General features: G+C 39.2%; 1 long non-coding RNA gene across 1 annotated transcript; it reads right to left on the bottom strand.

Moving 5' to 3' along the window:
- Nucleotides 1-27494: 27494 nt before the first annotated feature.
- LOC125752847 (uncharacterized) lies at nucleotides 27495-66740 on the bottom strand. The gene is made up of 5 exons (XR_007403293.1): nucleotides 66493-66740; nucleotides 65206-65307; nucleotides 53812-53979; nucleotides 30356-30420; nucleotides 27495-28014 (listed from the first exon to the last, which is right to left on the bottom strand). It is a non-coding gene; the product is annotated as an uncharacterized LOC125752847 (long non-coding RNA).
- Between the last annotated feature and the right edge of the window lie 5349 nt (nucleotides 66741-72089).

Below are 72089 nucleotides of genomic sequence, written 5' to 3'. Positions count from 1 at the left end.
TAATATTGTGTCACTCTTTGCACAGTGACTAGCAACAAATAATCTATTAATAAATGTCACCATATCACTATGCTTTCATTTTTGCCTTAACTGTAATTAACCATACATGTAACTGTACATTAACCATACATACATCCAAATATTTGGATGTTAAAATGAGACTTCTCCTCTTTTTAGAGTCTTAACTTACATCGTAAGCCTGGGGAAATAGATAGTAATTACCCTCTCATTCAAAAGCCAGTTACTCAAATATCCCTGCAGGACTTGTACTAGGAAGACGCAAAACTAATTCTTCCATCATTACTGCCTATCACTTCCAGGCTAAGGGCAAACCAAGAATTCACCAAGAGGTGGATAGGGAGTTAGTGTACTAGGGTATCCCCCAACCACAGAAGAGAAGATGAGAGCTCCTCAAAAAGTCCAAAGATAAGAGGTTATCTAAATGCTCTGATAGCACAGAGAAGGGAGAGAGCCCTCCTGATTTCCACTGGATAAGAGAGTGTGTTTCCTGTGGTACAGATGGTGACTCTGAGCTATCCTGGAAGCCATCAGCTGAGGGGTGGGGACCGGGGGGGGGGGTCACAAGTGGCCTATGGAGGAGGCATTGTGCATAACAGGAAACTGCAGTTGGAGTGGTCGGTCTGGTTGGAAGATCTGCAACCCTAGAGGAGCCAAATGCAGAATCTGTGGGGAAGATGGAAAAGACTGAGACACAGCATAATAATGAAGGAGCTTTCAGAGTCCCTTTCTCTATGGTCAATGTCAGAACCTGATTCAGACAGCTTAGAAAGAAGGAAAGTTTTAGATTGGATAAAAGATCAAAGTTTCAGTGCTTGGTATTCAAGTTTTGGGCTTTTGAATATGTAGAAAAGTTCTGCAATTTGCCTGAGATTTCATCCAGTGTCCTAGAAGGAAGATCAGAGAGAGCCAGTTTACCAGGGGCCACAAGAAAAACACACACCAGCTTTATGTTTATACCCACTTAGTCCCATTCAATTTATATAATAATATTATTGTTTATTTGTGGGTTTTCATTTCTGTTCTATTATCTATCTCTACATCCTTGTGCCAGGAGTAGACTATGATATCCACTGTAACTGTAAGCAATTTTTAAAATATTTGGTATGTAAAAAAAAATAGTTTCTACTTGGCGAGGGTCCACTATGCATTACACATTATCTTTAACCCTCACAGCAAGCATGCAATATTACTGTTTTTCTTATTTTAAGGCTGAAGTTTAAGGAATTTGCTGTAGGTCACAAAACTATTTTGTGGCACTCAGATTCCAAACCTTCACTTGACATTGGAGACAAGCCCCTCATTCATCTTTTTACCAGAAACTTAATAGATATTCTTGCCTATTCATTTATCCCTACGAACCTAGAGTAATTTTGCCAATGTATTTTTGTTAAGCCAATTGTGTACCTGATCTAGTACACCCTTCCCCCAGGTTCTCTCTGGCAGAGGAGACACATCTTCTACGGGACACTTAAATTTTTTTTACATAATAGTCACTCCATATAGGCAGATCTGTGAACTAATGTTGAAAAATACTTTGTGTATTTTCATACCTGGGAGTCTTTATGGTTTCTTTCTATCTGGGTTATTTCCTTGTAACACTGGCCCTCCAAAGTGTACTATGTTTTTTTCCAACTTTCTGCACTGTTCATATTATTTTTCCCACATTAAACATTTGGAATTAACTGCTCCCTTTCTCTCCCACTTTTACTTCTTCAAATCACCTCTTTCTTTAAAACCCAATTCAAGTTTCAAATGCTTCGCAATTATTCTCGTTAATGTTAACCATCTCTCAGTCTGAATTTATTATATACAGCTTTATAATATTAGGAACCTTCCTGTGATTTTATATCTGTCATTAGCAGCATGGCCCTATCTCAAGGCTTACTGAGAGTTCTCAGTTGTCAGGGAGGGTGACAAACATGTTCTATGTGGTTGGATGGAAGAATTGGGACAGATAGGCCAACCTGTGTAACAGGCATGACCAGCCACCTAGCTATTCATATGAACAGCTCTAAAAGATGCTGCCAACCTGAGTCTAATTAGAGTCAGCACCTACCTTCAGGGGTCCTTGATTCAAGGATGTACATTCTCAGGCATTCAGAAAATAAATATTAAATGCTTATTCTACTGGTGGGAGAAAGAAAAGTAAAGGATCAGAAGTTCATGATTACAGTCATGGACTTGTACCTCAAGGAAGTCTTTCTAAGTTAATGGAGAGAAATAGGGGCAGGTCTAGAGCAGAGGTTCTCAACCGAGAGTGATTTTGTCCCCCAGGGACATTTGGTGATGTCTGGAGGAGATGCTTTTGATTGTTATAATAGGAGGAAAGAAGGTGGGTTCTAATGGCATCTGGTGAATAGAGGCCAGGATGCTGCTAAAGCATCCTGGAATGCACAGGACAGCCACCCACAAAAAAAAAGAATTATGCAATTTTAAATGTTGATAGTGTCAAGGGGAAAAGGGGCTAAGGGCATCAGGTCTCTCACTGCACTCAGTCAGGGGATTCAGGGCTGGGATCCATTAACAATATAAACAAGAACAAACAAACAAAACAAAAACCTAGGAACTAGGGCAGAAAGCCAATTGGAGAAATAGTCCACAAGCAATGATTGAATGGAAGGTTGTGTAATGCCAATTTAATCTCAAGCAACTATCACTCAAGGTAGTCTGGCTGTAGCAAATAATTCTCAAAGCACTCTCAGGGAAAAGAATGTCTAAGATGCCTGTCATGGATTTGGAATGAAGCTATAGGTGATAGTAAATATTGGTAGAGTGAAGTGGGGTCAATAGAACTGAAAATAGCATTTCAGGATTTCCTACATAATTTAAGGACGGGGACCAGTTCTTATGTACACTTATATTCCCCATAATGCTAACATAATGTACTATAGTTATTTAATTATTGCTTATTAACTGATTGATTATTTATTTAATTGATCATTCCATTCATATCCATCTATTCTCAGCACCACTAGGACAATTGGATATATTCCAGTGTATTGAGGAATTAAATCTCCCACTGAGGACTCTGACAATCATATCACCACAAGACTTGGATTCAGCTCTGCATTTAAATAGAAATAAAACAAGCACACTTCAACCCTCTGGGTAGAAAGTAGTATAATCTCCTTACTTACGGCTAAGCCCACGTGAGAAATGAAAGTGATAGGCAGTGACTTCAGTGATGAATTACAGAACAGCTTCATTTAGTTCACCCCACCTAGATAAAGTATCTTGCCATACTCTGAAGAAATTAATGAACATTAATTTGAATTAGTGGATAATTTCAGATCAGCTATTTTACATATCCAGCTGTTGCTTCTTTCTCCCTAGATTATCTCTTCCCCTCAACCTGTCCCAAGTCTGGCTCAATAACACATTTTGATCCTAGTTCTGGAGGCTAAATATTGAAATATTCTAGAAGCTAAATATTGAAGTAGAAATCAGTGGACATGGATTGTGTTCTTACCCCCCACCAGATGGCAAAACTTGTCCCTTTCCCTCAGTGCCTTGATTTCTGCTTGTTTTCAGGACTGTCATATAGTTTGTAGAGGAAGTTTTATCTCCTCCCAGAGAAGTTGCATGATAATAGAGGACCCTAAAATTCAGAAGTGCTTTACAATCCAAAGAAATAACTCTTTAGTGGTAGGATTTTAGGTTCCACAAAGGCAATATGGACAGGGAAAGCCTCCAAATGCTGCTAAAACTCACATCATATCTACAATGGTGCCATTGCTTGACCACTAACCTGATCATGAAACTGCCTCCTTTTCTGTCTCTACTTCTTCTTTCTTGATGATACTTGTTTCCATTTACCAATCCCTACTGATGAAGGGATGTATTTTGATGTATTGAGAAACTACACCTCCCACTGAAGGAAGTCAAATGCGGTTGGCCATATCAGATCCTGTCTTTTTTTCATAGAGGTTTTATCCATGGTGGTTGGGATTTCCTCCCCCAGAGCCTACTGGGTGGTGAAGTCTTAGATGATGATGGGGACAAAGTTTTCTTTCTCCTAATGTTGCTGTTCCTTATTGCAAGGTGACTTCTCTTATGACATGTTTGGAAAGACATTTAGGCAACCTAGTATTGTGATATATAACACCTAAACCAGGTTTTGAGAGTTGAAAACATGACTTCAGACAACCCTCCACATCTCAGTAAACCTCGTTTTCCTATACAATGTAGACAAATTGCCAAAGAAGCTGTCACTTCATTCTGTTCTGTGAAGTAAAAACAAAGGCAGAGAGCATTTTCTCACTCTAGAGTAAGTAGGAAAAAAGCAAGAGTTATTTTTACTTTCTTTTGGAACACTCAATTGAACCTAAAACCATCAACTATCTAGGTATATTGATCTGGGAAACAAAAGGAACTTACAGGTGTTCAGAAAAGAAAGTGCCTACTTACAAAGTGAAGTCAGAGGTTTCACCGAGGGGTCACCTTACCTGGTCATTGAATGCTGGAGGAAATAGAACTTTCCTACACATACCAGAAATAACAGGACACAAGAGCTGTTTCTGTAATAAACAACCAACAAACATTAATAGCTTAGAATGGCAAAGCTTTATTTCTTATTCATATCATGTGCTCATTATGAGTTAATAAGCTCTTAACCTGTGGGATCTGATGCTGTCTCCAGGGAGATATCAAAATTGCTGAATTGTAGAACACTTGGCTGGTGTTCTACGGAGAATTTCTTACTGGAACTCCTGCTCCCCACAACACACACAAACACGTTGGAATTGGTGAAAAGAAATTTTGCCAGGCATCAGAGTATGCCAGATAAGACAATTCCCCAGACAGGACATCTGATGCTTAAAATATATATCAGCTAACACTGTGGTAGGTATGGGTTTGGAACAGATGGTCCTCCAAAACGAACAAATGGTTAGAAGGTGACATAGCTCCAAACCAGCCAGTAATCTCCCCATGCATAGCAAGCCACTGGATATTTTTCTAAGGCTAACCTGGCCTAAAAAATGATAAAGGAGGGCAGATGTCAGGCACATTGCAACAGTCCAGTATATGTGTCCACAGTCCTAATGGTTTTGGCTTCACAGTGCCATAATTTATCTGAATTGGACTCAAGCCACTAAGAGAATTTTATAGATGGTAGATCAAGCTATGATCAATGCTTACTCTAATAGAAAGAGGCTAGCTTCAATTTATAAAATTTTATGTTTAATAACATAAACATCATCTATGTTTAATAATTTTTAAATTCCAGGTAGAGTTGAAGTTTGAGTTACAGTGGAGAGCTTTTTCCCCAAGAGGTAAGGACCTATCATCAGGAATCACTAAAGACGAGATGAAATGTGCAAGAGCATGACAGACAACTTCAGTTCTTTTATTAAAAAAATCCATCTATATGTCTAAAATAATGAGAAGCATCCATGCCCCTAAAATATGGAATAGAGTTTATGTGAACTAGAAGACCAAAACTGCCACATTGCCATGCTCTCTTGAGTAAAAAAAAATAGTGAGAAAATGATGTATTGGTAAGAATTTAATTTGGCCTAAAAGAAAAGCAAGGGTAATTCTAACATCTAAGCTTTGTATAGCTAAGCCATAACCATTAAGAGGTTTAGTATTTAACAAGTAATAATTTTTAAATCATCTTTGAGTAAGAGTGCTCCAAACAGAAGGAATAGCATATGCAAAGGTCCTGTGAAGGAATACATGTTTATATGGTTGAGGAGCAGAAAGAAGAGCTAACTAACTACAGCATGGGGGCCAGAAGGAGACTGGGAAGAAAATTTTATGTAATATCCAAGGAAAGATCATGTGGGGATTTGTAGGACATTAAGGACTTTGGATTTTATTTTAAGCAGAGAAGCGACATAATTTTGTTTCTGTGCCACTTGTGGCAGATGGACTGGGTAGGAGGGGTAAGAGAAATAAGAAGACTGGTTAAGAAGCTATTGCATTTGTTCAGGTGAGGGAAAATGTGGTTTGGACCAAAGTCATAGCAGAGCAATGGTATTAAGGGGTCATATTTATGATGCATTTTGAAAGTGATCCTGATGAGTATTACTGCTGTATTAGATTTGGGGTGTGAAGAAGAAAAAAGAATCAAGTTTGTGGAAGAGCTCTAGAAAACCCTAACCTTTTGAGAGTTGATTGGGCAAACAATGCCAAAAGGAGGTAATAATGCAGAATGCCCCCTCTACTGAAGGCAGAGCTGAAGACCACGGCCAGTAAGCAGATTGTGGAGCAATTAGGAAAATAGTTCTCTTTCTCAGTATGGAATCAGAATGTGATTTTCCCATTATGTTATTCTTGGAGAGGGGAAGACTGACTATGGGGATAAATTGGATTATATCCTCCATAGTTATGCAGCAATTGTATATTTAAGCCCCAGCAAGACATATGACATGATCTCCTGGGATAACCTGGTGGATTAAATGGAAAAGTATGGGGTAGATAATAAAGGGATTTATTGAGAGAATTTGGCCCAGATGTCAAATGGCTCAACTTCAGCTTGGAATGATGTTTCTCATTACCATAGAAATCTCCCCATAGCTAAAATAAAGAAATAGAGGGTTTGCTGATTAAATTTGTGTACTACATAAAGCTGTAAGGAGACATGAATACACAAAAAAGCAGAATCAGGATCCCAAATCATTTGCATCTGTATCTAACACGATTCATTTAATGAAGGTTCACAGAAGGTCTTACACATGGGTCCAAAAAGAACAAGTAAACAAAGGCAGTGTGAACAGTCAGTGGTGGGCAGACACATTTATAAAAAGACATTGAGATTTTAGCATTCAGAAAGGTCAATATTAGCCATCAGTGTGATGTGGCTTGCCAAAGAAATTAATGCAATTCCAAGAGCATTCATGATATATTATCCAGAGAGAGATATTAGTCAGACCACATTTGGTCTCTTAGAAGCCACAACTTAGTGGATATTGAAAAATAGAACTAAAATTGTTTAACCATGAGAGAGACTAAAAAACCACATTTAAGATGTGGAAGACCTGGGTTATATTTCATTTATTCAACATAGATTCGCCCTGTAATTAGTTGATATCAGACACTGTCATAGGCACTGAAGCCATAGTGAGAAACAAACCCTAAGTCCTAAGAGGATGAGATTCCAGAAAGGAGTAATAGTTGACAACTGTCATCTAGAAGAGTTATAAAACACATTTTGAATCCCCCAAAGGAGAAGTTTTAATGATTAGGAGCATAGGGAAATACACTTTTCTTCAAAATTAAAACAAAACAAAACAATTAGCTTTTTGAGAAGGATGAATTGTCTTGACATTAGCAAGTTCTCTATTACTAGAATCATTAAGACAAATAGCAAATTATGCATTCAATTCTTCTTTAAAGGCATTTTATGTACGCATTCCAGAAAATGTGAAAAGAGAGAGAGGAAAAAGAAAAAAAGAGAGAAAAATTGCCCTTAATCTGATAACTTGTTATAATCTCTTTTTCTAGGTATTAGGTATCTCTCTACGTCCTTATATGCACACACACATACTGCTAATCCTTTCACATATTAAAGGGTTAAGATCTTAACTGTAATAGAGTCTTATACGCCTTTTTACTGGTGAGACAATATTTTACTATATGTATGTGCCATGACTTTTTGAACCACTCCTGATCCCTGAAGCTTAGGATATTTCCTTTTTTTCTTTTTGGTCATAAATGATTCTGTGGTGAGTATCTTTGTGCTGTGTGTGTGCTGCCATCTGACTATTTAGTTAGGATGGAGTTCTGACATTATACTTACTATGCAGGAAGCTATGGGAATTTTTAAAATTTTTGGTGCATATTATAAAATTAATTTCAGGAAGATTAAATTCATTTACATGCCCATTAGCATGAGAATACCAATCTCACCTCATTTTTAGCCAATATTATTTTTTTAATCTTTCCTAATTTCATGCAAAAATTAGTGTTGCATTTTAATTTGCTTTTCCTAGACGACTAATGAGGTTGAACATGCATTTCAGATGCTTGTCTTTCCTATAAGTTGAGATTTCTTACATTCTACTAGATTTTCCAATAATGTTGCAGAATTTCCCTCATTTCTTTGAACATGCTTTCAAAACATAAAGAATATTACTCTTTAATATTTAGTAAATTCTTATGGTAACCAATCTTTCCTCATTGTCTTTATTCTTTGGTTTTATGGACTATTTTCATATAGCTGAGAAAAATATTGATAAACTTGATTGCACAAAATTAAATTTTTGACATATTAAAACAAAATGCATTACCTAAAAAATATTTCCAAATATTTCCAACAAAATATTAACATGCTTAATGTTTGACACCTAAAAAAAAATCTATTGAAAAATCTAAAAATGTAATAAATAAGTACAAAAGGACAAAAACAGACACTAAACCCAAGAAACAGCTTAATTTCACTAGCAATAAAATGAATTGAAATAAAACATGAATGTTTAAACTTGATCTATCATCCTAGCAAATATTAAATGATAATACTGCTATCTGTGTGGTGATGCAGATGCACAAAAACTGCTGAAAAGCAATTTGGTAATATACTATGTATAAGGAACTTTAAAATATTCATATTATTTGTTGCAGTAAGTCCACTCTTGGAAAATTATATTGAATCCATTAGAGATGTGGTTAAAGATGTGGTCACAGGTATATTTATTACATCATTATCTATAAAACAATTTGTAAACAATCTAAATGTCCAATATCAGAAGATTTAAGGAAGTTATGTTCTCTTTATAAGGTAAAATATACTGTTAATAAGTAGTGCTATCATCGTGAAATCAAAACTCTGATTGCTAAAAAAAATAAAAATAAAAAAATAAAAATTCAATAAAAGGTTTAGAATACAAAATGAGGCTATCTTCTGGAAGGCAGAAGAAAAGACAAAAATGAGAATGATAAGATCAGAGAGTCTATTTGGGAAGGCCAATTTCCAACTAATAGGAGTTTCCAAAAGGGAGAATAAGTAAATTAGTGGAAAAGAAAATGATCAGGAGAAAAAAATATGGTGATATTCCCAAAACTAAAAGACATTCGTTTCTAGATTGCACAATCCAACAAGTGTCCAGCGCAAAAACATACCACCGACATAATCATGAAATTTCAGAACACTCCGGAGATCAAGAGAAGATTATATTGCTTCCAGACAAGGGATTCAGGTCTCAGATAAAGGCCTGAAACAGGAACATCAGCAGACTTTCTCAACAGCAACAGTGGAAACTAGGAAACAAAATGCCTTTAAAAATCTGAAGGAAAATGATTTTCAACTTAGAGTTCCATATCAAGCCAAATATCAATTAAGTGGAAAAACAAACCAACGTCATATTTTGGCAAGCAAAATCTCAAAAAAATATATCTTCATTTACCCTTGCTCAAATCTTAAGAAACTGAAGAAGGATGTTTTCTACCAAAGCGAGAAGTTACAACGAGAAAGAGATAAAAATAAGGCTCACCAAGCAAGCATCTCAAACAAGAGGGAAGCTAAAGAAATCTAAGATGGCGTCTGGAGACAGCTGTGCAGGGGGTCAAAAAAGAAATCCATCTTAACAAAACCAGGGGGACAGAGGAGCTCTTAATGGATACTTCCCTCAGTTTACCATAATCCCCCACCAGTCCTCAGAAATCCACCAGCCTAGAGAGACTACCTGGTAGGTGAGAATGCATGAAAAATTATTAAAAGGTGTTTTATAGAACTATTGAATGTTTGAAAAGATTGAGAGATTCAAAAAAAATTAAGCAGAATTTTAAATGAGACAATATTAGCTCCACTGTAAAGAAAAAGTTGAGCAATAATTATAGGTAAATTTTAATAAGTACTCCTGATATGTCACTTAATATTCTGAGCCCTTGAGCAGCCCGGGTGACTCAGTGGTTTGGCACCGCCTTCAGCCCAGGACCTGATCCTGGAGACCCCGGATTGAGTCCCGCATCGGGCTCCTTGTATGGAGCCTGCTTCTCCCTCTGCCTGTGTCTCTGCCTCTCTCTCTTTCTCTCTCTCTCTCTCATGAATAAATAAATAAAATCTTTAAAAAAATATTCTGAGCCCTTTTACACATACTAACTCCTTTAATTCTTACACCCACCATAGCATGTTGGTACCATTGATGTCTCCATTATAAACTGAGGAGAAAATAGAGCAGTGATTTGTGTATGGTGCCGGAGTAGGATTCAAACTCAGCCTGTCAGGCTCTACCCCACTTCTATGAAAAAGGAAATGAAATCACAGCATTCCATTTGGCTCAGCAGTAAACAATATATGCATAGTTGAAATAATTAAACCACTGAATACAGTTTGACCCCAGAACTGTCATAAAACCATAGTGAAAGGATAAGATGGAAGAGTGGGAATAAAAAGGAATTACAAATAACCAAAGGACAATGAATAACTTCACCTGCAATAATAGAAAGTCAGTAAATAATTTCCATACACATACACACATATTCAATATGTGTGTGTGTGTGTGTATGTTTAGATATTTATTGACTGCTGCTATTGAAGGTGGGGTATGAGTGTGTGTGTTTGAAATGTAGAGATGGGGAAGAGGGGCAAGATGGCGGAAGAGTAGGGTCCCCAAGTTACCTGTCCCCACCAACTTACCTAGATAACTTTCAAATCATCCTGAAAATCTACAAATTCGGCCTGAGATTTAAAGAGAGAACAGCTGAAATGCTACAGTGAGAAGAGATCGTGCTTCTATCAAGGTAGGAAGAGGAAAAAAAATAAAGAAATAAAAAGCATCCCAGGGGAAGGGACCCCATGAGGAGCCTGGCGAGTGCCCCCAGGATAGGAAAGCCCCAACCGGGAGAAGCAGGAGCTTCACCAACCTTCCCAGACAGATAGGCGCTCGCAGGGAGTTGGAGCAGGATCCCAGGAGGGGCGGGGATGTCCTCAGGCTCAGGGGCACTAACAGAGCACCTGCGCCCCGGGGGGAGCGCCACGCCCCGGGGGGGAGCGCCACACCCCGCGGCCGAGCTCCCTAAAGGGCTGCAGCACCGCCCCACTGCCTGGGAGCAGCCCAGGTGGCGGCTCGGGCAGCAGCTCCACGGAGGGGTCTGCGAGCCCCGGAGCCAAAGGTGCTAGGGGACACATCCCAGGATCCGGTGCTCCCCCATGGACAGGCAGAGGCCGGGAGGGCACAGGACAGCCAGGACACTCCTGCCTCCGGGTGTCCCCGAGCTGTGCAGATTAGCGGCCCCGCCCCTGGAGCATCCAAGCACCTGGGGACTGGCAGCTGCGGTATTTCCTGCAGGAGCTGACTCCAGGGCTGGAGAGCTGGCCGCCGCCGCTGTTGTTGTTCCTCCTGGGGCCTCACAGAATAAACACCCACACTGAGCCTCACAGGGGACTCACAGGATAAACAGGATAAACAACTCCCACTAAGCCCTGCACCAGGCAGGGGGCTGAGCAGCTCCCCCAGGTGCTCACACCTGAAAATCAGCACAGCAGGCCCCTCCCCCAGAAGGCCAGCTGGAAGGACAGGGGAAAAGCAAGTTATTGACCAAGCAGCACTGGAAAGTTCCAGGGGAAGTCGAGGGATTTACAATATATAGAATCAGAGGATACTCCTCCCTGTTTTTTATTTTCTGTTTGCTTCCCCCTCCCCTTTTTCTCTTCTTTTTTTTTTTTCTTTTCTTTTTCTCTTCTCTATTTTTCTCCTTTTCCCAATACAACTTGTTTTTGGCCACTCTGCACTGAGCAAAATGACTGGAAGGAAAACCTCACCTCAAAAGAAAGAATCAGAAACAGTCCTCTCACCCACAGAGTTACAAAATTTGGATTACAATTCAATGTCAGAAAGCCAATTCAGAAGCACAATTATAAAGCTACTGGTGGCTCTAGAGAAAAGCATAAAGGACTCAAAACTTCATGACTGCAGAATTTGGATCTAATCAGGCAGAAATTAAAAATCAATTAAATGAGATGCAATCCAAACTAGAGGTCCTAACGATGAGGGTTAATGAAGTAGAAGAACAAGTGAGTGACATAGAAGACAAGTTGATGGCAAAAAGGAAACTGAAGAAAAAAGAGAAAAACAAAATATCATGAGGATAGGTTAAGGGAAATAAATGACAGCCTCAGAAGGAAAAATCTACATTTAATTGGGGTTCCCGAGGGCGCCAAAAGGGACAGAGGGCCACAATATGTATTTGAACAAATTATAGCTGAAAACTTTCCTAATCTGGGAAGGGAAACAGGCATTCAGATCCAGGAAATAGAGAGACCCCCCTAAAATCAATAAAAACCACTCAACACCTCGACATTTAATAGTGAAGCTTGCAAATTTCAAAGATAAAGAGAAGATCCTTAAAGCAGCAAGAGACAAGAAATCTCTAACTTTTATGGGGAGAAATATTAGATTAACAGAAGACCTCTCCACAGAGACCTGGCAGGCCAGAAAGGGCTGGCAGAACATATTCAGGGTCCTAAATGAGAAGAACATGCAGCCAAGAATACTTTATCCAGCAAGGCTCTCATTCAAAATGGAAGGAGAGATAAAGAGCTTCCAAGATAGGCAGAAACTGAAAGAATATGTGACCACCAAACCAGTTCTCCAAGAAATATTAAGGGAGACTCCGTAAAAGAACGAGGAAGTCCAGGGGAACAATCCACAAAAACAGGGACTGAATAGGTATCATGATGACACTAAATCCATATCTTTCAATAGTAACTCTGAACGTGAATGAGCTTACTGACCCCATCAAAAGGTGCAGGGTTTCAGACTGGATAAAAAAGCAAGACCCATCTATTTGCTGTCTACAAGAGACTCATTTTAGACAGAAGGACACCTACAGCCTGCAAATAAAAGGTTGGAGAATCATTTACCATTCAAATGGCCCTCAAAAGAAAGCAGGGGTAGCCATCCTTATATCAGATAAACTAGAGTTTATCTCAAAGGCTGTAGTAAGAGATGAAGAGGGACACTATATCATACTTAAAGGATCTATCCAACAAGATGACCTAACAATCATGAATATTTATGACCGAATGTGGGAGCGGCCAAGTATATCAATCAATTAATAGCCAGAGTTAAGACATACTTAGATAATAATACACTTATACTTGGTGACTTGAATGTAGCACTTTCTACAATTGACAGGTCTTCTAAGCACACATCTCCAAAGAAACAAGAGCTTTAAATGATACACTGGACCAGATGGATGTCACAGATATTCACAGAATTTTACATCCAAATGCAACTGAATACACATTCTTCTCAAGTGCACATGGAACTTTCTCCAGAATAGACCACATACTGGGTCACAATTCATGTCTTAACCAATACCAAAAGATTGGGATCATTCCCTGCATGTTTTCAGACCATAATGCTTTGAAATTAGAACTAAATCACAAGAAGAAGTTTGGAAGGATTTCAAACACGTGGAGGTTAAGGGCCATCCTGCTAAAAGATGAAAGGGTCAACCAGGAAATTAGAGAAGAATTAAAAAGATTCATGGAAACTAATGAGAATGAAGATACAACTGTTCAAAATCTTTGGGATACAGCAAAAGCAGTCCTGAGGGGGAAATACATCACAATACAAGCAGCCATCCAAAAACTGGAAAGAACTCAAATGCAAAAGCTAATTTTGCACCTAAAGGAACTGGAGAAAAAACCACAAATAGATCCTACACCCAGCAGAAAAAGAGAGTTAATAAAGATTCAAGCAGAACTCAATGAAATCAAGACCAGAAGAACTGTGGAACAGACCAACAAAACCAGGAGTTGGTTCTTTGAAAGAATTAATAAGATAGATAAACCATTAGCCAGCCTTATTAAAAAGAAGAAAGAATAGACTCAAATTAATAAAATCATGAATGAGAAAGGAGAGATCACTACCAACACCAAGGAAATACAAATGATTTTAAAAACATATTATGAGCAACTATATGCCAATAAATTAGGCAATCTAGAAGAAATGGACACATTTCTGGAAAACCACAAACTACCAAAACTGGAACTGAAAGAAATAGAAAACCTGAACAGGCCAATAATCAGGGAGGAAATTGAAGCAGTTATCAAAAACCCCCAAGACACAAAAGTTTAGGGCAGATGGCTTCCCTGGGGAATTCTATCAAACGTTTAAAGAAGAAACCATACGTATTCTACTAAAGCTGTTTGGCAAGATAGAAAGAGATGGAATACTTCCAAATTCGTTCTATGAGGCCAGCATCATGTTAATTCCAAAACCAGACAAAGACCCCACCAAAAAGGAGAATTATAGACCAATATCCCTGATGAACATGAACGCAAAAATTCTCAACAAGATACTAGCCAATAGGAGCCAACAATACATTAAGAAGATTATTCACCATGACCAAGTGGGATTTATCCCTGGGATGCAAGGCTGGTTCAACACTCGTAAAGCAATAATGTGATTGATCCTATCAGCAAGAGAAAAAACAAGAACCATATGATCCTCTCAATAGATGCAGAGAAAGCATTTGACAAAATACAGCATCCATTCCTGATCAAAACTCTTCAGAGTGTAGGGATAGAGGGAACATTCCTCAGCATCTTAAAAGCCATCTATGAAAAGCCCACAGCAAATATCATACTCAATGGGGAAACACTGGGAGCCTTTCCCCTAAGATCAGGAATAAGACAGGGATGTCCACTCTCACCACTGCTATTCAACATAGTACTGGAAGTCTTAGCCTCAGCAATCAGGCAATAAAAAGAAATAAAAGGCATTCGAATTGGCTAAGAAGAAGTCAAACTCTCCCCTTCGCTGATGACATGATACTCTACATAGAAAACCCAAAAGCCTCCACCCCAAGATTGCTAGAACTCATACAGCAATTCGGCAGTGTGGCAGGATACAAAATCAATGCCCAGAAGTCAGTGGCATTTCTCTACCCTGACAATGAGACTGAAGAAAGAGAAATTAAGGAGTCAATCCCATTTACAATTGCACCCAAAAGCATAAGGTACCTAGGAATAAACCTAACCAAAGAGGTAAAGGATCTATACCCTAAAAACTACACAACACTTCTGAAAGAAATTGAGGAAGACACAAAGAGATGGAAAAATATTCCATGCTCATGGATTGGAAGAGTTAATATTGTGAAAATGTCAATGCTACCCAGGGCAATTTGCACATTTAATGTAATCCCTGTCAAAATACTGTGGACTTCCTTCAGAGAGTTGGAACAAATCATCTTAAGATTTGTGTGGAATCAGAAAAGGCTATTCCCCGAATAGCCAGGGGAATATTAAAAAGGAAAACCATAGCTGGGGGCATCACAATGCCAGATTTCAGGTTGTACTACAAAGCTGTGGTCATCAAGACAGTGTGGTACTGGCACAAAAACAGACACATAGATCAATGGAACAGAATAGAGAATCCAGAAGTTGACCCTCAACTTTATGGTCAACTAATATTCGACAAAGGAGGAAAGACTATCCACTGGAAAAAAGACAGTCTTTTCAATAAATGGTGCTGAGAAAATTGGACATTCACATGCAGAAGAATGAAACTGGACCATTCTCTTGCACCATACACAAATATAAACTCAAAATGGATGAAAGATCTAGATGTGAGACATGAATCCATCAAAATCCTAGAGGAGAATACAGGCAACACCCTTTTTGAACTTGGCCACAGTAACTTCTTGCAATATACATCCATGAAGGCAAGAGAAACAAAAGCAAAAATGAACTATTGGGACTTCATCAAGATAAGAAGCTTTTGCACAGCAAAAGATACAGTCAACAAAACTAAAAGACAACCTACAGAATGGGAGAAGATATTTGCAAATGACCTATCAGATAAAGGGCTAGTATCCAAGATCTATAAAGAACTTATTAAACTCAACATCAAAGAAACAAACAATCCAATCATGAAATGGGCAAAAGGCATGAACAGAAATCTCACAAAGGAAGACATAGACATGGCCAACAAGCACATGAGGAAATGCTCCGCATCACTTGCCATCAGGGAAATACAAATCACAACCACAATGAGATACCACCTCACACCAGTGAGAATGGGGAAAATTAACAAGGCAGGAAACCACAAATGTTGGAGAGGATGTGGAGAAAGGGGAACCCTCTTGCACTGTTGGTGGGAATGTGAACTGCGCAGCCACTCTGGAAAACTGTGTGGAGGTTCCTCAAAGAGTTAAAAAGTTAAAAATAGATCTGCCCTACCACCCAGCAATTGCACTGCTGGGGATTTACCCGAAAGATACAGATGCAGTGAAACGCTGGGACACCTGCACCCGGCGTTTGCATAAGTCAATGCAAAAGGACATTTACTGAGTTTATGTGTGTGTGTACACATTTTATATATATAAATACACACATATGATAATAATTCAAGTCTAAACACATTAAATGAAATACATAATTTAAAAACATTTAAAATTAACATGTATAGGACTAATGAAATTCTAACAATCATTGTACTTTCTGTGCAAATAGCATGCACTGTCAGTAAGATAAACATAAGCTGAAAAACAATAGTGAGATATTTTGACATACCACCAATCAATCTAGTAAATCAAATAACAAAATTTAGGGTTAAAGAATTTTAATACTGTGACAAATAAATTGAAAATACATGCATAGGAAAATGTATAACCTAAAACAAATAATCCTTATATGCCCTCAATCATTGATTATGTGCATAGGCACAATTTTTCCAGCAATTTGGTAATATGTGCCAAAATTTTTTGAAATGTGTATCTTCTTTAATCTTGAACTTTTATAAGTAGGAATTTATACTGTGAACCAAGTTGTATGTACAGGGATAGAAACTGATGTATATACATGTCCAAGAATAGGGGTCAGTTAAAATAAGTCAATACCTTTGGCATATTTTTATTGAAGCAAATGTTTCTCTAGATGAATTGCAAAGCACAGTTTGTGAAACTCTGCTTGAACTGGAGTAGAAGCCTCCCAGAGCCTTGTGCATCCCCAAGAGAAGTTCTTGTTTTTAGGGAGGAATAGTGGGAAGCCCTGGGGCCTTTAGAGACTCATGGCTAGCAGAGAGCACACTAGAACCTACCAGGGGCTGGTAGGGGTTATGGACATCTCAAGGAGATCCATCTTGGGAGGTGGCCAGGTGTGAGTATCAGGTAAGACCCCTTAGAAGCCAGGTGTTTTGTTGTAAATCAAAACCATACACCTCATTCCCTGACATTATACAGATCTACACTGAAACCAAGTACCACAATCCCAGCTTTAACTGAGTTTATCTGAAAGTAAGTGGATCAAGGAACGTAAGAAAAGCTAAGAAACGTGTTAGTAAAATCTAAATAGTAGTTACCTTTGGGGGAGAGGAAAACTGACTCAGGAAGGATACAGGGGTCTGCAAATGTGTTGATAATATTTTACATCTTAAGTCAGACAGATGGTAGGTACTTATCTGTTTGTTATATCATTCTTTATACCTCACTATGTGTGTGAAATATTCCATAATATATATATATTTTTTTTTTAATTTATTTTTTATTGGTGTTCAATTTACTAACATACAGAATAAACCCCAGTGCCCGTCACCCATTCACTCCCACCCCCCGCCCTTCTCCCCTTCTACCACCCCTAGTTCGTTTCCCAGAGTTAGCAGTCTTTACGTTCTGTCTCCCTTTCTGATATTTCCCACACATTTCTTCTCCCTTCCCTTATATTCCCGTTCACTATTATTTATATTCCCCAAATGAATGAGAACATACACTGTTTGTCCTTCTCCGATTGACTTACTTCACTCAGCATAATACCCTCCAGTTCCATCCACGTTGAAGCAAATGGTGGGTATTTGTCATTTCTAATAGCTGAGTAATATTCCATTGTATACGTAAACCACATCTTCTTTATCCATTCATCTTTCGTTGGACACCGAGGCTCCTTCCACAGTTTGGCTATCGTGGCCATTGCTGCTATAAACATCGAGGTGCAGGAGTCCCGGCGTTTCATTGCATTTGTATCTTTGGGGTAAATCCCCAACAGTGCAATTGCTGGGTCGTAGGGCAGGTATATTTTTAACTGTTTGAGGAACCTCCACACAGTTTTCCAGAGTGGCTGCACCAGTTCACATTCCCACCAACAGTGTAAGAGGGTTCCCTTTCTCCGCATCCTCTCCAACATTTGTTGTTTCCTGTCTTGTTAATTTGCCCCATTCTCGCTGGTGTGAGGTGGTATCTCATTGTGGTTTTGATTTGTATTTCCCTGATGGCAAGTGATGCAGAGCATTTTCTCATATGCATGTTGGCCATGTCTATGTCTTCCTCTGTGAGATTTCTGTTCATGCCTTTTGCCCATTTCATGATTGGATTGTTTGTTTCTTTGGTGTTGAGTTTAATAAGTTCTTTATAGATCTTGGAAACTAGCCCTTTATCTGATATGTCATTTGCAAATATCTTCTCCCATTCTGTAGGTTGTCTTTGAGTTTTGTTGACTGTATCCTTTCCTGTGCAAAAGCTTCTTATCTTGATGAAGTCCCAATAGTTCATTTTTGCTTTTGTTTCTTTTGCTTTCGTGGACGTATCTTGCAAGAAGTTACTATGGCCGAGTTCAAAAAGGGTGCTGCCTGTGTTCTTCTCTAGGATTTTGATGGAATCTTGTCTCACATTTAGATCTTTCATCCATTTTGAGTGTATCTTTGTGTATGGTGCAAGAGAGTGGTCTAGTTTCATTCTTCTGCATGTGGATGTCCAATTTTCCCAGCACCATTTATTGAAGAGACTGTCTTTCTTCCAATGGATAGTCTTTCCTCTTTTATCGAATATTACTTGACCATAAAGTTGAGGGTCCACTTCTGGGTTCTCTGTTCTGTTCCATTGATCTATGTGTCTGTTTTTGTGCCAGTACCACACTGTCTTGATGACCACAGCTCTGTAGTACAACCTGAAATCTGGCATTGTGATGCCCCCAGATATGGTTTTCTTTTTTAAAATTCCCCTGGCTATTCGGGGTCTTTTCTCATTCCACAGAAATCTTAAAATAATTTGTTCTAACTCTCTGAAGAAAGTCCATGGTATTTTGATAGGGATTGCATTGAACGTGTATATTGCCCTGGGTAACATTGACATTTTCACAATATTAATTCTGCCAGTCCATGAGCATGGAATATTTTTCCATCTCTTTGTGTCTTCCTCAATTTCTTTCAGAAGTGTTCTATAGTTTTGAGGGTATAGATACTTTACATCTTTGGTTAGATTTATTCCTAGGTATCTTATGCTTTTGGGTGCAATTGTAAATGGGATTGACTCCTTAATTTCTCTTTCTTCAGTCTCATTGTTAGTGTATAGAAATGCCACTGACTTCTGGGCATTGATTTTGTATCCTGCCACGCTACCGAATTGCTGTATGAGTTTTAGCAATCTTGGGGTGGAGACTTTTGGGTTTTCTATGTAGAGTATCATGTCATCGGCGTAGAGGGAGAGTTTGACTTCTTTGCCAATTTGAATGCCTTAATGTCTTTTTGTTGTCTGATTGCTGAGGCTAGGACTTCCAGTACTATCCATAATATATTTTTTAAAAGACATCTGTTACTTTGCTGGGCTAGATAGAGATAAGCTGTGTAAGAACTATGACATCTTGAGCTCAAGAGCTTCCAGCATGGGTTGGCTGGAAGCAGGGAATAGACTGTTTTCAAATAGCAGGTTTGAAGTTATCTATGCCCCAGCTGCAAAGATAGCACCTCACACTATCACCCAACAGCTCTGCCCTGGGGTTGGTAGTATACAAGATCTCAAAATTATTTGCTTCCATAGCTTATATGTGTCCTTCTGTGAATTCCTGGCCATTGCACAGACTGTGTGTGTGTGTGTGTGTGTGTGTGTGTGTGTATGTGTGTGCGTATTAGAGGGCAGGTGGGGGTTCAGAAGAATACAGACTCCTAAATAAATAAGTGGGTAATTGCCACTCTTCATTCCTGGTATGGGAGACAGATCCTTTTAGCATTTGCTTTAACACCTTGGCTCCTGTCCTTGTGAACACACAAGGGACATGTGGACATGGACAGAAAAAGGAGAAAGACACAGTGAGGATTTGGGCACTCTGCCAGAGAGGACAGAAGTGGGCAAGAGTCCTGATCCATACCAAGTAAGACTGCCTTTGTTTTAAGGGGCACTGCTACAGTTTCTCAGGTGCACCGTTCCTAAGGACACTCTCAAGGGTAAGGATGCTGGGGGCAGAGTGGCAGATTGATCTAGGCAATAGCAGGAGCACAAGAGGCAGGAGCATGCAATACCTAGGCACAGCCACGAGGGTTCCCTGTGGTCAATGTGGAAGTCAGAAGGCAAATATGGAACGTGTTCATATGAATGTGGCCCTCTCCAGTACTGGGGCCAGATGGTGGAGGGTGACAGAAATAAGATCATGTCCCAGAAAGGACACCTAATGGCACTGTTGGAGGTTCCCAGGCAATCATGTGCACTGGAATAACCTTTTTCTATTTTTCCTACCTCATGTCTAACCAACATATTGAGTTTAATTTATTGTCACAATGGAAGGAAGGAAAATACTACCTAGACATGTAAATGCAGAGACATTTTTAAAAACTATTATGAGATGAAGATTAATGTTTTCATACCTTTCTGTATGGACTCTATGAATGAGTAAATTAAGAGGAATTAAAATGGCATGATTAATGAAATGAAAATTAGGGAAGAGCTAATTTATGCATCAATTTTTACTAAACAATGAAGTCTAAACATGTTATTTATGCTCAGTAATGAATATAATGCAGCTTTCAATTTCTCCATGATTGAAGAATGATTGTTTCCACAGACTTATTTAATATTGGTCTGATATCATTTAGTATATTATAATAAGCTGAATCAAAATTTCATTTATAGAAATTAATGGGGTCATGACTCCACACAATATTTTGTAGCCAAGATGCATATTTATTGAGAAAAATAAGGTTCTCACAGTGCAAATCATCAACAGGACTGAATCTTTCCTGTTGTGTCTTCAAGAAATCACATTTTCAATCATTGATGTTAGGACCCTTCTAGGAAAACATTGTTTTATGAAATTGTACAAAAATGAGATTTTTTCCCACAAGCTTGTTGTTGAAAAAATAAAACCAAATTGTTTTCAGTATCAAGATTTGGTCATAAACAAGTCACACACCAGGAAACTAAGACAAATTGGATGAAAGTGGAAGAAGATGCCCATATTCACGGACATCTCATGGAGTTGGACAGTCCTAGGGGTATGTAAGCCATCTGTAAAATTCCATCAGGCAAAAGAAGACATACGCTTAGCTGGGAAAAGGGCCAAAATAGAATGGATTATATGCCAATCAGAAGGGATGAGGCAAAGATGTGGGTGGCAGAAGCTGTGAGGTTTCATGGATGAGTCAGGTAGCTCAGGATCTAAATTCACAGACATTGTGCTGTGGTGGATGTTTCTTTTACGTGTGGCCTACCATCTTGCTGGAATAGGAGCTGGTCTGAGACCTGGTCCTGGGGGCTTGTCCCAAGAAGCTGCCAGCCTAAGGAGCTGGTCTTAGATTCCCAGAGTTGGGTTGTTGTACACAGCTCCAACAGATGGATAGCAGATTGGGGTGCTCACAGCTCTTCCAACCTCCTTCTGGTGAACCTTTCTCTGCCACAGAGGCTAAGAAGCTAAAACTATGTCCCAGACTTCTCTGAGCTAGGATGGTCAGATGTACTCATGTGAGAGTGAATTTAGAGCTGAACTCTTCAGGGAGGGAGGTGGCAATATGTGAGGCTTTCATACTGCTGGTGTGGTTCTAACCGGCATATAAAGCTAGTGGCATCTTTTGGATCGCCAGTTAGAAACAGAATGCTGTGTGATCCTAGAGCCAGCATCAGGGTACAGTGGCTTCATGAGCCACCAATTTTCTAATTATAGCACAAGTAGAAGTTCTTTTAGTCAATATTGTTCTAAAAGTCATTCCTAGAAACCTAGCCTAGAACCAGCTTTTGAAACCCTTCTGAAAACTTGGAAGCACCTTATTTCTTCTATTAAATTATTTTCTATTTATGCACAATAGGACCCTCGCTGATAACAGAGCCCTCCCATTTGACCAATTGTTCTGGCTAATCTTTCTGGTGCCTGGAAGCCCAAACCAATACTTCCTAAAGCAGAAACATATGTTGAAATATTAGTAGGTTGCTTTTCCCTGTTCCATATTCCACCATCCTGGCTTCGGGCTTCAGAGGTAGCCTTTTTCTCAAATAACACTCAGAGGAAGCAAACATATACACAATGCAGAGTCATTTTCTTGACTTTTGGAGTCTTAAACAGACTTGCAAATCTTTGGCTAAGAGCATGGTCTGGAAAGCCAATCACCATTGATTTCTAAGGACTGGGTACATGAAAGAGAAATAGTATTTATTTTGAACTCGAAAGAAAAAAAAAGGCTTGGCTCAAAATGAACATGCCTGGAGAACCAAAGTTATAGAGTTTATACTATAAAATACAGAGTTTGAAAAAAATGTATGATATGATAAGATTTTTCTTCTCTAAATGAAGTGAGAGTTCGACCAGTCAGCAGGAAGGGGAAGCTAGAGGGGATTTGATGAGACCCTGGATGTTGTCAGGGTCCTTAAGAATGGACTCAAGTCCTTGTCTCAAGTTTCAGGTACTAGACACGTGATGGGAACCTAAGATATATAATATAAGAGCAGAATATGTGTCCCTGGGATTCACTTGTCAGAGTATAGCCCAGAGATGCAAGCCTCACCCTATATTGTTCCTAAATGGCAAGGAGTTGGTGTCTTAGGGAGAGGTTGTGATAGATGTACCTGCCTATGGATAGCCTTACACAATCAGCACTTCCCAGCAGAGGAGATTTACCATGAAGCAAAGGAAGCATAGGTTCAAGACCTTCCATTCACAAAGCCTGGGACAGGCTCAACATTGTGTTCACTGAGTCAGTTAAGACCACTATCTCTTTCTTCTCCACCTGCCCATCCATCATTATTCCCTTTATGGGATGACCATACACTGTGATCTGTGTAAAACAAAGCTGCATTCAGAGTACATTCCAGATGCTTATGTCAGGATATACTTCTGTGGCTTGCAGTCACCTTCTTACATAGTCATTCTGGTGTAGTTTCCAAGAACACTCCTATTGCCTAAAACTATACCATCTCATCTGGCATCAAGATAGGAAGATGCAGAGTCTAAAGACATAATACGAATGAATATGCCCTCTGGTGCCCAGAACTACTGGAAAAAATGCAGTTAATGGAGAGGAAACCACATCTGAAATGTATGGCACCTGAAACTAATCTGTGGGAAATTCTGCCAAACAATGAATGTGTAAAATTGCAAACTGAGGACTTAGTGTCATTGCCATTTCATCAACATGGAGGGTCCCTCCTATTGGAAACAAACTCAATTTGTTTGTTTGGCTTTAAATGGAAATCATATAAAATACAGTTTATCCGAATTTCTTTGTTGGTAAGGCACAGCTTGTAATGATACTACCAACAGAGTGTTTGTCTATGGGTGAGGCCACATGTTTTATCAACCACACTAAAGGAAAGGCTGAATTCTTTCTACTCAAAGAAACAATATTATAAAATTGTTGTCATGTAAGAGGCAATTGAAGAAGATGCCAAAAAATAAGACAAAATTATTACTGAGATGAGAGTAATTAATTAAAAGTATTTTTCTAGATGTTTTTAGATGCCACAATATGTCAGCTTTCTAAATGTGCAACTTGTGATTATCTATTCTAAGTAGAAAGTCACTTTTGTATCTAATTTTTGTATGTATGTCTTTTTATTACAAGAGACCCCCCTCAAATTACATAAAGGGCAGGCCCCATAAAACTAGAATACATCTTCCATTTCCAGCCTAGAGTTTCTGAGTTCCTGATGGGTCTGTAGAAATTCTGAGAGAGCTGGCTTCCAAAAGGATCTGTGCTCAAGCTAAGGAAGGTGAAGCATGCAAGATACCTATGGCCTGAGGGCAAGGTAGGAACATGTATAGAAATGAGCTGATCAGCAAGGAGAGAGGATGGCTTGTAGAGCAGTTTCTCTCCCCTATGACTAGAGATAGCTCAGCCTCTCCATCCCCAACCTTTTCCCAAGGAGAAGGCAAAAAATAAAATTAAATTAAAAATAAAATAAATAAAAAATAAAATAAAGTAAAATAAATAAAAGGAGGGATCAAATCTCAAATTGCCTTAAAACTAGAAGTATCTGAGCTACCTTGAATTGGCAAGAGTAAGTTTTCAATCTTATAACTTAAGTTCAGTTATAGGGCAACAATGAAAAGTATGTATTTAAATTTTGGAATCAGTGACTTGAAAAAGTCATCCAACTCTATGAGAATTTTTGCTTCCCTCCACAATCACTAAGGCAAGTTGCAGGCATAGAAACTGCACAGTAGGTTTCCTTTTAGTGAGATACACTGAGAACTGGTGGGTGAGGGTGCATTTGAATAAAGGAAGGGAGTTGGAGAGGGCCAGATATGGGGCCAGCCACCCTAGATACCCCGGATTGACCCAGGAGCCTGTAGGATAAGAGCCAGAGCATAAAATGTAAATCTTCATTCATTCAAAAAATATTTACTAGAAGCCTCCTATGAGGGTAGTGCTGAAAAAGTAGCAGTGCCACAACAAAATCCCTGCTCTTGTGAAGTCCCTCACAGAGAGACAGTATCCAAGTAAAACCCCATGTGTTAGGTGGTATACAGAAAAATAAGGCAGAGAGGGAAGAGAACACAAGATGACATGGAGAGTGTGCTACTTCACACAGAGGGATTAGGAAAGTCCTTCCAGAGAAGGCAAAAAAATGTGGAACTATCTAAAGGAATGAAAAAAATCACCCATGAGGGATGTGGTAGAAAAACTTCCCAAACAAGTTGAACACTAAGTGCAAATGCCCAGGATAGTCACCTAGTTGGTTGTCTGAGGAATGAGAAGGATAGATGTGGCCAGAGGTTGGACTTTATTCTCAGTGAGATGAGAAGTCACTGGTGGGTTTGGGGCAGAGGAGTGATTTTCATCAGACTTTGTTTTAAAATTAATCCTTCTAGCAGTTATGTGGAAACTGAATGAGAAGAAGGCAGGGGTGGAAGCTGAGAGGACTGTCAGGAAATTACTGCAATAATCTAAAAAATAATGGTGGCTTGAGCCACCACTTACAGGTAGTAAGAAATTATCTTATTCTGGGTATGTTGTGAAGGAGGAGCCAGCTGGATTTACCAATGGAGTTAAGGACAACTCCAAGATTTTTGTCCTGAGCAATTTTTAAAATGGAGTTCCCATTTACTGAGGTAGAGAAAACTCAGGGAGTAGGAGTCTTGGGGCAAGGGAATCAGGAGTTTAGTTGGAGGAAGATGGTCAAAAGGCAAAAGCTTCCAGTTGTAAGATAAATAAGTGCTAGGGTTGTAACGTACAATATGGTGACTGTCGTCAACACTGCTGAATGTGAGTAGAAAAGTTAAGAGAGAGGGGATCCCCGGGTGGCTCAGCGGTTTAGTTCCTGCCTTTGGTCCAGGGTGTGATCCTGGAATCCTGGGATTGAGTCCCATGTCAGGCTCCCTGCATGGAGCCTGCTTCTCCTTCTCTCTGTGTCTCTGCACACCACCCCCCCTCTCTATGTCCCTCATGAATAAATAAATAAATTTTTTTAAAAAGTTAAGAGAGTAAATCATAGGAGTTCTCATCACAGGGAAAGAAAACATGTTTTTTTTTTTTCCTCGTTTCCTTCTCTTTCTCTCTCTCTCTCCCTCTCTCTCTCTTTGTATCTACAGTTAACCCTTGAACAACATGGGTTTGAACTGCACATATCCACTTATATGTGGTTTTTTTCAATAAATATGATACAGTACTATAAGTTTATTTTCCTTAAGATTTTTTCAATAGCATTTTCTTCTCTCTAGCTTACTTTCTTGTAAGAATACAGTATATTACACATATAATAAACAAAATATGTGTTAATTAATTGTTTATGTTATTGGTGAGGCTTCCAGTCAATAGTAAGCTATTAGCACTTAAATTTTGGGGGGAGTCAAAAGTCATATATGGATTTTCAACTGCACAAGAGGCCAGTGCCCCTAATAAAACTGGAAAAAAAGGGTTCCATTTTGGACATATTTTGAGATATCTATTAGATATCAAAGTGAAGAGGTCAATAAAGTAGTTGGGCATAAGAAGTATTAGTGTAAAGGAGAGAGGTAAAAATTTGAGAATCTTTGATGTATAAATGGCATTTAAACCATGGATCTGAATAAGATCACTTATGGAGGAGTGAGGGTAAATAGGAAACAGAGAGAGAGCACTAAAGCTTAGGACACTTGGATATTTAGAGACTGGGGAAATGACAAGGGAGACTTCACTGCCTCCCCACTGGTTGTCTCACAGCTTACCCTCTGTCTAGTGGGGCCACTTCACACATGAATGTCTGGGCTGAGTAGTGTCAGAAAAACCAATGCCTGGAAGTGACTAGAAAATGGGAAGCCATAAAGAATTAACTTTAATAAAAAACAAGGAGTTTTCTGGCTGCCTATTGAACTAAACATAGCACTCACCTGACTCTAGATTTACACCAAGTGGATTCCAAAACAGCAGGTATCTTTGAAGGTAAGATCCTGATCCAGATCTCGATTCTTTCACACACTAATTTGAACCAAATGGATATTTACTGGAGATTAGCGTCAGCACTGAGGGGCCTATTAATCAAAGGACCATTCCCAAACAATTCAGCAAGGCAGGGCGCGTTGTGTATCAAGTCTACACTAATAAAATATAAAAACTTGATGAATCATAATTAAGTGTAAATTATAATAATTAGCTAAGAAGTAGTTAAAATTTGAATTACATGAGTAATGGTGATAGAAGAAATCTTTGAAATTTGAGAATCATACCAAAAATTCTGAGCCAGTAATTTCTTTCTTTTATCCTTTCAACCCTTTCAAGAAACAGCAGTTCCCATGCTATATATAATATATCCTCAAACAGATACTCAGATGAAAGATACTTAATTCATTGTATTAAGATGGGCAAATTTCTGCTAGTAAAACTTGAGAAATATAACACCTACACAACACACAAAAGAAAAAACATCCTCTATGTTAATACATTTTTAAATCTCAATAAAAGAGTGATCTCGTATCACTAAAGTAGCTTCTACTGAACCAAAGTGGTTTCTTCAATTGCCACGTAGGTCCCTGACACCCTAGACTCATGGGTGAGCCCATCTATTAGAGGTGAGCCCATCTCTTACAAGATGGTGTATGAATGGGGCTGTGCTTCCCAGAATTATTTGAACCAACCAATACCCCTCCCATTTGTGCTTACTCATTTTCTAGCAATTGCTGACTATGGAAAGTTGAGTATCATGATGGGAGGGTAAAGGGTGGGAAGGACAAGAGTGCTTGAGCTACCTCAAAATCCACATTCATGGGTTACAGACTCTGGTTCTGAGACCAGAGACAGATAGTGAGGGTGGTACAAAGCATTTGCTTATCTATCTTCAGGGTGTGTGTGTTTGATGAAATGAAGTCTTTGTTTCTGCTTTGTTTTCAAAACTAATTTATTGTAATTTGCCTTGCAATTTGTAAAAATTCCTTCAAGATTCTGGCACTAATCTGCCTGCTGATTTGGATTTTCTGCTATTGTATATTTCTCTAAGTTTCCTTCTTGGGTCTTTTAAAACAAAGTTTGAGAGTCATAAACTGCTGTTCACTGCCATTTTGAACTGGAAGCTGAGGCCACTGGATTCTTCCACTGAGCTTATTCACCACTACTCATCAAAGCCAGTCATTTCTTGGGGCTCAGTGCTGACATCAGAGGCTGGTTGGGTCTGACAGAGTATGATTTCCCTCCAGCTTACCAGTTTCTCTTGATGATCTTGTCCAGAGCCCAACATTATATATTCCTTCTTATATCCGACTCCGTCATGTTTCCTGAGCTCAACTTATTGAATCATTGTTTTTATTCCTTTCCTAGCTATGTGTTACTAATTCTCCAAAGGGTATGGCTAATAACACAGTTAGAGCTGGAAATGTGTCCTCAAGCAAGAATGTCACAAGGGATCCTTTTGTGTCAATTGCAAAATAAATATATCTTCGGCCTGTGAAAGGAAAAAAAAAAAAATGTCAAGAGTTTTCCTTTATTTCCTAGAGAGACCAGAACCCCTGGGGGAAATGAGTCCGGTTCAAGCAGACATTTTTCATTAGGTAAAAATAATTAGCCAAAGTGCATCTTGTTTCTAAAAGCAAGGTTTGGCAGAGACGCCAAGTTTCTTAATAACACTCTGGATATAATCCAGAAGAAAGGAGGAAGCCTCTTTATCTTGGGGGCCTTTATTTCCCCAGCCTTTAGGGTGTGATCAGGCTGGTAAATATGTAAATGTAAGTATATGTCACTTCTCAGATTAGTTTTGAGCAAGAACAAAGTGCAGAGCAGTGCAAGTAAGGAAATTAGCAAAGAATTTGCAGCTTCCTGAAGTCTAAGGCATTTGGATTTCTGGTTAAAGGCTGCCTGGCCTGCCACCAATGCAAGGGGGAAGCTGCCTTGCTCCCTCTGCCTCCTTGCAGCCTTTCTTTGCTCTGCAGCAGGCAAGACAACTCAGCAGATAATTAGTAGCAGCCAGCAGGCCTCACGGGTGGTCCTCCAGACCCTGTGAGCATTTGGCAGCACCAATCAAGGCAGCGCTCCCGCTAAGGACAGGAGGCATCTGCCCTTGATCGCCCCAGTCTATTGTGGCCCTGCTGGCCCGTCCTGCCACTCCTGCCCCAGGAAGCTGCTGCTCATAGACAGCACACACTTGTGATTATGCACTGCCCCCTTCCTGGCCCTCACCACTCTTTAGTTTTATCTTTTCCTGATTTCTAGAGAAAACTCTCTTTGCTGTACACAATCTGTTCTCAGATGCCTTTGTACTGAAGCAGCATGGAAAAGCTTTGCAAACTGAAAAGCTGCTCCGCTGTAGGGATCAATGAACATTTCCTTACAACGTGCAGTGCTTTCTATTGTCCTGAGTTCTGTCTCAGTCTCCTTCTCTTCCCAGATCTTTCTGTTTCTAAGGTGCCAGGTCCAACAGGGCAAGTAATTACTCTTGCTTCTTGTTTAAAAGATGGGATCCCAGTATGTAGAGAGGAAATGCCATGTGGTATTGGGTAAAGCACACAAATTTTAGAAGCATCAAATTTGGACTTCAGACCTTGCCCTGCCACCCACCGACTGTGAGCTTGGTAAAATTACTGAACCTCAGTTCTCTATTTGTAAACCAGGACACAAATCCTTACAATGCAGAGCCACTGTGTTAGAGATAACACATGCAAAGTGTCTAGTAACACCTGGCACTTAGTAGGTGCTTAATAAATAATTGCTATTATTATTATCACTAGCTGACTTGTATTAGGTTCCTTTTTTTGGTGAAAATTAATTGAGGTGTGAAAGTGCTTTTAGGGGCAGCCTGGGTGGCTCAGCGGTTTAGCGCCGCCTTCAGCCCAGGGCCTGATCCTGGAGACCTGGGATCAAGTCTCACGTTGGGCTCCCTGCATGGAGCCTGCTTCTCCCTCTGCCTGTGTCTCTGCCTCTCTCTCTCTCTCTCTGTCTCTCATGAATAAATAAATAAAATCTTTTTTTAAAAGTGCTTTTAATAAATTGCTAGATAAATTCTAAAATATTTTCCTACTTTTCACATATAGAAAAGTAGCTTTTACACAGCTTTTACTCTCTCATGGCATTCTGTGTATAACTTTTCTAAATATAGTGGCAGATTTATCTAAATAATACATGTTACAGGAGGGTTGCACATTTTGGGAGTCATTTTCATTGTTCTATTACTAGTTATAGAATTCAAGTTTATTTACATGGTATTTTTGGTTGCAAGTGAAGGAAACTAAACATATATTATATAGAAAAGTACATGTATAATAGGTATATAACTATGGATATTCAAATACATAGAGTATATATATAAAGAAAGATACAGAAGTAGCTCACAAAACCTTTAGAAAAGCTATGAAAACTAAGAACTGGAGCCTAGGGATCTAAAACTAGGTATTCAGCACTTGCTGGTATTGTCATTGTCCAGTTTTTATCTCTTCTCCATGTGTTGGGCACCACCGTCAGCAAACTACCATCAGCAGGTAAAGCTTATTTCTCTCCTTGTTTGCTTAGGTCATGTGACCACACTAGAACAAATCATTTCACAGGGCAATGGGGGCTCATGAGTGGCCAGGCCTGGGGCAAGAGTGGCTGGACAGGATAAGCACAGCCACACTAGATAGGGGTGATCAAGGACAAATGTCTCTCTGGTCACTTTGTTAGCCAGCAGAGCAGAAGCTCTTAGTACAAAAGGAGGAAGGAAAATTTACTGGGCTGATAAATATAACTACCATAGTTTATTACATTCCACCTTGTGGTTGCTGAGGGATTACATTATCCTCTATTCCAGTACTTACAATCAGTGTAGCATTCCTAGTGTAACTGTTCCATGTGAAATCATGTATGTATTCACCACCACCTCCTGAAAGGAAGATCACCCCAAATCATATCCAATCTAGCTTCAAGACCAGGACCCCTGGGTAATGGATATAATCTTGTTATGGCTTCTTTTAACCTGTCAATTTATAGCTAATTGATAAATTTAAGCATCCCCAACATACTGAATAATCAGTAGTAGAAGAAAAGCAGGAAAACCACAACAGGAGCACCCATCTATAAAGGGGGAAGCTGAAAATGCATAAGATACCCCATCCTCATCCATAGCATGTCCTCTGCTTCTGTGACTGGTTGGCCAGTGTGGCTTCCTGGGTCTCCTCCTTGTGAGATTTCATATATCTGTTTCAGCTGCAGGACCATGGCTAAGAAGCGTGTAGGGATAAGTTCTCTTCAAGTTGCTGCTTTGGCAGTCCCCTTCCTGGTGATTTTGGAGCCTGGGAATTGTTTTAGGAGTTCAGTATCATAGGCTTTTTTCTAAACTAGATTTTCTTTGTTAGCTTAACTGCCCTAAAACCCTATTTAGCTGCCAGTCTTTTCAATTCCTGGAGAAATTTCTAGCCAGTAACCAAAGCAATATATTTAAAAATCATCTTTAACTCTAGGCTAACTTCATTCTCTTACAGTTTCCATCTCTTTGCAACAGGCCTAGCGGCTCTGCCCACTTGACCAAACTTCAGCCTCCACACTGCCATGGCACAGCCTAAAGGCAATAGGTCAGGCAGGGAGGCAGAGCCCTCTCTTCACCATCCCAATGTGTCACTGAGGAGTAGTTAATGGTGGGAAAATGATCACTTCTAATAGGTGTTACATGCACAGCAGGACATGTTTAGGGAGTTGGGGTTAAGTTCCCTTTTTTCTGTAGAGCAGAGAGATTCTAGTCTTATATCAGGTATCAGGAAGAAAAGGCACAAAGGAGCCCTATGTGGTGGGAAAAGGGCCAGGGAGCAGACTCTCCCCATTTGTGAGGACAATCCTTCACTCGGTTTCCATCATCACCCTGCTTCTACTCACACTGAGAATTCAACTCACCCTCATAGGTCCTGGATTACTGGTCACAGGAGAAAGATCAGCTGCATTTGGCTCTCTTTCTGCTTCTATTACATAGGTCAACTTGGACAAGAGCCTTTTCTTGAAGGATCTTCTTGATCCTTCAAGAGTAATAATTTAGTCAGTCGCTGTAGGACCAAAACTGAAAGAACTACAGCCTTTTGCCTCTTTCCAATCCCTTCGCTACCCTTCTCCCTTCCCCAGGGCATCCTAGAGGACACTACAACCAACAACTAAAGGGGCAGCAGGATTTCAGAGCTCAGGTCCACACCTGGCATCCGCCATGATTGGAGGGCCCTTGGGATTTACCCAGTTGTAAACCATATTTTGAGTATCACCCTTGCTGAGAACTACAAGAGGTAGCCAATATCCTTGAATAATCTGACATTTTCTGCTAAGTCCCCTGAAGTTCCATGTAAGGTATATGATCTCAATCCTAATAAACAGTTACTGTTTAACCATTTTTTTGTGTGTAATGCATTAAATGGGTCTGAGCCAGGACAGAATGAACTACAGTGCATGCTTCCTTCCAAGCATGAGTAAACCAAGTTTTATATTTAAGATAATATTTTAAGTTCTGTTATTTGAACACCTCACTTCAGGTTTGAAATTTTGTATTAATTAGTATTTTAAAATTTAAGTTACATAAGACAACTCTGTCCAACTTAGGCATAAAACAGTATTTATTGGAAATAAAATGACCAAGTTTTTAATAACATACAGAAAATCTGTATGCAGAAGAATGTTCACTTTCAAAATACTCACTGTGAAAAAATTCATATTTATTCCAACCATCTCAGACTTTATTTTTGGACTAACTTCGAATTGCCTTTAGAACCTACAGCTCATTCTTTTGAATATCTGAATTAAATCAAATTTTTGCCCTTTGAAAGTAGATTTGATTTTCTTAGAAAATCATTTGAGATCACATCTAGTGAATGAGGTAACTTATCAAGGTAAGTAATACTGGTTTGGGTAATGATTTTTTTTTTTTTTTTTAGTTTTTTTTTTTTTTTTTTTGTGACAGAGATTGAAAAGTAAGGGTAAATTATTCTCTCCTTAATATTACCTAAGGTTCCTCCTCTCTTTACCTAGTGAATTTCTAGGCAGTAATTAGCTAATAATTGGCTGACAATCACCAACCACTAGCCCAAAAGAGAGAATGTGTGCCAAGGGAAAAGTAAATTTCAGAGTCAAAGTAAAATTCAGGCTCAAGGAGGTGCAGCAAACTGACCCAAGAGAGTTAGAGAAGGGAACCATCAAGGGAAATGACTGAGAACCATAATTCTGCCCAACAGACCAATTTAATCAGAAGATAGGGGAGCTGTAGAGAAAACCATCAACTCCTGGCAGTGTGTTCTTTCGAGAGAGCATGGTTATGGCAGAAAGGGCTTGGAGTAAAGTACACCTGAGTTCAAATCTGGACTTCTCCATATGACCTTAATCAAGTTACATAATTTTCCTGGAACCCAGTTGCGTAAGCCACAAGGTAGGGATTTTCACACCTACCAGTGGGTTGTTGTGAGACCTACATGCGAATCCTTATTTTAAAAACCTGGTGCAATCCTTAATAAATCATAAAGAAATAATAATACTATTGTCTCACCCTTAGTGCCAGAAATGAATGAGTGTTAATTTATTCTTAAATCTATCCCTGAGAAAAGACGAATGGAGGAAATGCTAATGCTACATACCAACATAATAGCATAAGGAATCTCCAGATACGAAACCATTCCCAGAGTTAGAACGTAAAGACTGCTAACTCTGGGAAACGAACTAGGGGTGGTAGAAGGGGAGGAGGGCGGGGGGTGGGAGTGAATGGGTGACGGGCACTGGGGGTTATTCTGTATGTTAGTAAATTGAACACCAATAAAAAATAAATTAAAAAAAAAAAGAAACCATTCAAAAATAGATTTGGGAAGTTTAATATTCTATGCGATCCAAGGTCAATAAAAATGTATCAAAAAGTATGACAAGTGTGAGGAGATAAGAAATTGCTTCCTGGGTAAACATCTCAGCCTCCTTCCTCTGCTTTTACTGTCCCTGGCTCCCCACAACTGCATCTGATTTCCCTGCTGGCTGCTGCCTTCTTTCTGTCTGCCAGCTTCTGGGGTAGACAGGTCTACTCACAGGAGCCCAGCAGGGGCCTCTAGGCTCCCTCAGAGTGTTAAATCAGTGCTGATGTTAAGAGATGAAGCACAGTGTTCTGACCCCTGAGAGCTTTTGGTTTGTCAATGAATGCTCAGAGAAGTGTCTTTTCTTTTTTAATTCTATTTCCTATAGCAACTAATTTGCAAATGTATACCCTTTCTGAGTCTTCAAATATTTTGCTTCACTTGAATTTTTCCTTAGGGCCTTTGTTTGTAAATTTTATTACATTATTATTTTTTAGTCAACTAATACTTTAGAGAGGAGCTATCCAGGCCTGAGATCTATCCACAGAATTTTAAGAGGTTATCACTTTGGGAGTACCTAGCTACTGGGTGCTGCTAGCTCCCCTCTTCCAACTTGGACTTAGAGGCATATCTGACTGCTCCCGCCCCAAGTTCTTGGGCTTGGCCAGACATCTCCTGAAGGACTTGCTGAACTGAAATAAGCTTTTTCATCTGCTCTCTGAAGACAGAAAGGAGTCACCTCTAATCTGCAGCTCTCATGTTTATATTTGTGGTACCCCAGTCTTCACAGTTCCCAGGCTTTTTCTAGGGTGACCACATATCCCAGAACACAGTGTGGCCTGGCCAGTTCTCACTCACATCTGTGCCTTTTCTCAAAGTTGAGTCTGAATGGAAAGAGACACACTGCTCTGTGGTTGATACAGGGAGCAGCAGACCCAACCACTCAAAAGGAAGTTCCCATCACATGGTAGGTGTTGGGTTCCGTGGGTATCTGCCCATAGGGGCTAATGTTGGGGATGAGGTAGGGCAAGGTAGGTGCAGTCCAATATTGTGTTTCTCAATTTAATACCCACTGATAAGGCAGTCATTGGAAATTCCCCATTCATTGGAAATTCCCCAGACTGTTTTTCTTATCTTTATATTCAGTTGTCTTTGCTAGATATTTCCCTTGTTATATATCTCCTAGGGTATTAAAATAACATGGTGAGACAAGATGAAGAAAGCAGCATTGATCTACTACTATGCAATAAAGCAAGACTCGCATTTAAATTTTGTTTTCTTTGGTCTGGAGTGTCTCTATCATCATCTGCTAAATGTTTACATAAAGTTTATATAAATGTTTTTATAAAGTTCAGCCAATTGGTTATCCATTTTATCTTTTAGACCTCTCTGTTCAAAAACCTTTGAACTCATCAAATTTGTTGTTTAAAAAAAAAAAAAGCAAAAAAAAAAAAAATTTGTTGTTTAACTAAAGGTGCATGGTATATTATACATATATTATCAATGTATAAATTATATATGTTATTCTATATTATATCATAATATGATATTATATGACATTATAATTATATATGTATACATGTGATGCATGTCCATTAGGCCCACCATTGCCTATTAGAATTATTGTTCCTTTGAAACCAGATGTGCACTTGTAGATGATATCAAGAATTTTTTTCCCATGGGCATTCTGCTGCCTTCCCTCGTTAACCTGCAAACCTCTGCCTGGGCATAAGACTTTACATCATGATAATTACAAACAGTCTCTGGCTCACCATAGAGCTTCTATTGCTAACATGACCCAGGCTTTAGATGTTCGAATATTTCTTAGAAATACATTTTGTTTATATACTAAGACATGGTTGAAGACAACAGCCATTCATTATACAGAGGATGTTTTGCTATGGATAATTACAGAGCATAGGCAGATTGAAATGTTGATCAGCCAGGAGAATTTTATGATTGACTTATTATGATGCATTTTGGATAGATGGTTTTTGAAAACTTGCACCCATGACCTCATGACAAAATGGTTTCAGGCCTGTTATTATAAATTTGCTCAGTTCTGCTATCATCCTTGCTTGCCTGAAACCCACATAGTCCTTGTGTATGAGATAGTTTTCTCCTGGAATAGCTCTCTTAGATTTTATTATGTACCAGGTTATTCATCCGCTAAGCAAAAATGAGTCAAGCATCCCAGGATCTGTTAAGCACCTTCACGTTGGTCCATTCAAATCCACAGGCTTTCAGACATTAACCCATCCCCATACAGTCTTCGTGAAATAGCTCATCAAATGCCTGGCAACGGGATGAAGCCATCTGGTGAAGGGTGAATTGTAATTATAACCCATCCAAATCTGCCTTCTCATCAACAACAACACTATCATCTCCCTTACCCGTATAATCAGTCATGAAACCCTAGAGAAGAAAGATGAAAAATAAGCAGATCTGACCACTAGGGGAGTTTTGGTGTCTTGTTTTTTATTTTGTTTTTTCTTAGCTGGTGGAACCCAATCATACTCTCACACTCACCCCCGAGGTAAAAACACATTTACCTTATGGAAATTCCATCAGTCATTGAAGACCATTATCTCTTAGCATTCGCTTTCCCAGCTGCTGGGCACATGGAATATTCTGGGTTATCATTACACCTCTTCCTCAGCAGGAAGCCCCTGAAAGCTGACAATGAGGTGGTTCAACAGGAATTCAATAGAACAAGGTCTCTCGAGTGTATTTGGTGGGCCTCTAGGCATCCTCAGACCCCCAGAAAAGTGCTAGAGCTACAAAGTCATGCTGAGGAGTGAGTGACATATCAAGGCCAATTTTGGTAGAGTTCTAATCAGATGGCTTATGTTGCATTTCCTATAAAAACACTGCTCCAGTCATGTGGCAGTGGGCAGATGAACCAGTGATCTTGGTTGTGTGGTGAGACCTCCTGGTGCCTGAGTCTCACTCCTGAGGCTGTTTCCCCATTTGGTTTTACTGTGCAGCCAATATTGACTGCTCCGAGTGTTGTTAATAGGCCAGCCAGGGAAACATCATATGAGAGTTCATCAGATATGCAGAATCTCAGCCCTACTCCAGACCACTGACTCAGAACTTGCATTTTTAAAAAAGATTTATACATTTATTTGAGAGAGAGAGAGAGAGAGAGAGAGAGAACAGGGGGAGGGGCATAGAGAGAGCAAGAATCTCAAGTAGGTTCCCCACCAAGCGCAGAGTCAGACATGGGGCTCAATCTCACAATCCCAAGATCATGACCTGAGCCAAAACCAAGAGTTGGCTGCTCAACTGTCTGAGCTACCCAGGCACCCCAGAACTTGCATTTTCATAAGATCTCCAGAGACTTTGCATGCACATTGCTGTTTGAGAATCACATAGGTATAGCACTGCTTCCCAAAACAGGCTACTCTTCAGAATCACTGGGAAAGCCCAAACTAACAACATCAGCATCTCCAGAGGTGGAGCCTAGAAATCTTGATTTATAATAAGCTTTCTAGGTGCTTTGTATTCTGTCAACCTGGCACAAGCCTGTGAATAGAAGCATAGTCCAGTGGCTTCCAAATTCCTTTGATGGATGATAAGCATCACCTAGAGGAATAAACTCATTACAAAAAAAATTCAAACCCACTTCCCAGAGATTCTGTTTCATTTGGAGCTTGGGGTAGTACGTGAGAATCTGTATCCATTCCCCACGCATAGACAAACACAAGTAATTCTTGCAAGATTTGGAAAACATTAAGAGTGATTTCTAGCAATGGCTCTTAAATGTTAATGTGCAGCAGAATTATCTGGAGAGCCTGCTGAAAATATTGTTTCCTAGAACCCGTAAGAATAAATAATGACTACCCAAATGAGAATAGGCAAAGTCTATTTATTCAGAACTTGCTGTTACAAGGGAGTTGGCCACCATCACTGGATTTTGCAGGAACACAAAGGCAGGTATAGGGAGTGTAAAAGGTTCTGTGGAAAAGGGAAGGATTCTGGTGTGCTGTGATCAGAGGTTGTTGGCATGGGAAAGCGGGAGGAACTAACTGGAAGTGGGGCATCATATGTGATTGGTTAGGAGAACACATTTAGATTTCTCTGGTTTGTGCTAAATTAGGAGCAGGGACAAAAATTAGGGAAGCTGGCAGTTAATTGATCAGATCATGGCTGTTTGGGGCTGATTGTTGTGGAGGCTGTGGTTTGGCTTCATGGACTGGTTGCTGCAGAGGCTGTGGTCAGAATTCTATTTTTATATATGTACTCTGGCCATGGTCAGTTTGTTGGTTTGAGTCTCTAAGCACCCACACCAGAATTACTAAATAGAACAATGGCAAGGCTTGGACATTGATATATATTTAGATTTTATTTATTTATTCATGAGAAACAGAGAGAGAAAGAGAGGCAGAGACACAGGCAGAGGGAGAAGCAGGCTCCATGCAGGGAGCCCAATGCGGGACTCGATCCTGGGTCTTCAGGATCATGCCCTGGGCTGAAGGCAGTGCTAAACCACTGAGCCAGCCACCCAGGCTGCCCTGGACACTGATATTTTAATGAGCTCTACAGATTCCCAAATTTGTGAACCATCCATCTGGAGACATCCTCCACCCATCTGGAGACATTCAAAGATGTTAAGTAGCTTTTACCCTAACTCTGACCCACACACACTATTTGAAGCAAGAACTTCATAGTTGAAAGGGGCTCATTGGCAGCTTCTCACCATTTATACACCTAACTATAGCTCCATTATGGGTGGTTGGCATGATGTCTGAATTCTTAGGCTGTTAGGTGTTTTATCTGGGGATGGGACAGGGGAGAAAAATTAGAAAGAAGACATCAGGATGCCTTTCAATAGTTCCCATCTAAAGAACAGATATAGAGTTCTCCACCACATAATTATATCAGAATCTCCTAGACAGCTTCCATAATCAGACAAAGCCTCCAGAGGGGCATGTATCCCAGAATTGTCCATGTGGAAGGAAGCATACTTTGAAAAAGCCCCTTGATGATTCTGATACTCCTGTACACCTCTTTGTTGAGAATCACTGGTGCAAAGAATGTAATAATTTGGGGACTGCAAACTTCAGTGCCTACATGGGCCATGAGAGTAACATAAATTAGTGGGATGGCTGGATGTTGTAAGTTGTCTTCTTTTGACAAAGACCCAACTTGTTTGCTTCTTAAACATATGGATTTTTTTCACTTGTATAAATAAACATGGTCTGTCATTTATCTTGGGGGAAGAAAGTTTTCAGCCTGCCTTTCATTTTTTACTTTCAAGATACAGTATTTTCACTATTACTAAGAAACAGCTTGAGTGTGATGATGCTAAATGGCAAATGAAACTCACTGTCAAGAAAGGAGCTCTAAATGATAGACAGACTGGGGGTGGACAGCTGCTACTCAGTTCTAGGCAATTAGAGTCTGTGGGTAATGCAGACTATTGTTGTCTTACCTGATTTTATCCTATTCTGATTTTCCAAAATGCCCAGAACTGAGAGTGTTTATATGAAATCACCTGTTTATAGGAAATCACCTGATCTTTAAATGTTGGCTCAATGTTTTTTTTAACTGTGAAGATCAAAGAAATAAGCCCCGATGGGCTAGACAGAGTTTGCAACCTTGGCATTATAGCATTACTTGTAAACACAATGTTAGCACAGGATCCAGTTCTTGCCAGGAGCATCAGTATGTTCCCCAAACAAATACACGCTAAGAACAGGACCACATCAACCCCACTCAACCCCCATTTCCATTCATAGTTGATTATTTTCATAGTAGATTTCAACTTTGCTCAGTATGTCACCAGAAAACAAAGATGTCAACCAGATCCACTCATAGCCTCCTTTTCAATGATGAGCATAATCTCTCTTTCCTTTCCCTTTTGTCCTTTTTAATTCACAAATCCCAGTGGTTAGGTAATCTTTGTAGCAGAAAGTATGGGATTGGAAAGTGACTAGTCTCTTTTAAGCACTAACTGAGGTAGCTAAACTGTTTGTATTTTAATTTTAATTTAAAATGGATACAGAATCAGCAGTTTCTAATTCTTTATTAAATTAAAGAAAAAAAAGATTTTACATTTCCAAAAGTTTTCAGTTCTATTTGGAATCACTGGACTCATATTTGGGTCAGGATTGGGGTTTTGTTGATTTGGGGAATCAGAAAGGAGGAGTGGAAAGTTCTTAAATATTTTAACAAAATCTTTCTACAAGGGATGTTTTTAGAAATTACTGAAGATTTCTAGTATTTTCAGAGTCAGAGTCAAGCAAAAGTGGGCTGTAAGACTTGGAAGGCTTACTGAGATTAATATTTTTTGGTGGAGCACTTGATTAAAATTGATATTTTGGTTAAAATGGTTGATTCACTTAAGCAATACTTTGACAGGTAATATCTTTTCTAAAAATCACTGAGGCAAATCTGAATAATGGTATTAATTAATTAAGATTCCCAAGTAGTGAAATATAAATTGGAATTTCTCTCCATCAGCCTTCATGAAAAGTCTTGGAAAAGCATTCTTAAACAGCATCTCTTCATTTTTTTTTTTCTTTTCTATTTCTGTAACACAGGTATTTATGCTGCATGGAACCCAAGGCTGGACCACGAACTGAGACCAACAAAGCCAGAAGTCAGGTGAGCTACCATCCTGAAACTAAGTGGTACGTAACAAAAGGCTGATTACCTGCAAAGGTGGTAAATTGTATTAGCTAAATTCTCAACTGGTTTAATATGCTTCACCCAGGAGTTGCCTGGTTTGAAAAATGACATGTAGGAAATTTTTTATTCTAAAAATAAATATGGAGTATAAAATCTTTGTAAGTAGTAAATTAGTTTCTCATCTTCATTTTTTAAAAAATGAATAAATATCTGTACATTGGAAATAATTTGGTTTGTTTCCTCAAAGTTTAATTGGACATGGTTTTACATGACCCCTGGAGCCAATAATAGGCAAACTTTTAATACTCATGCCTGTTCATTACTAAGTACTAAAAAATGATGAGCCAATGAAGAAGAGGAGATGGCAATTTTTAGAATTAAGTGCTTATGACCATTGATTTAATTAAAGGCTTAAACTTTAATAGGTCTAAAAATGAAAAGACTATGTGTAAGAACGTTTAGAAACTGTGAGGGGGAAATGCTTATGAAACCGTAGGGCAGAGATCAAATAGATTAGAATAAAAATGGTAGGGAAGAGATCAAATAGATTAGCTAGTCTAAGCTAGCTCAGTCTAAGAATGAAGCCCCTAAAGAACAATTGAAACTGAGAAGAATCACCAAACATGGTAGGTCTAATCAAAAAGAGAACCAGATATGATTAGTCAACAAGCTATAATCAACACAGAAGAGCAAACAAAAAAGATTGCTGGAAGAGCAAGTGCTGATGTGAAATTTGAGAATGTTCTGTTAACGTGAAGTTCACACTTCAAAATCTGAAACAGATATGTTTTTCTTATTCAAAAGAAATCAGTTTTCTATTTGCCTAGCTTTTCTAATAATCAAGTCACAAAGAGACTTTTGAAGAAATTTGCTGAAACCTTTTAATTAGCTGTCCACTCTGTAGGGCTTTTTCAGGTATTCTCATTAGCTTCCTTAGGAGTTATAACTGAGAGGGATCCCTGGGTGGCTCGGCAGGTTTAGCACCTGCCTTTGGCCCAGGGTGTGATCCTGGAGTCCTGGGATCGAGTCCCACATTGGGCTCCCTGCATGGAGCCTCCTTCTCTCTTTGCCTGTGTTTCTGCGTCTCTCGTGAATAAATAAATAAAATCTTTAAAAAAAAAAAAAAAGGAGTTGTAACTGAGAAAAACAGGATGTTCCTTGAGTATATAGTGAAATTATATATTTATATCATAATATATATTATAATTTATATATAATAATAAATATATAATTTCACTGTATACTATAAATAATATATATTAAGAGTAATTTGTTGAAGTATTATCAGTAGCTAATAAGTTCAGTCATAATGGATTATGTTTCATCTAGGAGAGCTAATGCAAGCATATCTGTTTGAAGGGGTATCAAATTATTAGCCCACCTGGGGCACCCTATGCATTGTCTAACTGTGATCTGGGCTAATATGAGATAATAGAATATATATATATTTATTTATATATTGGTTTCTGCCCTTAGTTCCTGGCACAAAGTTCTGAAACCCCTTGTAACTTCCTAAGTGATAAGAGCACTAGAAGCATCTTTTTTGCTAATGAAGTGACTGTGGGTGGGCTCCCAGATGGCTCCTGGATGGAACTGGTCACCAGAAAACCAAGCCATGATTAGAAGCTTAGAGTTTTCAGCTCCAAGCTTATGCCCCATCTTCCTGACTAGAAAGAGGGGCTGGAAATAGTTAATAATAGATCAGGCCTACATGAGGAAGCTTTCATAATATCCCAATAGTATGGGGTTTTGAGAGCCTCCAGGTGGGAACACATCCTCATACAGGAGGGTGACACACCCCCAGCTCCCCAAGGATAGAGCTTGTGCACTTGAGACTCTCCCAGACCTCATCCTATGTATCTCTCCATTTAGCTGTTCATCTGGATCCTCTTTCAGATCCTTTAGTGAATTGGTAAATGTACATGTTTTCCTGAGTTCTGTGAGCAAATGTATTAGACCCAAGGAGAGGGGGTCATTGGAACCTCTGATTTGTAGTCAAATTGGACAGAAGTTGTGGGTAACACTGTGGGGAGGTGGTGGGCACCTATTATTTGTAACTGGCATCTGAAGTGGGTGCACTCCTGTGGGCCTGAGCCTTTAACCTGTAGGATCTGATGCTGTCTCTGGATAGATGGTGTCGGTATTGAGTTAAACTGTACGTTGCCCAGCTGGTGTTGGGGAAAACTTTCCCACATCTGGTGTCAGAAGTGCTGGGCATGTGCTAGTGTGTGAATTCTACTTGGTTTAAAAAGCTTAGACCCCGCCCTCCAAAAAGAAAAAAAAAAAAGGTTAGACCCTATTCTCTGTGTGCCTTCTCCTCACTCCCGTGTGATTTGGTTCCTCCCACCTCTAGCAGACACTTAGACTCATTAACCTAATGGCCTACTTCCTGCTTCCTGAAGCATACTGTGGCAGGTAGATGGGAGGAACAGGAGGTGAAGAAAAAAAAATCTTTGAACACAAGTTTCTTTTGTGTCTCTGAGGAGCTCTATGACCCAAGAGACTGGAACATTTGTGAGACTAGGGTAAAGGGTTATTACTGATTTATTATTTACACTGATGTTTTCTTTATTTAATTAAGCTGTTTCCCCTTTTATTAAGTTGTATCAGTTGCCTGTAAGGATGGGATGGAAGCAGAGACTTACTGCAAAAGTCCATCAGAGATAGTTTCCCATGTCTCTGGGCTTGGGCAGGAGTTAAGTACAAACCCCTAAAATGTTAAGGCCCCGGGATATCTCTGACCAAAGGTCACAGACTTTTTGTCTGCCATCTTCAAACTCAGTCATAGGTTGCCTCATGCATTTTTGTTGTACTGCAAGCAAGTTTCTTTTTCTTTTTCTTTTTTTTTATTTATGATAGTCACACACACAGAGAGAGAGAGAGAGAGAGAGAGGCAGAGACACAGGCAGAGGGAGAAGCAGGCTCCAGGCACCGGGAGCCCGACGTGGGATTCGATCCCGGGTCTCCAGGATCGTGCCCTGGGCCAAAGGCAGGCGCTAAACCGCTGCGCCACCCAGGGATCCCCGTGCAAGCATGTTTCTAAGCATGTCTGTGTGCCCTTTTGAATTTTTGAGACCTCATTTTTAAAAAGTGCTGATCCATTGTTAGAGCCTTCTTTTAAAATTTTGGTTTTTCTTTCATATAGGAAATAACACTCAAGATAAAGCTGTTGTCTTCATTTTCCTGTAGCTTCCAGCTGTTTGGTATTTGTGCTACTTTATATGGAGGTTTGCAACCATTTTCAGTAGACTAATTTTTCAACCTCAAGAAGAGTCACTAATAGTAATAAAACTTTATGCTTAAATAGACTTTCCTCAGGAATTTGAAAATGGATTCCAAACTTGTGCTTTGATTCTTTGCTGTCAGATGGAACCAATTATTCCCTCTAGCCATGGAGAGAAGCAAATTTTCCTCTACTCCCCAAATACTTCTCTTTTAAGTTAGATTTGAAATTGCCAATTCTCCCAGCTGCTCTAACTTCTAGGCTGCTTTTCCACTGACACAGGAAAATACAAGTAGGAATCATATAAAAGGCAACCTAACTCCTTGTGTCCAATTTGTTCAGTACAAAGGATTAGCCCAAGACAAAATGGTTGTTCACTCTTGGATTTGGAGTCCTTTCCAATCACTACCTTCTGCTCTTGCCCTAGAAATCTACTACTTGATGATGTTCTTAGGCCACTCCTGTTTGGACTAAGGCTCCTGTCCAGACCTGCTTCCCCAGCCAGATACCCATTTTTTGCGCCCAGATCACCTTCTATCCTTTGTGGGAAGAAATGTATTCCTAAAAGAAAGTTATCTGATACGGTGATTATTTATAAAAAGTTGATGCCTGAAACCTCCCAACAGATTTCAATTTTAACAAAAATATGCTTACCTCAAAGGAGTTTAAGGCCAATTGAGGAAATACTCTTTTTAGTGAGGCAGGGGGACCCTTTAGGATACTTTCTAATAACCCTCATATAATCGTGAATGTATTCCACCTAAACCAATTCCTTGGTCAGTGCCCTATCATCCAGAGTGGATATAAAGCCTCCCTGTATATCCAAGGCTACCTTCAGAGGTTTCCTTCTCTAACCCTCTCCACCAACAACCTGGGACCACCTCTTCGGTCTGCAGGTGGTCCTGTCCCATGCTCACCAGCTCACACACTCACTCCCACTTCCTGAGCACCCACCTCGTGTTAGGATCATGTAAGACACTAGGAATGGAATATGATAATAGTTCTGTTCCCAAGGAGCTCACCATCTTGTGAATGAAGCAAATGTGCAGACAAACATTGCAATGTACTAAGTATTGTAGTAGAGCTTGGACAGGGCTTCATTCTGCCAGGAGAGGTCAGGGAATTCTTCCCTGAGGAACTTTTCACTGCCTGCTTCATCATGTTGGTTTACATGGGTATAATCTTCCCACATTCATTATAAACCATTCTTGTGTCCCTCATAGTTCCTAGTACAACACTTCATATGCACTAAGCGTCCAATAAGTGTTTTTCAATGTATTGAATAATCATAAATAAACATTTCTTTGCCCAACTTTTCATTAACCACTTCGTGAGGACCAGTGATGAAGAGCGTCATCCAGTGGGCAGTCTAGCTATTACTTTCAACCCAACCTTTACTTGTTTAGTGCCTTGATATTGTCAACTCTCCAAATTGCCCCACATACCCTACTCACACTACCTATATACATTCGCAGACAATGTACATACATTTTTCTGACATGCTGGAATTTTGAACAATCTGAAAATGAGGCAATTGCATCTCAAGACTAAATACAACAAGCTCTTATCGGCTCATCTGTCCCCCTGGATTCCCCCAGGGGGTGGCTCTCCAGCATTTGTCATAAACAGAATGGAGGTCATTAAAGCCTGGCAAAACCCAACAACATATCTAATTATAGGATTGAAATCATAGAGCCAAGCAGTAACAACAGGGCATGCTGAGTTTAGTTACTTCTGAACACACTTTATTGCTTTGCTCTGGTACATCATTCCCCATACTTAAAAAGAAGTGAAGATTTGTAGCATCTCCAAAGGGGGAGTCAGTAGGACAACATCCTCAGGCAGAAATAAAGAGTTTTTAAATTTTTCTAAATGGACTTTTTAAATGCAGTTGAAATGGAAAGTGCAACCCTTCACAGCAGGCAAAACGAACCTTAAGGTCATCTGGAAAGTGTGTCTGATGACTTACATTTATCTCCTAAATATGTCCCCCCTAAGTTCTCACTAGCCATGAGAGAGTTGCCAATATTTCTTTAAATTGCAGGGGGAAACTAGGTAATTTGGTCAACAGAAAAGAAAATTAACAAAATCACAGTTGTGGTTTCTGTTTGTACATTGTTTCTGGAAAAAACTTACATAATATATATGTATACAGATGTGCATATGTATTACATATCTGTTTTTCTAAGCCTTTTTAAAGTAGTTCAGAAACGTATGTTTTGTTCTATGCCTTTTTTATTTTAAATATTTTTATTTATTTATTTTAGAGATAGAGCATGTGCATGAGTGGGTGGGGAGGAACAGAGGAAGAGAGAAACTCAAGCACACACCCCGCTGAGTGCAGGACCAATGTGGGGCTCTATCTCCGGATCCATGAGATCATGACCTGAGCCAAAATCACAAGTCCATTGCTTAACTGACTAAGCCACCCAGATGCCCATGTTATATGTCTTTTTAAAGTAGTATGAATATAATATACATATATTTATATATGTGTGTATACATCTGTATATCTTGAATCTATGTTTTGCATTATACTTTTTAAAAGTGGTCCAGAATATGAAAACCTTACAATAATGTGTATGTTGCTATTATGCAATATAAAATAAGAAAGTTTAAACATATTTTCAAGACTTACTGATTGGCTTTTTTTATTAATAAAATAAGAACATGTCACTTAAAGTAATCATACTGATATAAAAATAAAAATGTATAATATTCTATATTTTGTATCATAATAATATTGGATGATCATCCCTATAGTGCACATAGATTATTGGTAAATTAAAATTTAAAAAAAAGTTTTTTAAATACATGAAACAAAAATAATTATTTTATTATTTTTTTAAGATTTTATTTATTTATTCATGAGAGACACAGAGAAAAACAGAGACATAGGCAAAAAGAGAAGCAGACTTCCTGTGGGGAGCTTTATTCAGAACTTGATTCCAGGGCCCCAGGATCACAACCTGAGCCAAAGGCAGACATTAAACTACTGAGCCACCCAGGTGCCCCAAAATAATTATTTTCAGAAAGATTTTTATTACCTTGTAAAGCAAATCATTTTATTAGTTGTCTTTTCAAAATGTTATTGGATAGTCTTGCCCTTTTATTCCTTCAGAAAAATCTAAGTATATATGTCCAATTCCTGAAATCTCCCTTTACAATTTTGAAAAATATTATAGGTATAAATTAATTTGGGGGACATTGCCAGCTTTATAAAATTGAATACTTTTTTAAAGATTTTATTTATTTATTCATGAGAGACACAGAGAGAGAGAGAGGCAGAGACACAGGCAGAGGGAGAGGGAGAAGCAGGCTCCATGCGGGGAGCCCGACATGGGACTCGATCCTGGGTCTCCATGATCAGGCCCTGGGCTGAAGGCAGCACTAAACCACTGAGCCACCAGGGCTGCCCAAATTAAATCTTTTTTATCTACTTTTCTGCTGTACTTTTAATTCAAAGACCTTTTGCATTTTTGTTTTTAATTTTATTCATATAGGGTCTAAACAATTCTGAGTATGTTGATCTCTCAGTATTGTGACTATTATATTTGAATTATTCTTTTATTTTAATAAACATTCTACTAGTATTATACTGCTAGCATCACTTAGGAGAAATATTAATCATAATGAATGAATCTTGCTACTCTTCACACTTCATTACTATATAAGATGACATGTGAGAAGCAGCTTGACCATAAGTTAGGGATTGCAGTTTGGAGAGTTTTCCCCAAGAGTTCTGATACAGAGTATTTATTTGAAACCACCATTTGACTGATTGTTTTTGTGTGTGTGTGTGTGTGTGTGTGTGCATTTTGCTCCTCTTTCCCTGTCACTTTATTACCCATTGTATTTTTTTACTCCTTGACATTCACATCTGCCTCCCATGCCTCTCTTTGGGTAGAAAATATTGCCCATATCTTCAAAGGCGTTCCTGGGAGACCTGAACAAAAGTTTATGTCTCTCAGCCTGTTTAAAATCAGATAACCCAGCCTCCCAAACACAGCTTCTCAGTTTGTGTAAATCTATCCATCCATTTTCAAGAGATATAATCATAAGCATATTATATTTATATAGTTTATTTAATCTATATTCATAAGCCAGATTTGTGATTTTCTTTTTCACAGCCTATAGATTTTGTTTTCAGATAATACTTGTTTCTTAATATAAACTGTATACATTGCTATCATTCTCTGAACTCTGAAATAATTCCCATAGTGTGGCTGATGTTAAGTTTTTGGAAGTTTGAAAAGATGCTTTAGTCACCTAAATGTGCTTTGATACCTGTTCCAAGTCTTCTCTGTCCATTCATTCAATTTATTGAATGCCTACTCTTTGCCAGAAACTGTATTAGGTATATTTGGATTTCTACTTACTATTGATTAAATTTGCAGTAAGTATTTTGTCCTGGAGACTCATCCAATTCATTGAGCTATTCAAATTAGTTGAATGGCATAATGAACTTTTATCATTTTTAGATCTCCTTTAATTTCAACTTTATAATTGTGTCCTCTCTTTCCTTTTTGATTAAACTTGCCATATTTGTGTCCTCTATTGCTTATATTTAAAGAATTTGTTCTAAATATCTCAATTCTGCTTTTCCCACTTTTAAGTATATTAGCTTCTGATCTCATTATTTAAATTTTTCTATCTTTAGATTTTTCTTTTTAAAATTTATTAATCTATATTAGTTCTTATCTTAATAATAAAATTATTAGTGAATTTATCTTTAATAACTGCTCTGGATGCCTCCCCATACATTTTTATATATACTATTTTATATATACTATTTTCATTTTTATATACACTGCTTTATATTTTATATATACTTTATAAAAAATCTGTAATTGTGAATATTATATTTTTGTTACAAACAATATATATTCAGTCATTTTTGCATTTCTCAAAAGAATCAGACACGTTTAAGCAAGCAAAAAACTCTTCTACAGAGCCTATATGTCTTCTGGCTTTGAATGATAACAGTGATCATAATAATTTCAAATGTTAAAAAGCTTAATGTTAAAAAGATTAAAATTAAGCTACAGATATTAATTAATGGAATATATCCAACCTAAATTTCATTACTAAGAACCTTATCCTCTTGTACTGACTTTTAGCTAATTGTGTACTCTACTGATGGGGTTCAGGGCATGCTACCCCAAAATACAGCAGATTGGCATATTGAATATTTTAAGCTGAAGGAGTTTGAGAAAACAGGAGAAGCAGGAAGATCACTCTGACCTTCTCTCTCACCTTACCTCTCCTGAAATAAATCATAAAACCCTCATGTAAAAGGTGCCCTGCCTCTACCAGGAAAAAAGGAGCATCCTTATCATTGAAGATAAGCAGCCACAAGAAGAATCCAAGCAGGTTTCTCCTGCACTTACCTCACACTGTTTGACCTATCCTATTTCTCTGTGACTGTTCACTCTTCATCAAACCCAGCATAAAAATACTCAGGTTTTATCACCTCTTTGGATCTTCAATTCCTTATGAAGGTTCCTGTGTCATGTAAAACTTATATTTTAAAAGCTGTATGCCTTTCTCCTGTTAATTGGTCTTTGTCCATTTAATTTTTAGACCCAGCCAGGGACCCTAATAGGGTTGAGGAAAATATTTTCCTCCCCTCCACAATGAAGGCAAAAAACTGGGCTTTGTTCATCTTTTTTATTCTCCAGGACTTGCATAGTTACAAGCTCAGCTCATAAGTTTAGTATATGTGCTGCTAAATTGAGCACTACAAGCTCATAAGTTTAAATAAGTTTTAATTCAACACAAAAAGCAGGCAATAGACAACATAGTTGTCAACTTCAGGAACCTGGGTAGCCTTTGGAAACATATCATATTAGAGCAGCCGCTGTTACAAGTGATAGAAACTCAACCTAAAATGATTTGAGAAAATAGAGAGATCTGGGGTAGAGTCTGTGGATTGAGTAGGTCCAGGCAAATGTGCCAGGATTACAATGATGTTATCAGGGCCCCATTTTATTCCATCCTTTGTATCTACTTGCTTGCGTATTTGTCAGCTTTATTCTTAAGCCTCTGTCCACATGCTGGGAAAGATACCAATGGCAGCTGTAAGCATACATGACCTACCAGGTAGCAATCTCAGGAAAGAAATCAAGATTTATCTCCCAAGTAAAGCCACCAGAAGGGCTCAGTCAGCCTGTTTTGGACTTAGTTCCTGAGGCCAGGAGGGTGAAATGTTTAGAGATTTCAGGCCTGGGCCATGTACATTTCTTTCTTTTAAACTTTTGAATATCCTGTTATTTCAGTTAAGACATGCTTGCCTGACATTAATCCCCAACTCTGAGCTCCCTGAACAGTTCCCTGGTCCTGAATTTTCTACTTTTCTTTAGTCAAGGTGCTTCAGCTAGATCTCAGCTCCAATTACATGGCTTCTCTTTTTTTCTTTATGGTGGGGGGAGGGAGGGTTCCACTCCAGACCTTAGAGAAAGTTAGAAGCAAAAGATGGATCTAAATGCTGTTTGATAGGCCATTTTTAATCAGAGGAGAGCAATCTTCCCCTCTCAAAGGAGGACTCTTCACATCAGGTATTTGGCTTGAGAGGTGCTCACTGATTAATTACTTACATTTACATAACATTAATCTCCTTCCTAACAATTTAGCAAGCTTCCAACTGCTGCCCCCCATATCCGTCTGGCAAAACATCCTTGCTCATAAAAGGGCCAGAACTACTTTTCCAGTGCATGGATTCTGAAAACATACTTAAACAGAATCAAGGTCTTTTTTTTTTTTTTTTTTTTTTTTTTTTTCAGAATCAAGGTCTTAAGCAAAGCAATAAATGATTATTTTATTTCTTCCGTGTATATTAGGAAGATATTTCAAAGAAATGCTTGAGCTTCACAATCTGTTTTGAGTTGTGTATATAGAAAATGTGTTTCCTTCTACCTAGAGCTCTCTTTCCTGATTTTTCCCCCCAGAATCCTAGTCATTTATCAAAGCTCTGTTCTAATAACACTACTTTTTGAAGACTTCCCAGGCCTCTTGGTCCATAGACATTTTTCATTCCACATTACCAGGTAGACCCACATGGGATTCATTCAACACACACTCACTGAACTCTTCCAATGCTAAACCTTGTGTAGATGCTAAGAACACGATGTGATTTAAAAATAGTTCCTTCTCCCACAGAGTCCCAAGGTCAGAAGTGTGTGCAAGGTATAGTGATGACACAAAGAAAGGAATTTAGTCAAGAGGAGATACTTGTGTTAGATCTTGAAGAATAACCACAAATTCACCACACCAGCAAAGAAGGTAATTGGCAGTACCGTTGTTAGGGTAGGGCTGGAGGACTCCTTGCCTGGTGCCCCATCCTTGCAGGGTTCTGATATGGCTCTTCCCCAGCTCTACTACCCAATGCCTCCCCCCCACCCCACTATCTAGACCAAGTTATAAGTAGCTAGTAGTTTGAATCTCCTGCCTAACATCATCAACTCCGCTTCCTCATCTGTGCTGCTTCTTCCCCAAGTCCAGCCTCTTGAAGGCAGAATGTACTGGCAGTGTGTGCACTCCTAGTTCCAGGTGTAGCCAGAGGTGATTCTGGGGAGTATGGCAATTTGGATGTGTAAACTAAGCTGTCCATACACATATACATGAAGCCCTTTGTTGTAGGAGTGAGGGAAGAAGTAGGGCAGGCTGAGGTCCAAGGCACAGGGATAGGAGTTGGCCTCTTTACACCGCTAGGGTCCAGGGTGGAAATCCAAAGAATCTGAAAATTCTGAAGTTGAGCCTGGCCTTCAGGTCAATAGGAAGATACATTTGTCAAGGTAGGACGGAATAATACATTTTATATCACGGTTTGTTGGCTTGATTTATAATCAATATGTACATGTGTGGTAGGTGTGCCTCCATTTATACTCTTGCAAGGGCTGCAGAAATGTTAGAGTAGTACTGGGAGTTGGAGAGGCTCAGAGGCTGTCCTGAGTAGAGAAGAAGACAGAAAAACGTAGAGGTAGGATTCAGAGAACACAAGCACAAACAGGTCAGTGTGATCTCAAGACGATGTGGAGAATAGTTAGTTGAGCATATATATCCCTCTCTCCCACCAGACTGTAAACTCTTTGAAGTGAAATCCTGTGGAACATTCATTCTTGTGCTTGGCACACCGTTTTGCACAGACTAAACTCTCAACTCGTGGTAGATGAATTTATGTTGAACAAATGAGGTAATATGTGTCACTCAGAGGGAAAGTGCAAATACACTTCTCACTGTTTACTCATCTTAAAGACAACTACAGATAAATGAATAGTAGTCTTTAACTATATTAACTGATGCTGTAAGTGGACCAGTTTCCATGCTATGTTCATCCCAAATAACTGATAATGAGAAGAAAAAGAAGAAAAACAAAATATGGCTAGCATAAAATAATTTTCTATCTACTTTTCTAAAAAAAAAAAGAAAGAAAGAAAAGAAGAAGAAGAAGAGAGAAGAAAGAAGAAAGAAAGAAGAAAGAAAGAAAGAAAGAAAGAAGAAAGAAAGAAAGAAGAAAGAAAGAAAGAAAGAAAGAAAGAAAGAAAGAAAGAAAGAAAGAAAGAAAGAAAAGAAAGAAAAAGGAAAAATGGGGCCTGTTGTATTAACCTAGACCAGGAGTGCAGAAATGCACTGAGCATTCTGAGGTGATATTTTGTCAATGACAGTTTGGCAGAACCAACCCTCAAGGTATCCATGAGGCTTGAGAGTGTTCACTCTTAAATGTACAATCTTTCCAGGGCTATTTAGAATGGATTGTGAGTGTAGGACTTGAACATTTTTAAAAGTATTTTTTTCCCACAGGTTCAAGTCAGTCAAAAAGAGTATGCCGGTGACCAGTCCCCCACAGGGCCTCACACAACCTTACCCATTGTAGGGAGTTAGCCATCTTATAAAACCCCTCATAGATGGACATACACCTTTGTTGTTGGAGTGTTTCTTTCTGCCAGCCAGTGGAGGGGCAGAGGAGAGAGAAGAGAGATAGAGGAGAGGGACAAAGGTAGGTAGTAAGGGAGCCCTAAGTGGAAGACACGCGTACAGATAAGAATCTCCCTGGAATGCACAGCTTACTATTTTCTTCATGGCCTTCTGGGCCCTCTCCTGTGCAAGTGGACCCTGACCTCACCACAGGGTGCGGTGCTCTCCTGGTGCTCAGCAGTCTCTTCTACTGTGGAGCCCTTCCACCTCCTTGCACACAACTAATCCCTCTCAGCTCTGCACCTTTGTACATGGGCTTCCCTCTACCTGGTCCTCTCCTTCTCCTGTCTTATTCTCCAGATGGCTTTAAGTCATACTCCTCAGTCCCATCTCAAGCCACAGAGGCTGCCCTCGACCCTCCAGTGCTGGGTGGCTCCCCCTCCATCTACTCCCATTTTTGCCTAGGTTTTCCCCACTGTGGCATTACTACATGATATTGTAAATATCTGCTTACTTACTTGTATCTTCTGCTTGACTGCAAGCTCTATGCAGGTAAGAAATGGTGTCCTCATAGCCTTGCTCATGACCTCCATAGATGTTTGTGCATCCATTTGTTGAATGAATGATTAAATGAATGAATACAACCTAGGTTGGCAGATAAGCTTCTGGTGGAGCCTAAACTTTCCATTCATTTCTCATGTGAAAACCAGGACTCTGCCACAGGTAGAGCCACATTTCAAACAGATGCAGGCAGAAGATGAAGTAGGCACAAGTCTATAAAAAGTGAGAGCCTACTGTGGCAACCATGGGCAGGAATGGAGGAATGCACTGAGCACCCCACAAAGGGTGACAATGCTACCAACCCAGTTGCACATATGAAGGGAAAAAAGGCATTCCATACCTACTGAGTATCTACTCTTTGATAAGCATTATGTCAATTATTTATATATGTGATCTCATTAAATCATCACAACAACTCCATTGAGGCATTAACTGATACTTCCATTTTACCCAAGAGGACACTGAGGCCCAAAGAGATTAAGCAATTTGCCTCAAGTCACACAGCAGTGGATTTTAGGTCTAGGATTTAAATCCAAGTCTGCCTCTTACTACTGTATCATTCTGCTTCTGGAGGCAGCGTGAGGTATCTCAAAAGCACCATGACTTCCAACACTTGGAAGCCCATTGGCATCTCCTGGCAGGAAATAATGAGGATCTGAACCAAAATACTGTGGACAGCTTTGGGGAGAGGAGACAGATGTAAGAGCTCTCTGTGAGGTAGGAACTAAATTAGTGAACCTAATACAATGTTTACTCATTTACCTATTCAACCAATATTCATTGAGCTTTGTTACCTGCCAGACACTGTGTTTAGTTGGCCCAGGAATGTAAATAAGAGTAAGACTTGGTTTCAGCACTTAGTGAACTCAGATTCTAAAAGAAGCAGTAGATGAAAACAAATCATGATGCTTCAAGCTCACTATGTACTTTGACTCTGTCTTTTAACATCTCTACCCATTTCTTCTTTTTTCCTTCCCTGATGTGTGGTTCACAATCCTCCTAATATCCCAACCATTGCTGTAAGCATCACACACATGGCCTTTGTGGCTTGCATATATCACTAGCTCTAGCTGCATTTTAAGGCCATCTCATGAATACCAGCCAGGAACCAGTTCCTCAGTTCACTGGCTTAACCGCTTACCTTAAAAGCTGACACATAGGGGCACCTGGGCGGCTCCATCGGTTAAGCATCTGCCTTTGGTCACAATCTTGAGGTCCTGGGATCAAGCCCTGCATCAGGCTCCCTGCTCAATGGGGAGTCTGCTTCTCCCTCTCCCTCTGCTGCTACCCCTGCTTGTGCATTCTCTCTCTGTTGAATAAATAAAGTCTTTTTGAAAAGCTGATATATGAAAACATTAAAATATTAATAATCATTTATTCAGCACATTCTATACATCAAGCTTTTGATCAGGCATCAAGTACACCACCATAAACACAGTAGATGTGACTGTCTTCAAGATTACATTTAGAGGGAGATACAGACAAGTAAATGGGCAAATGCAAAACAGTTGTAGTGTTTAAAAGTGCAAACAGTATAATTGGGTAAGTGATGGTAAAATATAGGAGGGACATCTCATATGACGTAAAGGAGTCAGACATTCAAATTAAAAACGAGAAATATGTATGTCTGGAGATTCTATTCAGTATAGAACCCCTTGTCTCACTCAAAAGAATTGTTCTGAATGTATCTTTTGAGATAGAAGGAGAGAGAAATATTAAAGAAAAAATTGATTATTTTCCCTGGAACCTAAAGAAATAAGTTGAAAGATGGAGAATGTTCCCTCACTAATGACTTCAGTCAAAAACTCAGAATCTACATATCATCTTTAATACTCAGAGGCATGTTATGAGGGCACCAACTAGATTCTGTCTTTCTAATCCTTTTTCTCAGTCATCTTTTATCCTTTCCATTGCTTCTGCTGAAAGAACTGTCAAACCTCTATTTCCCTGCTCTGGAATTTAGGCTGAAAAATGGAAAGACTATTTCCATTGGGAATATTGACAGTCTCCAGGCCTTGACTCTTGGGTTTTGAAAGAGGATGCTGTTTTTGTTAATGGAAATTCATGAGTATTTGGAACACACTGATGCAATAGTCCCTAAGTCAAAGGTCAAAGGGGGCCTGTGCGTGTTAGCAGGAGGCACTGGCTCAAATCTAATCAGTGGTGGGACGCCTGGGTGGCTCAGCAGTTGAGCATCTGCCTTTGGCTCAGGGCATGATCCCAGAGTCTAGGGATCAAGTCCCACATCAGGCTCCCTGCAAGGAGCCTGCTTCTCCCTCTGCCTATGTCTCTGCCTCTCTCTGTGTCTCTCATGAATAAATAAATAAAATCTTAAAAAAATCTAATCAGTGGTAACCTTAAGACCGTTAGAGATCAAGCAGCTCCTTAAGTGAGGCCATATCAAAGTTTGCTGCATAGCTGTAAGTGGTGTCACTGCTGGAACCCACAGGATCTCTCTGTGCTGCTCCATCAGCTCTGCTTGCCGCATCTGAACCCAGCTGCAGACCACCTTTGCCTGATAATGTTTCCAGTTCCCTAATGGGCCTCTGCCAAGAACTCCAGTCCACTGCAACAGAACCCTGATGCTTGCCTGACCTCCCACAACCCTGTGTATAATAGTTTGAGAGGAAAGAAGGCAAGGAAGAAATCTATAAACACATATTCTCTGTATCTACATCTTTCTCTGTCCCCCTCCTTCTCTCTCCCAATGCAGACTTGAAAAGCCAGCTCATTTTCACAGTCATGAAACCATTCTGAAGAGTGACATTTCATTTTAAATGGATTTTATCAAAAGTGCAGCAGGCACGTGGACTTGTCATCACACGGCTCTATCCATGGTGACTCCTGAAAACAGCATTTCTCACAATTAGGACTACAAAGGCAGCATTAAAGTACCCATAAGGAGAAATAAAATAATAACCACAACCCCAAAGCCCACAGGGTATTTCTTTAAGAAGCATTTTTTTTTTAAGTTTTTAAATTTTTCCCCATATCTAATTAGGAAAAATTTTAAATGGCCTATCCCCAAACCAACCCCTGAAGGCTTGTGCTAGGCTTGTTCTGGGCTCATGGACTGAATTTGCACAGAATGGGAAGAGGCTCCACCGAGGCAGAAGGCTGAACCGGCTGAAGCTGATTTAATAAAAATCCACGGGGCAGACTACAGGGGATCAGCCCAATGCAACAGCTGTAGCAAAGACCGGCAAAACAAAGGAAGTCAGACTGACACTTGTTAATGGCATTGGTCCTACCAAGGATCAGGCAGGATGGTAATGAGGCAAGCTTTTAAATTCTGGAATTTTCAACTGAGATGAGAGCAGGACTGACCTTGGCTTAACTGGTAAAGTTTATGTGCGTAGTACCACTCTCTCCGGGGTTACTTTGGCTGGCTTTCCAGGATGGGGCCTTTTAAGTAGATAGATAGGCAAGATATATATAATGCCTCAAGTGCTCCCATTTGATGAGGTTTGTTGTCAGCATCCTCAGGAGCCTCTGGTCCTAGATGAGGGAGCTCCTGTCCAAGAACTCTCCTGTCCTGGATGACATTTGTCTTTCAGTTTAGGAAGGAGCTTCAGCATGAAATCTGAGAGCATGAGCTTTGAATATGGCCTATGTTCAATACTGCACCCTATTTGCTAACTGTATCACAGAAGGAAGTTCCTCCATCCTTCTGGTGCTCTCTCTACTCATCCATGAAATATCGGTGCTATACTAACTGTACCTACTTCAAAGTTGTGAGAATATGAAAGCGATAAAGTAAACAGAACTTACACTCTGAGCCTGGCACATTGTAAAATCTCCACAAATTGCAGTCATCGTTGTTGGTGGCAGTGTTAAGATGCCACAGGTTCCTTTATCTAGGGATAATGAGGTGTTGCATCACAATTGCCAGGCATTTCTCAAAGATGGACCAAGCAGTGTCTCCAGGTCCTGCCTAGTTTAGCTACAACTCCTGTTGGGAGAGACCAGATCATTCAGCTCCCCCTGCACATCTCCCTCAGCACCGTCACTGCTGGGCTTCTGCACATTACTGAGTCCTCCTCATCTCTCTACATCAACTTGTGCTGCCAAGGCATCAGAAAGATGATTTTTTCTTCTTCAGGAAGAGATTGGGACTCTCTCCCCAAGTTCCTTCACTCCCCACTAGCAGTTTCCACCTGTTGGCCCAGCCTCATGTTTAGCTGTGCAATTCTAAAACGTTTGAGCTTCTGACTTTTACACTGAATACTGGATGCTCTTCCAAATGATTGCCCAGTGTTTGTATATTCCCCATGAAAAGCAGGGCTTTTTTTATTCTTCCTTTTTTTTCTTTCATATCTGGCTACCTTGGCCTGACTTTCTAGCTCTTGGCCTTTTGGGAATAGGCTATTCTAACAACAATTGAGACCCAATCCAAACTGATCCCATTTTTTTAACCTAATTTATACCAGTAACAGTAGCTTTATGAGCTATCCTTCTTAAGATTTACTTTTAAATGTAGAATTCCTATACATGGCAATAATTAAATGCAAAATCACTTTATTACTGGTGGAATTTCAGGTGCCATGGCAGATTGTGAAGAAATATGTTTAGTCAGAAAATGTTCCTACTAGCCCTGACTTTTCTACTGTATCTCCCCCAGCACATAACTTCTCATGAACTGCTGGGCATGGACAAAGTGGCTGAAAATATGTCTTCATTTATTAAGAGAACTAGAACTTTTTGAATCCTATTTCCCCCCTTCATTCAACTCTTCTAGTCACTATAGCAATTTGGCATTTAAAATCAAGTATGAACAAATCTACTTATCTCTTATTCTAGAATAAATACTGTCCAGCTATACCAGACAATCAATAGCGTTTGACTTTTCATTTTGTAAACATAAAAAAAATTATTGGATGTATTTCTGGACCTCACAAAATTGACAGGAAGCCTGAAGATCCAGACATGATAAATGTGCGGGAGAAGAGGGGTCAGGCGGCTGACAGTGCGCTAAGGTCAGGCCCCAGGAGTGTCTGCAAGGGAAATCACTCTGCTCTGCTACCACCAATCTGAAAAATCTCCAATTATTTCAGGCACTTCGGATCACCAGGCTCAAGGTTCAAGTCCCAGGTGGGGGCATCCATTTGGCTTAACCTAGACCATCCCCATAATGAGGAAGAAAGGAAAGGGGAAATCTCTCCTCTTTAGCTTCTTTAATGGGAAGTAGTGTCCTGCCACCCATATAATTTGTGAATTCTTTCACGTAGCAGAAGTGTTCATATGCCAGGTCATCCCCCCTACCGACACAGACATACTCTTTAAAAAGGGGGGAGAAGGAAAATATTTCCTCCATTAGAAATCCAACAAATTTGATCTTATCTACATGGTTTTGTATAATAGCTTAAGCCAAACCATTGTCTTTTTCTTCTCCTTAAAACAGCTTGGAGAACAGATTTGTTCATTATTTTTTGCCTTTTAGATCATGTTGATTTCTCATTTTACATGAATAATCTTAGAAAACTATAAATTTTGGTTAAATAAATTATTTTCATCATTTGCTCATTTTCATTATTATCTGTGAGATTGTACTTCCTTCAGAAAAATGTTCCTCTTTGATTCTGTTAGAATCTCTCTTCACATTTTGAAATTGATGCTCCTGCTAGGTTATAGGTGGTATTTATAACAACCTTCTTTCTTCTACTACCTATTCTGTATTCCCTTTGCTTTTGGCAAGCATCTCAGCTGGTTGTTGTTCTTTACCTGGTGGAATGATCCAAATCTTCTTTCCTGCGAGTCTGGGTTATTACTAATTCTGCTTGGATTGGATTGTAGTTCTCTATTGACTTTAATCACTGGGCATGGCAATACTAAAAGACACCCTAAGGGATCTCCTGTATTCCAGACATATCTCCCCTTACCTCCATTTTGTAGTAGTAGTCCAAAATTCCCTTGGTAGTCAGGATCAAATCACCCTCGCAAACACCATAACTCCCTTATTTGCCTATTTTTTCAGAGGCATGAGGCCAAAGTTACCATGTAGCCATCTTAACTTCTAGTCCAATTCAAATTATGGTTTTGTACCAGGGTTTCTTTTGTTCTGAGTCCCACTCAAAACTAGAAGCTTTTGGGGTCACTCAGTAAATGGGTCATAGTAACATGAGGAGTATGTTGTTTCCAAAATCCAAAGAGGCAAATTAGACACTGTGTCTCTTTCTTGGTTATAGGGGAGGCCCAAATGCAACAACAACTTATCCTTCTTCTTAGAATTCATCTCATCATGCTCCATACCACGACCCTAGAAATTTCACTGTGATAGAAGGTCCCTGAATTTCAGTTAGGCTTATTTCCCACCCTGTCTCATACAAATGTCTTACCAATAACTCTAAAGTAATTGCTACTTCTTGCTCACTAGACCCAATCCATGTAATAGTATTAGTATAATGAATTAGTGTGATGTCTTGTGGAAGGAAAAGGCAATCAAGATCTCTTCAAACTAAATTATGACATAGAGTCGTCATAGAGAGTTAGAGAGTCAGTATATCCCTGAGGTAGGACAGTGAAGGTATATTGCTGGCCTTGGCAGCTGAAGCAAAGTAATTCTCGTGGGCCTTATGGACAAGTGGGGAGAAAAGGGCATTTTTCAGATCAATAGCTGCATACCAAGTACCAGCAGATGTGTTAATTTTCTCAAGCAATGAAAGCACATCTGGTACAGCAGCTGCAATTGGAGTCACCACCTGGCTTAGCTTATGATAATCCACTGTCATTCTCCAAAATCCGTCTTCTGCATAGACCAAATAGGAGAGGAGAAAGGGTATGTAGTGGTAATCAGCACTCTTGTGTCTTTTAGGTCCTTAATGGTGACACTAATCTCTGCAATTCTTCTAGGGATGCTGTGTTGCTTTACTATTTCCCTAGGTAGAGGCAGTTCTAATGGCTTCCATTTGACCTCTCCTACCATATTAGCTCTTACTCCACAGGTCAGGGAACCAATGTGAGAATTCTACCAGCTGCTAAGTATGACTGCCCCAATTATGCATTCTGGAACTGGGGAAATACCACAGGAAGGGTTCATGGACCCGCTAGACCCACATGGACCTGCTGGACCCACTGTGAGACAGACTTGGGCTAAATATCCATTGATCACCTGACCTCCAGAAGGCCCTACTCTGACTGCAGGGCCACAGTAATGTTTCAGGTCTCCTGGAATTATTGTCATTTCAGACCCAGTGTACAATAATAGTCTCTGAAAGTTCTAATTATTTCCTTTTCCCCAATGTTCAGTTATCCTGGTAAATGTCAAAGTCCCTTTGGGGAAGGCTGAAGAAAGATTAATAGTATAGTTTCAGTAGTGTGCCCTGGTCCTTCCTTAAGGGGACCCAGACTCCTAACTATAAAAAAAGAAAAAAGGCAGGCTATTCAATAGAAAAAGAGCATCCAAAGATCCAATAAGACAATGAAAGGTGCTCAATATCATCAGATAAATACAAATTAAAGCCACAATGAGATGCCCCAATGCATTCATTGAGATGACTAAGATTAAAAAGACTGAATATAACAGACATGCATAATACATATGTATGCCAAAAAACATATCCAAGAGCATTCACAATGGCAACATTTTAATATTTCAAAGCAGTAAATAGCTCAAATAACATAAAAAATAAAATTAGTAAATAAAATATGATAAATTTCCTAAATGAACTACTACACAACAATGAAAAAGAACAAACTACTGCAATATGTAATTAAGATGAATCCCACAGACACACTCTTAAGCAAAAGAAAGCAGTATTAAAGAGTACACACCATGTGATTCCTTTTATTCAAAGTTTAAGAATGGGCAAAATACTCTATAGTGGTGAAAGTTTAAAAATAGTTAATTTTGCAGAAGGTGTAATGAGTGTAAGGGACAATGTAGGGGTTTCTAATGTGGTGTTAATGTTCCAGTTAATGTAATGGTTGCAAGGCTGTGTTCACTTTGTAAAATTCATGGAGCTATACACTTACAAATTTTGCATTTTACTCTCTATGTATGTTATACTTCAATTAGAATTTTACTCAATGTGATTCATCATATCAGCAAGAGAAAAACCAAGAACCATATGATCCTCTCATTAGATGCAGGGAAAGCATTTGACAAAATACAGCATCCATTCCTGATCAAAACTCTTCAGAGTGTAGGGATAGAGGGAACATTCCTCAGCATCTTAAAAGCCATCTACGAAAAGCCCACAGCAAATATCATTCTCAGTGGGGAAGCACTGGGCGCCTTTCCCCTAAGATCAGGAACAAGACAGGGATGTCCACTCTCACCATTGCTATTCAACATAGTACTGGAAGTCCTAGCCTCAGCAATCAGACAACAAAAAGATATTAAAGGCATTCAAATTGGCAAAGAAGAAGTCAAACTCTCCCTCTTCGCCAATGACATGATACTCTACATAGAAAACCCAAAAGCCTCCACCCCAAGATTGCTAGAACTCATACAGCGACTTGGTAGAGTGGCAGGATACAAAATCAAACCCAGAAATCAATGGTATTTCTATACACTAACAATGAGACTGAAGAAAGAGAAATTAAGGAGTCAATCCCATTTACAATTGCACCCAAAAGCATAAGATACCTAGGAATAAACCTCACCAAAGAGGTAAAGGATCTATACCCTAAAAACTACAGAACACTTCTGAAAGAAATTGAGGAAGACACAAAGAGATGGAAAAATAGTCCATGCTCATGGATTGGCAGAATTAATATTGTGAAAATATCAATGTTACCCAGGGCAATTTACACGTTTAATGCAATCCCTATCATAATATCATGACTTTCTTCAGAGAGTTAGAACAAACTATTTTAAGATTTGTGTGGAATCAGAAAAGACCCCGAATAGCCAGGGGAATTTTAAAAAAGAAAACCATATCTGGGGGCATCACAATGCCAGATTTCAGGTTGTACTACAGAGCTGTGGTCATCAAGACAGTGTGGTACTGGCACAAAAACAGACACATAGATCAATGGAACAGAATAGAGAATCCAGAAGTGGACCCTCAACTTTATGGTCAACTAATATTCGATAAAGGAGGAAAGACTATCCATTGGAAGAAAGACAGTCTCTTCAATAAATGGTGCTGGGAAAATTGGACATCCACATGCAGAAGAATGAAACTAGACCACTCTCTTGCACCATACACAAAGATAAACTCAAAATGGATGAAAGATCTAAATGTGAGATAAGATTCCATCAAAATCCTAGAGGAGAACATAGGCAACACCCTTTATGAACTCAGCCAGTAACTTCTTGCAAGATACATCCACGAAGGCAAAAGAAACAAAAGCAAAAATGAACTATTGGGACTTCATCAAGATAAGAAGCTTTTGCACAGCAAAGGATACAGTCAACAAAACTAAAAGACAACCTACAGAATGGGAGAAGATATTTGCAAATGACATATCAGATAAAGGGCTAGTTTCCAAGATCTATAAAGAACTTCTTAAACTCCACACCAAAGAAACAAACAATCCAATCATGAAATGGGCAAAAGACGTGAAGAGAAATCTCAGAGAGGAAGACATAGACATGGCCAACATGCACATGAGAAAATGCTCTGCATCACTTGCCATCAGGGCAAGTATTTTCAGGGAAATACAAATCAAAACCATGATGAGATACCACCTCACACCAGTGAGAATGGGGAAAATTAACAAGGCAGGAAACCACAAATGTTGGAGAGGATGCGGAGAAAAGGGAACCATCTTACACTGTTGGTGGGAATGTGAACTGGTGCAGCCACTCTGGAAAACCGTGTGGAGGTTCCTCAAAGAGTTAAAAATAGACCTGCCCTACGACCCAGCAATTGCACTGTTGGGGATTTACCCCAAAGATTCAGATGCAATGAAACGCTGGGACACCTGCACCCCGATGTTTCTAGCAGCAATGTCCACAATAGCCAAACTGTGGAAGGAGCCTCGGTGTCCATCGAAAGATGAATGGATAAAGAAGATGTGGTTTATGTATACAATGGAATATTCCTCAGCCATTAGAAACGACAAATACCCACCATTTGCTTCAACGTGGATGGAACTGGAGGGTATTATGCTGAGTGAAGTAAGTCAATCGGAGAAGGACAAACAGTGTATGTTCTCATTCATTTGGGGAATATAAATAATAGTGAACGGGAATATAAGGGAAGGGAGAAGAAATGTGTGGGAAATATCAGAAAGGGAGACAGAACATAAAGACTCCTAACTCTGGGAAACAAACTAGGGGTGGTGGAAGGGGAGGAGGGTGGGGGGTGGGGGTGAATGGGTGACGGGCACTGAGGAGGGCAGTTGACGGGATGATCACTGGGTGTTATTCTGTATGTTGGTAAATTGAACACCAATAAAAAGTTAATTTATTAAAAATAAGAATTTTACTCAAAGAAAAATATAAGGGAATATATATGGGAATGAATTTTAAGGGTATTTGGATAGGGAGAAGACATTTAATTTCAGATTGGGTTAATTTTATCAACAGAAGTGCACTTAGCGCATAGTCTGGATTTAATGTGCTGGCTTGAACAGATAAAACTCCTTTAAATTATTTGCTCAGTTGAAAGCTGAAAGTTAGACTCAATAGTGGCTTACATCTAGTAAAGTTGGGATTATATAAATTAATTTTGTAATTGCAATGTGAAATTAGCCAATGAATTTTGAATAATATGTATGCCTCAAAAAAAATATGTATGCCTGGATCCTACTTGCTACAGAGTCTTGGACAGAGATAGACTGAGCAACAGGATTTTCAAGAACTCTCCACCTGATTCTAATGAGCAGTGAGATTGAGATGTACAGAAAGGAACCTAATAACTTATGAAGATATAGATGTAGGTTAAGTGGGACCCATTCCCTTACAAGGACACACCCCCACTTTCAAGTGGTCCCTGAATATGCTCACTTCACAAATTTGTAGGGAAATACACTGATGAAGAGATCATCAGTAAACACACACACACACACACACTCACACACACACACACACACACACACAAAACAAAGCAAAATTGAAAAAAAGAAAAACCTCAGTGGCTGATTCCTGTTGAACAAGTATGTGGGTAGGAGACACCATCATTGAAACAAGCTTCATAATTTCAATGGGATGGTGGGATCCTAGAGCAGAAACAGGCCAACTAGCAGCACTTACCCAACCAAGACAAAATGGAACCGGTTATCATCATAGATCCTAGTACTAGATTGATAACCAAATAACACATCCACACAGATCTCTGGTAATGCCTAATTAATCATGAGGTCTTAGGACTAAACTACATGGAAAATGAACTAAGGTACTAATTAATCTGTATAATAACAATAAAATAAACCATCTAGATCTGGCCAACAGAAGTCTGATTTGAGCCATGATAATAGTGAAACATAGTTCCTCACTGAATTCTCAGACCTGTCAGTTCAGATACCCAGAGTCCCTTGACTGAATGGAAGCCTAGTATACTTAAAGTAATAACATAAATTGTATCAAAATTTTCTCACTGCCCTTCTCTAAGGGATCTGTGGCCATGGACCAGGAAACCTGTACCTGGGAAAAGGAAAATACACAGATATTTTAAGAATTTTAGAATCTTAACTTTGAGCTAACTGCTTGATTCCTGGGGACCCAGAATGCCATAAGTCAGATGATAAATACATAAGTTTTGCCCAGGGTCCATATTATAGTATGAGTCTAATTGTCTAGTTCTGGAGTGTTTACTTAGAAACAGGTTTACCTGATAATTGGCAGAAGTGCCATCTTAGCAATCTGACCCATGCCAAAATTATAAAACAAAACTAAAACTAATACTAATCCCTGAGAGAACAAAGGAATTAGTGATACTATCAATGGTCTGAAAGGTTTAGGAATGCTGATTCCTAAAAAAAAGAAAAAAAAGGAATGCTGATTCCTTTCATAGCCCTATTTAATCTGGACCTCCTAAATCAAAAACTCTGGAGGTGTTGCCTAACAGCCTGTGTGGAGGTGTTGCCTAATAGCCTGTGCTTTCATGAGCCCTCTAGGTGATTCTGATGTACATTTAAAGAATCACAGACACAAAAGGAGTGTTTTTTTCTCTTTCCCAAAAAGAAGACAACAACAGAAGCACATAGCTATAACCTGGAAGAGACAGGAGTACACTCACCATCTAACCTGAGAGCTACACCAGTTTTTCAGATCTATGCTGCTATTTAGTCCCAGTTGCCTTGCTTATCTCAACATCACCATAGGACATCAGCTGGTCTCTCCATTGATGGTGTCATGTCTGTAGGAACTATAGTAAGATATAATGGCATTCTAGGTAGTGTTATGAGATACATATGTGCCAGAAGATAGAAGATATTTCCCATAAAAATACAAACTTGAGCCACTACAGTGAAGTTTGTAGGAATCAGTGGTCCAGGACATTGTGGGACATCCTTTCCAAACTGAAAGACAACTTGCTGTACTCTTTATCCTCACCCTCTTCAAATCCCAAATATAAAGGCATATTGGTACTGGATCTCTAGGTTTTGAAATTAATAGTGTAGTTGTGTGTATTGTTCTATTTACCAAGTCTCAAAGGAAGAGGTAGGTCTCCAACTGATCCAGGTGGATAGTTTGTGTGAAGGACCCAGCAGATAATCTGTGGGATATTAGTGTGTTAAACGGAGCCTATGGAAAGATAAAATAGAAAAATGAAAGCAGAGTGTCCTGATGGGTTAATATATCTTTCTTAGACAAATGACTAAATTCTTTTTGAGAAATGGCTACTGGCTTATTACTAAACCTTGGTAGGCTAAATGCTAAACCATGAAACACTTGGTCATCATACAATCTGAGATGCCCATAATTTACAGGGTTTTACGTGATTCATCGAGTCAAAAAATTGCTCATGTTCAACAACACCCCACGAACAAGCAGAGGTGTTATATAAAGAAGCAAGGTCAAGCAAATCCTGAAAGCTCAAGTAAGTTACATAAATGGGTGAATCACAACCTCACTGCTATCTCTTCCTCAACCCAAACCAAGGGTGTTCCAGAGAATTTCTTATGATCACTTAAGAGAGAAGAAAACACTTTAAGCCTGACTTAGTGTGCTCTGATGACAATGCAGTGGTAATAGAGATTTATAAAAATATTGGCTAAGAGTAATCAATCCTCTCAGGAGGTAGAAATCAATCCATGAAAAAGAAAGATGGCCTGAAGTATGCATAGCTGTAGTAATTCACAGGAAGTGACTGATGGCCTGGCTAGATTTTCAGAGATATTAAAGGGAAAAGATTGGTGGCAGAGATTTGGGGATGAGTTATATGAATGAAATTCACAGAATTCACCCTCATTGGATCTCATGTGAACATACAAAAAAAGGTCCCACTATGCTGGAGATTATCAGTAATCATGTGGGTGAAATCACTGTCTTGAAGATGTCAGTCAGCCTCCCCTTTTCCTAGTTCTCTCAGTGCTTATCTATTGCACTCAATAACAAAATATCCATCCTGGCAGGGAGGGAGGCTAAGCATGGACTCAGTCACAAGATTTTCCCTCATCAAAGCTGACCTGGCTATCACCACAGCTGAGTCCTCATTATGCCAGCAGCAATGACCAACCCTTAGACTTTGATAGGCTGCCATACACTGAGGTATCAGCCAGCTACCCGGTGGTAAGTTGATTGCATTGGACTCTTTCCATCACAAGGTGGAAAATGATTTTTTCTCACTGGAATAAACACTCATTCTTGATATTTATTTTTTTCTGCCTGCCACTCTTGTATGCCAGCTATACCATCTGTGGACTTACTGATTATCTTATTCACCATTGTGAGATTCCACACAACATTACTTCTAATAAGAAAACTCACTTTTCGGGCAGCCCCAGTGGCTCAGTGGTTTGGCGCTATCTTCAGCCCGGGGTGTGATCCTGGAGTCCCAGGATCGAGTCCCGTGTCGGGTTCCCTGCATGGAGCCTGTTTCTCTCTCTGCCTCTCTCTCTCTGTGTCTCTGATGAATAAATAAATAAAATCTTTAAAAAAAATAAAAGAAAAGAAAATTCACTTTTCAGTCAGGAGGTATTGGTTTGAAACCTTAGGAGTCCCCTGGGGAGAAATTCAAAACTGGTTGTGGTATACTCAGGGCAAAGGGAGACCAGAGAAAGAGGCAGACCACTCCAGATTGGTAGATGGCAGTTTTAATAGGCAGTTACTTTTGAGGCTTGTCTTGGGTGGGCACAAGATGAGTAAATCTCCGCACAGTGCACCAGAATCTTGAAAGTGTACGTAGAGGCCTTAACGAGATTCAGTCATGTACACAGTCCAGCCAGTCTCAACAACAACTGCCTCTCTCAAGGCTACATCCTTGAAATGGCTCCAGCTATGAGAACAGCAGGTGTAATATACATTCCAAGGACAGGGGAGTGAGTAAAGAGCCTCCAAGAGCCTAGGGATAGCTCACGGATCAACCAGTGGTCACATCTTCTTGTTGACTTCCTCCAGCCAGAAGGAAGTCAGTGGACTGACACCCACAACATTCACCGGTTTTACCATCCACCTAATAAACCCCAAACAGCTGGCCTTAATGAATGGTAGGATGGTCTATTAAAGGCTCAGTGTGTTGGTGGGAGACCACACTCAGTGAGGTTGGCACACTGTTCTATATGGTATTTGTTCTGCCATAGTCAGAAAATATGGTTCCAAGGCTAAAGAAGAGGAAGTGAGAGGGAAGCAATACCTCTCACCATTATAACCGAAGGGGAGACTTACCAAGTTTTTCTTTTCATTCTCTCTGTAATTCTGGTCTCTAGAGGTCTTAGCACCCAAGGAAGGAAACCTGATCCGGTTAGCCAATATTACTTCAGACAGTTCTGAGATATTAGGCAAAAAGATAAAAGAAAGTCATAAGAAACCCTAACTATTACTAAAGGGACTGGGAGGAATATGAAAGAACATAGAACTCTTGGAAGTTCTCTAAAAAATAATTAAATTTTAAATGGTCAAAAGGCTCAAAAAGATGTTTCACAAAAAGAGATATTTTTTAAATGATCAATAAGTAGATTAAAAAAATGGTCTACATCTTTAGTTTTGCAGTGTAAATTAAAATCACAATGAGGTACTCACTAAAATGATTAGCGTTCAAAAAAAATTACCAATACAAAGTGTTGATGTGTTGATGAGGATTTGGATCAACTTGAATTCTCACACATTGTTGGTTGGAATGTCTTATGATACAACAATCTTAGAAAATAGCCTGACAGTTTTTTATGATCTAGCAATTCCTCTCCTAGGTAATCACCCAATAGAAGCGAAAGCATATGTCCACAGAAATAATTGTACATGACTATCCAAGAAGCTTTATTTATAATAGTGAAAAACCTAATGTCCATCCACAGGTGAATGGATAAACAAGTTATAGTATATTCATCAAATGGAAGGCTAATCAACAAAGATATGAACTAATGAAGCATACAACATAAATGAATCCCAAAAACATTGTGATGCAAAGAAGTCAAGCATAAAAGAATACACACTACATGATACCATTTATATGAAGTTTTAGCACAGACAGAACTAATCAGAAACCAGATCATTGGTTGCCTGAGGGAGGGCATGGGATTGATTGTAAAGGAAGTATCCTAAGGAAGCTTTCTGAGGTAATGAATGTATTCTATGTTTCTATAAACCAAGGTTTATATTAATCAAACCGCATTGAATGGGCACTTAAAATGTGGCGTAAATAAATAGTAAATAAATAAAATGTGCATTTTGATATATATAAATTGTATGTAACCTGATTTTAATTTGATTATTTGGGATTTTTTTTTTGTGTTGAGTTGTATAAATTCTTTATGGTTTGAATATAGCACTTGATTTTAAAACTAAAAAATAAAATATCATTTCTTTCCCTTTACCCCATAATTTTATATTTTATAGGAGAATATTAGTAGTGGTTAATACTCTGATCCATAGCTTATGAAATATTAAGTCAAAGATTGTGACAACCCTAAAGGAGTAATAAACACAACCAGAGGTCCCAGACTTGAAACTGAATGCAGTGTGGGGTTAACTGCATTGGGGGAAAAAAGCAAGCTTTTTTTTTAATGTAATGAAGGATTATTGCATTATGCCAGATGGGAGCATTTTTTAAGTGTTCAGAATGGGAAAAAAGATGTGAATTGTTGTTGGAAAGCCAAATAAATGAAATGTAGTGGGCATTTGAAAAATCTTTTTGACCACTCAACATATGTACCCCTTTCTTATGTTTGAGAAATTCTAGCTTACAAATAATGGATGTCTTAAAGTTATATACTATTTTCCCAGCATGCTTTGCAGCTAGGACATAGACATACAACTCAGACTCCTCCATTTGGTTACTCTCTGCTCAGGCTTAGAATATAGAGGTGATGATGAAAAGAAAAGAGTCCCACAAGGATCTTCTCAAGGGCAGGAGCAATAGTGAGTGCAGAAAAATCAAGTCCCCTTGCTGGGAGTGGCAGAGGTGATAGTGATGGATCCTGGGTCAAGCAGCAGTGGATTTGGCAGCGCTATCTCCAGCATCTGGTCCTTCACTGCATGGTAGGGGCTGAACTGTGTCTCCCAGAAATTCATATGTTGAAGCTCTAACCCCCAAAGTGACGATAATCAGAGATGAATCCTTTGGAAAGTAATTAGGTTTAGATGAAGCCATGAAGATGGAGTTCTCATGATGGGCCCTTATAAGAAAAGCCAGAGTGCTTGTTCTCTCTCTCCACCATAGAAACGGTGAGAAGGTGGTTGTCTGCAAGTAGAAAGAGAGTCCTCAACAAGAAGCAAGTCAGTGGCACCATAATCTTGGACTTCTCAGCCTCCAGAACTGTGAGGATGAATGTCTATTGTTTCAGCTGCCAAGTCTGGCATTTTGTTTTGGCAACTTAAGCAAACAAAGGCACTGCAACAATGGTATTTTCCTCATGGGCCAGTTTTGAGATTTTTAGCTAGTTTTCCTTACTGTGTAGCTCTGAATCTGATTTTCTTAGATTTCTGGAGATTCCATAGGACACCAGACATTTATTAAATATTTGTCTTAAATAACTCTCATTTGATTTTCGTTGATTGAACCTAAAACCCAAGCTGATAAAGAAGGCATGACACAGCCTGTACTGTGTCCAAAAAAGATTAAATTAACACCTACACAATATAGGAGATAAAAGGCAAAAAAGGGTGCTAGGTTAGAAGAATTATAGGCATTTGAGTGTGGATGGAACATGAATTTCAAAAGATTCAGAAAACTGTAAGCTGGACGGATCAGCAGAAAACAGATAATTTAGGATCTTACATGTTATATTAAGGAGCTTGAACTTTATCCCACAGCTGATGGAATGCCATGAAATGGTTTTCAACAGGGGGATGACATGGTCTTATTTGCATTTTATTTTTTTATTTTTATTTTTTTCTTATTTGCATTTTAAATAGATCACGCTGGCAGCTGTGTGGAGAATGAGTTTGACTGGGATATAATTGGAATCAGCTAGAGCTGTTAGCAAGTATTTCAGTAGTCTACATAAGATATCATGAAGTCCCCAACACAGCAATGTTCATCTGGATAGGACTGAGGACACTTTAAGGGATATTTAAAGGATAAAATCACCAACCCTAGGTGTTTGAAGATACGGGAGCAAAGGATATGGAGAAATAAAGCAAAGTGGCAAGTTTCTCCAATTGGCTTTTGGCAATATCAACTGAAATAGGATATATCAGTGAAGGGCTCCATTTAGAAAAGATGATAAAGTCTTTTGAGTTATGTTGAGATTGAGGCATGTATGACGCATCCAGTGTAAATGTCCAACAATTATCTGGATACATTCATATGAACACAAGAGAGATGACTGGGTTTGATCTGCCCTATGAATGATGAACTAATACAAGGTAATTCAACCTCTAATGGTAGATTAAATCACAAAGAGAAGTAGATAGGGAGTAGAACCACCACATATGACCATGGAGATGGTGCACTGCAAAAATACCAGGTGGTAAAAAGACCTGTGGAGTAAGGACAAAACCCTATGACATCCACTGTTAAAATGTAGACATATTAGAGCTCCCAAAAAAGTCAGGGAAGAAATGGTCAGAGAGGCATGAGAACAAGAAGAAAGCTGGAATGTTTTGCCCAATGGATTGGAGAGATGTTTAGGTTACTTACATTTGACTGTGAATAATAGGAAAATCTACTACAATGGCTTAAATAGAAGTTTATTAATCTGAAGCAACAAGAAGTCTAGAGGAAGGCAATTCCAGACTGACACACTAGTCCTATACCCTGTATCATGGGGCTTTTGTCCTTGTGCTTATAATATGGCTGCTGCATTTTCAGATATTGTATCCTCATTCTAATCAGGAAAGGAAAAAAATTGAGTCCTTTGGCTCAGTTGTAAATAAGTTCTGTTACAGCTGGTTATTTTCCTCTCAAATACAGTAGAAAGCCATTTCTTATTTTTCTGCTTAATGAGGATATTTCAGGTTAGTGAGGATAAGGGAAGAGGACTCTACCTGTTTAAGGGCCTAGGGTGACAGCAGCTCTGCCATGTTCAACACAACCCACGGTTTCAAGGTTTCTCTGTTGGATAGCCCAGTTAGATAGAAAAATGAAAAAAGGCCATCATGTTACTCAGCTATTTGTTATTTGACTAGGGAAAAACTGTTGACTTTGGAATATTAATTTTGTGCCCAACCACCTTAACATCTACATTGTTTTTCAGATGATCTGTAATTATATTAGCTGTAAATAATGATTATTTTATCTCTTCCTTTCTAGTTTTTATACTTCTTATTTCATACTTTCTACTTACTTAGGGTAGTATCCCTAGAATTACATGAAACAATAGAGGAAAATCATGAAATAGGAAATAGTCTATAATTGATTAAAAAGAAGCAGAAGGAGGGGCACCTGAGTGGCTCAGTTGGTTAGGCATCCGACTCTGGTTTCAGCTCAGGTCATGATCTCAGAGTCATGAGATGGAGCCCTGCATGGAGCTCCACACACAGCTTGGAGCCTGCTTAAGATTCTCTCTCTCCCTCTCCCTCTGCCCCTCCCCCTTATCCTCTCTTTCTATAAATAAATAAGTAAATAAATAAGTAAAATCTTAAAAAAAAATAAGCAAAAGGAAATTTAGAGGGTAATGGAAACTTTGGGGAGTCTGTGGTTACATAGATGTATACATTTACATTTAAAATATAAGCACTCGGGCAGCCTGGGTGGCTCAGTGGTTTAGTGCCGCCTTCAGCCCAGGGTGTGATTCTGAAGACCCAGGATCGAGTCCCATGTCAGGCTCCCTGCGTGGAGCCTGCTTCTCCCTCTGCCTGTGTCTGTGCCCCCCCCCTCTCTCTCTCTCTCTCTGTGTCCCTCATGAATAAATAAATAAAATCTTTAATATATATATATATATATTAAAGCACTCTACTGTGTGTAAATTCTCTGTCATCTATATTGA

Source organism: Canis lupus, chromosome 17 (genome assembly GCF_003254725.2).
Source record: "Canis lupus dingo isolate Sandy chromosome 17, ASM325472v2, whole genome shotgun sequence".
In the NCBI taxonomy this organism is placed as follows: Eukaryota; Metazoa; Chordata; class Mammalia; order Carnivora; family Canidae; genus Canis; species Canis lupus.
This window is presented reverse-complemented; position numbering and strand designations above follow the sequence as displayed.